The sequence below is a fragment of the Dipodomys spectabilis genome, unplaced genomic scaffold (genome assembly GCF_019054845.1).
Source record: "Dipodomys spectabilis isolate Male_0828 unplaced genomic scaffold, ASM1905484v1 ptg000241l, whole genome shotgun sequence".
Lineage (NCBI taxonomy): Eukaryota > Metazoa > Chordata > Mammalia > Rodentia > Heteromyidae > Dipodomys > Dipodomys spectabilis.
Genome location: NW_024870918.1, coordinates 2,087,663 through 2,159,751, shown reverse-complemented (window position 1 = coordinate 2,159,751; position 72,089 = coordinate 2,087,663). Strand labels below are relative to the sequence as shown.

Here is a 72,089-nt window from a genome sequence, read left to right as displayed (position 1 = left end):
GGCATGGTGGCACAGTCCGAGGTACTCAGGAGACAAAGCTATGAGGATGGGGAGTTGAAGGCCAGATCCTATCTTAAAAGCAAACCACAAAAACAAAAGAGTGTCTCAAGAGATAGAGCACTCAGCTAGCATGAGCAAGGCCCTGGGTTCAATCTCTAGTATTGCCAGGAAGGAAAGAAGGAAGGAAGGAAGGAAGGCAGGCAGGAAGGCAGGCAGGCAGGCAGGCAGGCAGGCAGGCAAGCAAAGTATGATAAGTGAATATGAAAGAGCTGTATATTTTTTAATCTAACATATTATAGTAATGATTATATTTTTATATCAAATTGTGTTATCTTTATGCATGTCTGTGTCTTTGTGTATGCATGTACATGTGTATATGTGCATGCAAAGAAGGAAGGAAGGAAGGAATGAACAAACGAAGGAAGGAAGGAAGGAAGGACGGAAGGAAGGAAGGAAGGAAGGAAGGAAGGAAGGAAGGAAGGAAGGAAGGAAGGAAGGAAGGAAGGAGGGAAAAGATCAATGAGTTCAGCAAATCCATTTTCTTTTTCCTTGTGATGTTGAATGAGTGAAGTAAACCATTTTATCATGAATGGATAACAAAGCTGTTAACTTCATCTCCCACATTTTATAAGAAGCCTTCAGGGATTGAGAAGGTGGCTCAGCGGTAGAGTGCTTGCCTTCCATGCATGAGGCCCTGGGTTCTATTCCTCAGCACCACATAAGCAGAAAAAGCCAGAAGTGGTACTGTGGCTCAAGTGGTAGTGCAATATCCTTGAGCTGAAGAGCTGTGGGACAGCACCCAGGCCCAGAGTTCAAGTCCCACAATCGACAAAATAAAAGAAGCCTTTAGATGTTACTAACGTCATCTTATCTGTGTGTATTTCTCAATTCACCAACACCTCCATGTAGGTCATCTCATTGCATTTGGAACATAACTCTGACATAGAGGCATGGAAGACATTTCTATGTATCAGATGAGAAAAGGAAGACTGGAGGGCTAAAGTGACCTTTCAACATCACAGACTCAGAGTGGCCGAGGCAGGACTAGAATCCAAAACAAGCAGCTCCCTTTCGAATGATGCTGCCATCTTGCTTCCTGATTTGACAAGGGAGAGACTTGGTTGACTTGATTGCATTTTTATATCTTTTTCCTCTAAAGAAGCTGAAATAGGGAGATTTAGGGTATGAAGATCCATCTGTGTAGGTGAAACTCAAGAAGAGGAGTTGGTGAATCAAGATTATGGCAAAGTTACAGAAGGTTAAATCTTAGCCAGGGATGAGGCACATCATTAGGAAGAATGCATGTGCCACTTCATAGCTCTAACCAGAGAAAGTGTTTCCTCAACTGAAAGATGAAAGTAAGAAAGAAGAATGAGAAGATAAAATGCAGGTAATTCTTCTAAGAAACCCATTGCTAATGGGTTCAGCTATAGTGCTTATGATCTCAGAGGCCTATATAGGGAAGCATGAATACTATGAATAATTATCATCAATATGAAAATGTAATTCAAGGAGGAAACTACAGTCTTATCAGAGAGATCTGGTTGAGGATTTTACCTAAAATATGACCCCATTGGAGGTTGAATCCTTCAAAGGAAATAACTGAAAAGATGGGTACATGAAATGTTAAAAGGTTGTAGTCATAGTTGGAAATTCATAGGTTAGATCATGCCGACTGGGTAAAAGCATTTGAGCTAATCAAAAGGAAAAAGAAATCTAAATTCTACTGTGGAGGTATGCCTTTTTGAATCAAAATATATACAAAAGGGCTGGACATGGTAGCTCAGAGCTATAATCCTAGTTACTTGGGAGAGAGAGAGCAGGAAGACTGAGGTTCAAGGTAAGCTCAGATAAAAAGTCAATGAGATCCCATCTCAATAAATAAACCAGGTATAGTGGCACATACAAGTTATCTCAGCTCCACAAGAGAACATTAAGTAGGAGGATCATAATCTGAGGCTGGCCCTGGCCAAAAATAAACAAGACCTGAAATAGTATTTTATTTTTTTGGGTCTGGTTGTGGGGCCTGAACTCTGGGCCTGGGCGCTGTCCCTCAGCTCTTCAGCTCAAGGCTAGCACTCTACCACTTGAGCCACAGCGCCACTTCCAGGTTTTTTTCTTTTTGCTTATGTGGTGCTGAGGAATCGAACCCAGGGCCTCATGTATGCAAGGCAAGTGCTCTACCACTGAGCCACCTTCCCAGTCCCTGAAATAGTATTTTTTAAAAAAGGACTTCGGAGCATGAAGAAGGAGGTGTGGTTCAAATGGCGACCATCTGCCTAACAAGTTCAAGTTCAAACCCTAGTACTTCCAAAACAATGTTTTAACTACAGAAAATATTCTTAAAGAGAGAAATAAATCTAAAACTTAAAGAAAGATTAGGGGGGGAAATCCATTTCATTTCTTAAAATAAAAGCAAACGCAGACCTGGAAGCTCACATGAAATTACAAACCTGTTGAAGAAAAATATCAGCAACACAAAACTAACAATAACAAAGACTAAATTCCAGATTCAATTGTTTCTGATCTCTCCTGTTTTACACACACACACACACACATATCACATCACATCACACTATTCTGTGATATTGAAGACTACCAGGTATGGTGGTGCAGTCATATAACTCTAGTAGTCAGAAGGCTGAATCAGGAGGACCACAAGTTCAAACCTAAGAATAATCAGATACTGGAAGCCCAGAAGCCACTCATGACTGATTATTGCTACCCTAAAGTTCTAGGGTTAGTATTTCTCATCTTAAACCCTCATTCTGTGTTTCAGCTCTCTGTTATACATATCCCATTTCTATTTGTCTGTGTTTGACTATGTTGCTATTTTCTGTTTGAATGGGGTGGTAATAGGAAGTGGAGATGTGCTATTATCCTGTATGCTCCTGGGCTCAGTATTTCATGTAGTTAGATTCTCCATAGTTTACTTGGCATTTTAGCAAAGTCAAAGGCCAGTTTGGGTTTTTCTTTTTTTTCAAGTCTAAAGCAGCCAGAAGTCTTCTATGTAGAATTCTAGCTGGCTACCTGTTTAAATTCAAGACCCACATTTTAAGGGGAAAAACAAAAGAATTTTACTGTTTAATTTGGAATGTTCGTGCTCACTTTGAGAAAGCTTTAACTTTGATAAAACAGTCCATCTTAGAGGTACTCTTGAAAAGAGGATATAGGGGCTGGGAAGGTGGCTCAGTGGTAGAGCACTAGCCTTGCATGCTCGAGGCCCTGGGTTCGATTCCTTAGCACCACATAAGAAAAAAGCCAGAAGTGGCGCTGTGGCTCGAGTGGTAGAGCGCTAGCCTTGAGCTGAAGAGCTGAGGGACAGCGCCCAGGCCCAGAGTTCAGGCCCCACGACCGGACCCCCCCCAAAAAAACAAAAAAAGAAGATATAAAATTTCCTCAAAATAATGAAATGTATTATTAGGTTGGCATACAGAAGTTTCTGCAAGATATAATGATCCTATAATTCTCCCTAAAAGAATCTTTACAATGCACTACCAAGATATTAAAAACCAAGCATCATTGGCTCACGCCTGTCATCCTAGCTACTAAGGGGCTGAGATAAGAGGATCACGGTTCAAAGCCAGCCCGGGCAGGACTCTTACCTCTAATTAAACACCCAAAGGCCAGAAGTGGAGCCACAACTCAAGTGGTAGAGTGCTAGAGTTGAACAAAAAAGCTAAGGAACAGTGCCCTGAGTTCAAGTTCCCATACTTGCACAAAAAAGAGTAAAGAAATAAAGACTAAGTGACTCAAGATGGGGAATTACTGTATCATGACAAGTGAGAATAAGTCTAGGAGGCACATGGCTAAAACAAAAGGTTGGCAAAAGCTATCAGAAGATGCTGGTAAAAATGACAGAGTGTAGCTAGAGAAATTTGAAAAATGTCAGGCAACAAACCTATAGAAGGGAGACAGAAACTGCTATATGGATCTGCTCCAGACCAAAGCCTCTTTTGTTTGTTTTTCAAAATGTTTCTTACTTTGCTCATGAGGATTTTAAATACCTACATTCGAATAAACTGGAAATCCTACAAGAGGTGTATACATTTCTGGATGCAGGTGACCTACCAAAATGGAACTAAGAGAATATAAAGCACTGCCACAGACTTACATCATAATGAGATGGAGGTAATAATACATAAAAAGTGGATTCACGGATGGATTCTATCAGACTTTTAAAGAAGCATTAATACCAATCCTCCACAAACTTTTCCATGAAACAAAAAGAGAAGAAATAGATCAAACTCATTCGATAGAGACAGAATTATGCTTGTTCCAAACTGAACAAGGACTCAAAAAAGCAGAGAAGTATAGACCAATTTCTTTGTTGAACACAAATACAAAAATTTCACTCAAATCTTTACAAACCAAATTCAATAGCTCATGAAAAAGATCATATACCATGCAAAATTGCATGTATGCTGAGCCTTCAAGGATGGTTCAAGATACGTAAATCAATCAATCAATACAACAACAAATACTATTGAGGTTGCAGAAAAAAGAAACCATTGAAACCCTGTGGATGGTAATGTAAGCTAGGACAGTCACTATGGAAACCAATGTGGAGACTGCATACACACGCACACATAGAAACACCTAAAAATAGAAATTTCATAACAACCCAGCAGTAGTACTGATGCACATAGATCCCAGGGAATATAATCAGGACACAATACGGGAGAGGGAGTAATCCATGGGATAAATCTGATAACTGTTGTAGATCCATATGTGAAATGCCATGATGAGACAGACAGACATCTTTGAAAAATTGACATGCACTTAAAAATGAACAAGAGAAATACTGAACAGGTTCTATGGGTAATAAGGGGCGGGGAGAAAGTAGAGTGAATGGAGAGGGAGAAGGGGGGTGAATATGATCAAAGTACTTCGTACACATCTATGAAATAAAACAGTAAAACTTATTGAAATAGTTTTTAAGGAAGGGCAGAGCGATATTCATAAAGGAAGTACATCTGTTTAGGGTACGTAGCAAGTAATAGGAAAACACCCTTGGGAAACTACTAGATGCAATTAAAAAAAATTAAAGTCAGTTGGGGGCCACTGGCTCACATCTGTATCCCCAGCTACTCAGGAGGCTGAGATCTGAGAATCATGATCTGAAGCCAACCTGGGCAGGAAAGACCATAAGACTCTGATCTATAATTAACTACCAAAAAATCCAGAAATGGAGCAGTGGTTGAAGAAGTACAGTGCTAGTTTTGTGCCAAAGAGCTCAGGGATAGTACCTAGACCCTGAGTTCAAGCCCCAGGACCAGCAAAAAAAAAAAAAAAGCTAAACTTCAGACACCTTCATTGATCTCTCATCTCTCTACCTTTTCTTTCCTGTTTTGAATACACTTACCTCTTTGATATTTTGCCATTTTTTCTGAACCTTTAGCCTCAGATACCCATCAAGGCAATGAACTTAGGGTAGCAGACTTAGAAGAATTTGGTTTCAAAGCAAAAGAAGATCAAACTAGTTTTTGTGTGCCAGTCCTGGAGCTTGAACTCAAGACCTGGGCAGTGTCCTTTAGCTTCTTTTGCTCAAAACTAGCACTCTTGAGCCACAGTCCCACTTCTGGCTTTTTCTGTTTATGTGGTACTGAAGAATCAAACTCAGGGTTTCATGCATGCTAGGCAGACACTCTACCACTAAGCCACATTCCCAGCCCTGAAGATCAAACTATACAGATGAGTTTATAGTTGGTCAAAATGTTTCTGATCCAAGAAATCCTTGATTTGCACCCATCTGTGAATCCTATAGTCCATCCTGGATATGCTAAAAAAATGTTTCAAAAATAGACTGGAAGGATCTCACAAGGTTTTGAAGATCCTACTAAGCATACCCTTAGGATAGAATTTTTTTTAAAGATCTGGAAAATAGGACATGTAATTCTTGAGGCCATTCTTGAGCTCTATCCTTTAAGAATAGATTGGGTCATATTTCAGTCTTACAGAAAGAAAAATGGGGGAATCTGATGTGAGCTATGATAGAAATATTTAAATAGCACTCTATTCTTAGGGGCTGATGGAATGGAGTGGTCTTTTTATCCCATTATTGTTAATGGTTAACATACAGAAATAAATAAGTTATTGAAGAAATGTAAACTAGAACAGAAAGTGACTTCTTCACAGGGTTGCAATGTTTAGCATAACCGTTTAGAGAGACCCTACAGGAAAGAAAACATCTTTATGCATATTTATGGCCTTACATTTACCACAACTCCAAGATTAAGTAGGGGGGTTGGGGGGTGTGGGTGCCCATACTGGGCTTTAATCTCAGAGCCTCACATGCTTGCTTGTCTTTTTCCACTCAAGGCTGGCACTCTACACTTTCACTTCCATTCAAGATCCTTGACCTAACTGGAAACTTAGAACTCTTTGGACATATCCCTTATAACTCTTTGGACAAAGACACTCATCATTGCAAATAGAAGGAACCCTGGATAAAGGTTTTCCTTATTTTACAGCCATCTCCACAACCTGACTGAGCATGGAAGGAAGACTCTTGACCTCCCAGCTCTCCTGATAACTGTCAGTTTTATTGGTGCTTCAAGGAATCCCCTGGTAAACTACTTTAAGTAATTGCTTTAAGCCACAAGAAGAAACTAACTTAAACAGAGAAGTTTGTACTATTTTGGTAGATGCTAGGCAATTCACTTTACTCTAAACCTTTCTGTGATAGATTCAGGAAAGAAGAAGGAGGAGGAGGCAGGGGAGGAGGAGGCAGGGGAGGAGGAGGCAGGGGAGGAGGAGGAGGAGGAGGAGGAGGAGGAGGAGGAGGAGGAGGAGGAGGAGGAGAGGAGGAAGAGGAAGAAGAAGAAGAAGAAGAAGAAGAAGAAGAAGAAGAAGAAGAAGAAGAAGAAGAAGAAGAAGAAGAAGAAGAAGAAGAAGAAGAAGAAGAAGAAGAAGAAGAAGAAGAAGAAGAAGAAGAAGAAGAAGAAGAAGGAGAAGAAGAAGAAGAAGAAATAATAATAATAAATCAGTGGTGTAAATTACCATGCTAGTCAAAAGGATAGAACCCATAGCTGTCACTCTTGACCTGTCTCTAAAGGACATGTTTTACTATAATGTGATAGCGTTCAATGAATATCATAGGCAGAGATCTGTTTTCTGAATTAGGAAGGCAAATAACATTTTATCCAGGAGAAATAATTATAGAAAATTGAGATGCACCTGACATTAAAACACGATGTGTAACCCAGGTTCAAATGTATTATCCTAATGAGATTACTAAAGTCCCTAAAAATATAAGTAGCATAAGCCTGATGCCCCTGAGTACTCTATGGGAAGAAGAATTTTTAAAATGCTGGAATTACTGAAATTTAGATTGACCTTTATAAGAACCACCTTTTAGTTTCTTTAGAACTCAAAATATAAAGCCACATACGAGTTCACGCTTTTAGTAGAAAAATACAGTTACTAACAGGCTTTTTATCTCTTGTAACCAGTCTTTGAAACAATGCTACCCTGCTTTTAAGAAACCACCAGGACAAACTTGGAGACTCATACAAAGTCTTAAGAGCTATAAATAAAAGTTATCCCAAGATTTCTTGTGGTATCTTATGCTAAAACCCACTGGAAAATACACTAGCTGAAACCAAATGGATTGCAGTAAAAGACTTCTGTTCTTTTCTCTTTTGCATTCCTGTAAGGAAAAGAACAAATACGTTTGCTTTTATTTGGGAAAATCAGCAATAAACTTGGATTGTAATGACTCCGAATGTGCTGAGTCTCCTTGCTACTTTGCAAAGGTTTTACATCAGGATTTTAAAACCCTGCAATTTCCCAGAAGGTCTACCCTGATTCAATATGTAGATGATTTGCTTCTTTGCTTTTCAACCAAAGAGGTCTCTGAAATTGATCCAATATATTACTGCAACAAATGGCTTTCAAGGGCCATAAAGTTTCCTGAGATAAACTTCCATTCTTACAAATAGTAGTGCATTACTGAGGTCATGATTTAGCCCCAAAAGGAGTCTTTATGTTTTAGGAAAGAATAAATGTTATACAAAATCTCAGACTAGTGACTACAAGGTAAGTCATAGATTTCCTCAAACCTGGGGGCAGGGAGGAAACACTGTAGGGCTTGGGAACCCAGTTTTTCCTCAAATTGATTTCTTCACTCTGTGGCCTAACTAAACTTCTTCCTTAGAAAACAAAGTAGTAAAAGGTTTCAACTAAATTCAAACAGTTTTACAAAATCCTCTTACATTAGGATTTCCCAGTTACTCTAAATTCTCTATATAACAATACTTTAAGTAGCCTCATTCAAAAACACGGAGTTACAAAATAGATATCTAGCTTGTAACAGCTTAGAATTGGATCCATTAGTTAGGAAATATCCAAATTGTCTAAAAACAGTCACAGCAGATGCTAAAATTATAGAATCAATCCTTCCTGGAGCTCGTTCAATGAAATCATTTATGTTTGCAATTTCCTTGTGGTTTAGAAAGTTATTAAATACTGAAAATTCCAACTTTTAATTTTTTTCAGCTAGCAGACTAACATCTTAAGAGATTCTGCTTTGAGCTCTCTCAAATTAACATGTTAGCTGGCATTGGTAGCTCATGCCTACAATAATCCTAGCTACTCAAGGAGTCTGAGATCTGAGGAATGTGATTTGAAGCCAGTTGGGAAGACAAGAGACTCTTATCTCCAAGAAACTCTTATCTCCAGCAAAATGCTAGAACTGGAAGGATGGCTCAAAAGGTAGAGTGCCAACCATGAATGAAAAAGCTGAGAGCATGAGGCTGAGTTTAAGCCATAGTACATACATGCATGCACGCATGTGCACGCGCACGCACACACACACACACACACACACACACACACACACACACACACACACACACACTTTACATTACATCTTATTTACTGTAATTCTGAATGTTGCTACCTTCTGAGTTTTGCTCAACAAAAGTAAGTGTCATAATTGTATCAAATTGGCTTGCCAAAATCTGACTCTTAGATCAGATAGCAAGATTAGATTCACAATAACATCACTCATTGGTCACTCAGATTGGCAACCCTGTATATTTACAGTTTCTATACTGAAAATTCAAAAGGAAAACACCACAAGATATGATTTCACAACACAGCATGGATTATTAGAAAGAGAAAGGGCTGGGAAGGTCGCTCAGTGCTAGAGTGCTTGCCTCGCATGCATGAGGCCCTGGATTCAATTCCTCAGTACCACATAAACAGAAAAGGCCGGAAATGGCACTGTGGCTTAAGTGGTAGAGCACTAGCCTTGAGCTGAAGAACTCAGGGACAGTGCCCAGGCCTAGAGTTCAAGCCCCACAACCAACCAAAAAAAAAAAAAGAAGAAGAAGAAGAAAAAGAAAAAAAATAGAAAGAGAAGTACTTCTTCATTACCTTAATTTAACCCAAAATGTAGGTTTATTTACCTTTACTCAAGTCTACGAAATAATTACAGGTAAAACTAAATAACAAGTATGCTTTTAGAACAGTCCATGATTTTTTTGTATGTCATGGGAACAGGAGATTTTTCTTAATATCTATTAAAAACAACTTCAGCGTTACTACAACCTTCAAAAATTGCCATCATATAATCTGAAGTTCATGCTCATAAATCAGAATATCAAGGATGGGTGATGTTCATGCTAAGACTGCCACTGAAGGTACACAGTGTATCAAAACTCTATAACTTGAAGGAAACCCATAAAGTTGTATTCCAAATCAATAACCTAGGATAGTTTGTCTAATAAAGCGTAGCATGATCCTGAAGCAGAGTAACAAGAATCGTAATAACAAAATACATAACGTGAATACAAAATGAAGACTGATGGAGGGCCCAGGTATTTCCTTGGTATTCCCACAGTCCTTGAAATGTCCTTTGTAAAAGGCCTTGAGCTCATTATGAGATTCATAAAATGATAGACATCATGGAAAACAGCTGGTGGGGTATTTGCTAGACAATAGCCAAGATGTGTAGACAGGTCTGATCTGTTAAGCCTGTAAATCTGAAAGACCATTTGAACATTTTCAGATAGATTTCTTTCAGTTACTCATGTTTAGAGGTTATTAATATACACTGTGTGTGTGTGAGTGTGTGTGTGTGTGTGTGTGTGTGTGTGTGTGCCAGTCCTGGACCTTAAACTCAGGGCCTGGACACTGTTCCTGAGCTTTTGTGTTCAAGGCTACTGCACTACCACTTGAGCCACAGACCCCTTTTTCAGACCATAGGTAGATGAAAGTGCTGTCCAAAATCATTTTAAATGTATTTTTTTAAACTTTGGACAAATTCTAAACAAAATTTCTGATGGTAGACTAATTTTGCTAGAAATCTATGACATAAATAAGGTCACTTAAACATTGTGATACTATTGTGGACCTTATCATTTTTTTTGGGGGGGTCCGGTTGTGGGGCCTAAACTGTGGGACTGGGTGCTATCCCCTAGTTCTTCAGCTCAAGGCTAGCACTCTACCACTTGAGCCACAACACCACTTCCGGCTTTTTTTCATTTTGCTTATGTGGTGCTGAGGAATCAAACTCAGAGCCTCATGCATGCAAGGCAAACGCTCTACCGCTGAGCCACCTTCCCAGCCCCGGACCCTATCATTCTTTATTTCTCGGAAAGGGTGGATGGACATACACCATTCTAAAATTAAAAGGGGAAATAAACAAACTGAAAGCATACGATTGTCTTGGCCTAGGTGTTGCCTTTAGTTCCTACAAGCTGTACCTTCTGGAAAACACAGATTGACTCCTTAAGAGATTGTTATTGGAGAGAGTCACTTGCTTAGTAATACAATCCCATTTTCATCCAGTTATTGCAAACTCTCTCATGACACAATAATGCAAAGCACCAATTTCAGATTCCAAAGTCTATGAATAATAAGCACAAGAAGCTTTTAGAGACCCTCTGATTTTGTGTCTTATTTATTAGAGCCCAATACCTAGATATTTTACTGCAATTAAACTCTACCAAACAGGACCCCTGTGGTTCTTTTAATCTCTCATAAGGCATATAAATAGCATAGTTTATGTACCTTTGAACTGAAGAGAACTCCTCAGACTCTTAGATTGTCAGTCTACTGCTTCCTTAAAGATATTTGAGAAAAAGTTTTCCCCAGGCGCAGATGACAACACAAATGGACAAATTTTGTCTGAGAACACAGAACCAAGTCTCATTGGATTCCCTTTTATTTTTCTAGAATTCATCCTTACTTCCAGTAAAGTCATTTTGATCCTATTACTTTGCAAAACAATGAAATGTTTAAACTTACATATCTTTCCTTCTATTAAAGACATGCACTACCCAAGTTCAAGATGTTCTAAAGTCTGCTATCCAACCAGTAGCCTCCATTAACCAAAATAATTGCTGACTATTATGTAGCTATGTGAATCTTGGGGAAAATCACAATTAATACTAGAATCAACTCTTACTGACTTGGGTGATGGATTAAGGAAAATGGTTTTACCAAAATGTCTGACATCGTCTCTTGGCAAACTAAGTCAACTAAGTCAACTAAGTGCTCATGCTCACCTGATTTGACATTAAGAAGAAGCATTTGGAAGCCAAAAATGATTCATAAGGGCTATAAACTGTTACTGGTGACTCATCTTCTGTACAGAAGAAGTTAATGGTACTCAATTTATCTTCAGCAGGCTCTCAGATTCGCTCCATAGTCAAACTCTTTCAGATAATGGTGATTCTATGTATAATAATATGGAATCATAAATAGAAAGTGAGTGAAGCTCTAGACTGCACCATTAAGGAACTTGCTGACATCATCCAGTGGAAGTTGTACAAGTACATGGAATTCCTCTGTTTTGTATTATTATATATGCTAGATGACTGCTTTAAATAGCAAATGGATCAGTATTTCTGATCCATTTGGAAAGGAGATCAATCAATTATCTTTGATGATAGAATGCATTACTATTTTATTAAATTCATAAATAATGTTTCATCATTGTTTAAGCCATCAACATTCAAAATGGCAATATGCAGGTACCCAACACGCAGAAAATAACACAATATTGATATTAATCTTTATTGGTGAGTAATGGGGATCTGCTACATTCCATTAATGCTACTAGATTGTTCATCTGTGTGATAATAAAATATGCAAAGTTTTTCCACTTAGATAGTCTGAATGTTGTGATGTGATTTGGGTTATCTCTCACCCAGATAACAAAATCTAACTTTCTTAAGTGCTAAACAAATTCTCAAATTGGGATTATTTATAGTTGTAATACTTCCTCATAAATAAGTCTATAATACAAAGAAGCTATATATTTACTTATTTTATTAGAGCCTTCTTTCTCTCAAGTCTCTAATTCAGAAAACATCATGAATCAATATTTCTTAAACACTCAGTAAAAGTTTTAATAGCTCCTTAAATTCTCTCTAAGAGATACTATCTGAAATGAGCTATTTAGCTTCAGGCACACACCAATACAGAAACGTTCTTGATAAACTAGCTGCTCAACAAGGGGAAGCTTTGTGCTCTGATTAGAATGGGGGAAATGGAGCTTTTATAGGAGTAAACCAGGAACTTGCATCCTCAGTTTCAAAGACCTAAAAAGCCAAGTCCACATAGTCCATCTATTGGAGAAATCTCAATAAGCGGACCTGTTGGACTGGGTGAATCTTACATCTTGAGGACCTTGACTTGGGGGTATTTTTTTAATTCTTGCTATTACTCTCCTATTAGTCATATTGATAATATCCCTTGAATTCTCAAGAGGCTTACTTTGGAGAATTCATTAGTTAACCAGAGAGCTCCATGTGAACAGCGTGACAGAAACCTAACGAATCAAAAATAATAATAACAATAACATTGGAAATCTAGGATACAATCATTGAATGACCTTAGTGGGGGGAAAGATACCTTAGGAAAAGAAAAGATCTGAAAGTAACCAGTAGTTGTAACACTCACATTAGTAATTCAACTGAGAGACAGACCCAAAGGAAGAGTAAGGTTTCTTAAAAGTAAACTTTTTTGGAAGCCATAGTTTAAATCTACCCCAAAAACAAGAATTCGTAACCATACATATCCCAAATTTCAAACTGTCCTTATCTGTCAGCAACACAAACTCCAAGCTTTCCAAGATCAGCTTGAACCTTAACGTTCTTAGCCAAGCAGCTATGAACCAGAAAGCTTATGTAGCACTGCTACTCCACATGGAATTAAGTTTTAAGCAGCCAGTGGTGATAGGGAACAATGGTTATTTGTGCTTTCTAAGCTGTCATTGCTATGTACTGAATTTCTTACAACTCTTGAGGTTTTCCCCAAATACAGTCTGTTTTTTCCTTAGTGCATGGCATAAACTTCTCAATTTTTCTACCTTGATCTCCAAGTTCAGTCTGATTTGGGGCACTGTTGGAAGCTGGTTCTAACTTAAGTGAAGTCGTGAAGATCAATGTGGATCCCTCTTTCCTCAGATCTGCGTTCCTCCATGTGACCTCATTCAGCAGCAACTCAAAGCACTTCTAAGAGCGGCAGCCTTGCAATCTGCTGCGGAAAGACCTCCTTTGCCTTCATCCCAGCACTTCTGCAAGAAAGATCCAGTCACTTTGCAAAAGGGAAAAGAATGCTCTGAGTTTTTTTTTCAGTCCCGGGTGATGGTCAATTCCTACGTACAAACCAAGAAAGGAAGGAAGCAACTAGCCAAAGACAAGGTATTTGGAGAAAGGAGGATGGATGCTGGAAATCCAGAGACAGCACATATCCACTGAGTGCATTTATTTGGTCTGTGAAAATGACTGAAAAATTATAATTCAACTAAAACTAGTGTCCTCATAGGGTGCTTAAATGAACGGACATAGAATATCAAATTAAGAACTGTAAAGCTACACTGTAAATTGCTAAACCGCTCCTGAAATATGTATTTGGGTTTTGGCCCCATGCTTTATAAGAGATTTTAAATATCCAAGGCTAATTGAGGTTTTCCTAAAACCATGTATGTAGAGGAATTTATGAACACCAGTTGAAGGGCTCAAGGGCAGGCTGCCCAACCATCAGATGTATTGACTCTTAAATCAGTGAATTTGCTGTCACAAATACACATTCATCCAGGGTTGGATTACAAAATAACACAAGCTGGGCACTGGTGGTTCAAGCCCATCATCCTAGCTGTTCAGGAGGCTGAGATCTAAGGATTGAAGTTCAAAGCCAGCCCAAGTAGAAAAATCCATGAGGCTCCATCGCCCACTAAATAGCAAAGATCCAGGAGTGGAGGTGTTGTTCAAGTGGTAGAGCACTAGCTGGGAGTGAAAAAGTTAAAGGAGAAAATCCAAGCCCCAATAATGGTGCATGTGCACAGGCGTGCGCGCACACACACACACACACACACACACACACACACACAGAAAAGGAAAAGATAAAGAAAAAGAGAAATAAGAAATATGTGGGATGCGCGTATACAGTACCTTTAAAATGCCTTTGTGATTCCAAACTTCTGTTGTTTTTAAAGCAGAGAACCAAAGAAAGTCAACACTTTTACCTTGATCCCCCAAAGCAGCATTAAACAATTGCCTCTTTCATTGTGTCACTTTCTGAATTTACCAGAAAAATGGAACACAGGAATCTTGAGCCCATGCAGTTGCATACTGCTTACATAAAGTAGCTAAGGTCTTGTGAAGGACTTTGTCCACAGGAAGCTTAGGCCAGCTAAAGAGAATCCCCAGAGCTCTCAGGATATGGCCTGAGAGACATTTCCACCTCCCCACACAAGATAACCATGCCCAGGCCCTAGTGGCTAAGGGTTAAGCAAGACTTCCCTTCCTTTCCATTCAGTGAAATGTGAACCAAAGATACCCACTGTCCATTCCACAGAACAACAGGGGGTAGGGAAATGCACCCAGAAGATATTTCAGGGACTCAACAACAATGTCTTATTTTCCTAGTTCCATCAGGAGGAGGCCTAACAACAGCAAGTTGTCATCTCAAATAGGACAGCTATTCGAATGGCGGCCTTAGACATGCTGTTCTGATCGCTTGACACAGGAAAGCAGAGAAGGAATTCCCAGAGAGCAGAATTGGGAACAAAGCTGCAAGGTACAGGGGACTTTTTCAGCAGAGTATAAAGAATGAATTTCTGAATGGAGGGGTCCCCAGTACCTACCTGTAGGGATAGGAGAGTGTTTACACAGAGGTTCAAGGTTACCCTGTGATACTCAGGAGCCCCCCCCCAAGTCCTGACTGGAGCCATGCTACCCTGAATGTACCTTCAAAATAAAAGCCAGAGCAAACAATCCCACATACAGAGCCTTTTACTTACTTTTTCTTACTGCTGCTATGTCTCAACCACACAACCCACGAGAGTACCTCCTACATGTTATTTAGGGGAATTCAGGGAGATTTTGGAATTACTGGGGATGCTGCTTAAATTCATTAGCTAGTGCTAATTAAACTGATCTGTTTTGCTGTCACCAAGGAAAACTCTTGCTAGGGAAGCTCATGAGCTACAGAGAGGAGCTCTCCACTCCCAAGTAGGGAGCAGACATATCTACAGCCCCACATATCTTTTGCCATTGACGATGAATTAACCTGATGTCCCACCCAGCCTTGAGCCAAGGTTTGAAGGGCCCTCCACTGGACAACAGACTTCCCTGTGATCCTTGTGTGTAGGTCACTTTAGGGCAGCCACCTTACCTCTCTAAGTTGGCCTAGATGCATGTTAGGCTCCACAAAGGAATTTAGGGACCAGACTATTTAGGTATCCAGGCGTCTCTCCTATTAAATAAGAATTCCTGGAGGGAGGGGCATGCACATTTTCATGCTTTTCAGGTATTTCCAGTATACAGGTGGAACTATTTAAGACCGTATTGAACAGTCCCTAAGGTGCCCTCTGGCTCAGGATTTCTATGCTCCTGAGCAGGAGACAGACCCATTTTCAGAGCTCGTGTGCAATGGAAAACCCTTGGTTCATTTCATCACTCCCTGGCCAATATTGGTGCACCTCCATATGAATATCTAGCTAGGCATTAAGTCCTGCCTTGCTTATTGGTACATCGGCCTAGCCCATACTAAGTGCTCTGTATTCATCTGATGAATGAACCACTCGGTTTGCAGTTTGCTTTGGCTTTGTTTCACTCTATGTAGGACGGAATCCATTCTGCTGCTCTTTGTCACTGCTAGCACAAGGAGAGTGAACCGCAACATTTCATAATGTATTAGACCCATTTTTTTAAATTTCAAAGAAAAAGCATGTCAAAATAAACACCTAAAACCTCACCTTTGAAAATGCGGTCCTTGGCCCAACATCGTATCACCTGGGAATTTGCTAAAATGTAAACATCTGGGCTTTGAGCCCTGTCCACTCAATCAAAAACGTTGGTGGTGGGGCACAGAAATCCATTTTAACAAACTCTCCAGGAGATTCTTGAACCAACGCTGTCAAACAACTTAAAAGCAAGTCTGAGGCTAGGACATCAAGTTCATGAGCTTGTCAGAGCTGCTTCCCATTCACCACTTTCCTCCTGAGGGAAGGATCCTGTCCACATGGCTCAATATGGCTATTGCAGTTCCAGGAGAACCAACGATTGGAAGATGGAGAAAGGAAGTCCTTCAGAAGGACTTCCTGTCAGAGTACAACACTTACTCTTGCCTGTCTTGTCAAGAAAACAAAACAAAGCAAAAACCAAAAAACAAATAATATACAAAAAAGCTAGATACATGGCAACCCAACTAAACACTGAGGTTCCATTTTTGAGGTGTTGATATAGTAAACCACTTCCTTCTTACATAACTAGTTGCTCAAAAATGGTAAAAAGGAAAACTAACTTATGAGTGTTTTCTCTGTGTCCAGACACTGTGTTAAATTCTTTATATGGTATCTTCACAGTCTATTCTCATTACTGTATTAAATATATATTCTTGTTATTGTTGTTATTGTTTTGTGAGAGAACTGGGGCTTGAATCCAGTGTCTGGGTGCTGTCCCTTAGCTTTTTCAAAAGCTCAAGGCTGGTACTCTCACACTGGAGTCACAGCTTTACTTCCGGCTTTTTGCTGGTAATTAGAGATAAGTATCTCACCGACTTCTCTGCCTGGACTGGCTTTGAACTGTGATCTTCATATCTCAGCTTCCTTCTGCTGCCTGGTGAAAATATTTCTTTTTGTTCATTCATGTGATGTTAGGCATCTCCGCCAATAAGCCTATCGTAAGCCATAGTGAATGAGTTGTCAACATGTTCTCTTCTTTTCTTCTCTTCTGATGGTACGGGGATTTGAACTTACCAGCTTGAGTTGCTAAGTGCTCTATAACTTGAGCCCCTGATAGCTCCTTTCTGGGTTGGGTTATTTTGATATAGGGTCTTACTGGGAAAATAAAACTGGTTCTGATGGGCAAATGAAGAAGGTGATCGAGGATGAATATAATGGAAGAAAAGGAAAAAGGAGGAGAAACGGAGAGGATAAATTTGATTGGGACACATTCTCTACGTATATGGAAATACCCATAGGACATGAATGTATCTTCCCTTATCTTGTAAATCCTCTCTTAAAAAAAAAAACAAGAACATGGGCTGAGAGTGTGGCTTAGTGGTAAGTGCTAGCCTAGCATGCATGAAGCCCTGGATTTGATTCCTCAGTACCATATTCACAGAAAAAGGCAGAAGTGGCACTGTGGCTCACGTGGTAGCCTTGAGCAAAAAAAAGCTCAAGGACACTGCCCAGGCCTTAAGTTCAAGCCCCAGGACTGGCAAAAAAAAAAAAATAAGGACATGATAAATTATACAGGACTCTATACATTCACATACAGTGATACCAAAAGAGGATGTTCTTAGGAGAGGATCACAAAGGGTCAATAGCTATATGCAAATGATCATGTAAAATATTTATCGAAATGAACCAAAAAACCAAACTCCAAATAACCAAATGTATTTTGGTTATTTTTTTTGTTTTCTCCTTTGTGGCTGATTTAGTTTTGTGTACCTTTCGTCTCGTATATCAGTTTATTTGTTTCAGGAGGGTAAGGGGGGAGCACAGCAATTGTGGGTCAAAGGGCAAACAAACACAGCAGCATACTCACTAGACACTCTAGTATCTATACAACTATACAACTTGTGGATGAGAGGGTCTGGAGGAAAAAAACTGTGATAAAGTAAGGGCATTAAAGGCACTGTTTAAAAAGAAATATACTCATTACCTGATTTATGTAACTGCAACCCTTCTGTACAATAGCTTTACAATAACAATAAAAAAGAAAGATAAAAAAAGTAGCCTTGCTTTATGTCCTGCTGACCTGGACTCTAAGCCTATTTGTGCTTCCTTTTGGTGCTGGAATGACCAGACACTGTGCTTTCCTGTAGCTTAGAACTGTAGGCACTTGCTGCACACCGAGTAATTATAACAGCATGCTGTGAACCTGTTGTGTCTGGGTTGACCTTGAACTATGATTCCTCAATCTCTGCCTCCCAAGTACTAGAATTATAGGCTCAAGCCACCACATCCAGCTACTTCATTATTTTTAAAACTCAAAACTATTACTATTTTAAGAATCCTCTTATTTCTAGACCCATCTGCAAAACCTCTCTCTCACCTTATCTCAAATGTAGTATTTGCTGGGCACCAGTGGCTCATGCCTGTAGTCCTAACTACTCAGGAGGCTGAGATTTGAGGATCATGGTTCTAAGCCTGCCTGGGCAGAGTCTGTCAGATTAATATCTTCAACAATATACTCAGAAAAAGCCAGAAATAATGCCATGGCCCAAGTGCTAGAGCACTAGCCTTGAGCGAAAATACTCAGGGATAGCGCCCAGTCCCTGAGTTAAAGAGCTTGTGCGTCGCATGCAAACACACAGAGTAATATTTATTTATAAGTGCATCAGACTCAAGCCACAAGGTGCTACTCAGTTTTTTTTTTTTTTGGGGGGGGGGAAGACAGGAATTTCTCCTCCAGTGTATGTAGTCCAGGAAGAAAAGTGGTAGGCATTCTCTCAGTTTATGTTACAGGAAGTTCCTGTCCTGACCTGCCAATCTTCTATCTTCAACCCACTGTGCACCAATGGCACACCTGAAGGAAGGTGAGAGGTGGAAGAGAAAGCCAGTGAGAAGCATTTGTGCCACTGAAGAGGAGGGAGGGGATCACAACAACATAAAATACCGTATCCACAGGGACAGGCTCCAGGACCCCGAAGCTATCACAACAAAATCCACAGATGCGCAAAGTCCTTAAACGTAAGAGTGAGTTCTTGCACAGAACCAAAGCACCTCCTCCTGTGGAGTTTAAATTACCTGGCAATGATTTATAATTGCTAATGTGAATGTTGTATGAGTAAATATTACGTTGTGATATTTAGGATAGGGGAGAGAGACAGCTGGCCTTCGGGCTATCTAGAGCTTCAGAAAGAATTTATTCAGGCCCCACCAAGACAACTGCATGTGAGACTCCATAAATCTAGGAGCTCTGTAAGTGGCAACATAAATTAAAGGAATCAAAATGGTAACATGAATTTTGAGGGACACGCAGGAGACATCTGTTAGGAGATAGACAGGATACATGTAAATATGTGGACAGACACATTTGCTTCTTGTTGGGTGCCCGAAGCCCATGTGTCTATACTGTGGTGACTCAGAGGGCAGTCAATGCCAGGCAGGCTGAGAGCATGCATACTGCAAGAGTGCTAACACACTGTGGCAAAACTTCAGTGGTCTGGTGATGCAGAGAAGAGGTGTAATAGTGCCTCATAACGCTCATGAGCTTGCCTTCGGTGATCCATGGTGATGTCCTCAACTTCTTTGTCACCACAGATGATAAGTCCAGCTTCTATCCATTCATCTTCACAAAAACGGAATCTCAGATGAGGGTTAAAGGGATTACAGTACCCAGGAAAGAACTCAGGACTGGACGATACGACATGCTCCAAATCTAGGCAAAAGGTTGTTAGTGACACATACACCTTGGATGATTATTAAAACTGAAACAGGCTAACATCCTAACAAATGGCAATGGTAAAGAAAAGTTGATGCAGAACACCGACCGGTCCTAGAGGAATGGACAACTGATTTTTTGGGGGGAGCAGTCCAAGGCAAACCCCAGTGCTTAAGTTCGTGGCAATGTGTTAGTGGGAAAAGTAAAAAGCCAATCTGGAATGCCATTACAGTTCAAACCATGCTAATCTCAATGAATTTGGAGGTCAGATGAGTCTAGATAAAATCAACGCTCTTCAGTGAAGTTTGAAATCACAACACGCTGCTTTTCTAGGACTCATTGTTGCAGGGACAACATTATTCAGATGAGTTATGTAATCAAACTAGCTAATCACAAAGCAGCTGAGCCTCATCTAGAGAGAAGATTTGTAGAAAAAGAAGGCTGGCTGCTGAATACTTTCTAGCATCAAAGTAAAATTGTCTCACGATATTATTTTTGTCTGGGGAACCATCTCAGATCTGATTACTGATGTAGCACAAGATGCTGAAAAACAAAACAAACAAGCAGTGCGTTCAGATTTCCAGTTTTTCTGTCTGGCTTGTGATAACACACCACATATAACAAATACTGCCCAATTAGTCATTTTTGTTCATGGGTAACTGCAGTGGGGTTTAACACTCAAGAAGAACTGCTGTCACTGGAAGCAATGAATGGCACTATCAGAGATGAAGACTTGTTTAAGAAACTTGTGTCTTATCAATGAAAAAAAACTTAAGCTAACACTTGAGAAGTAACCTGACTATAAATGGAACTCCAGTCATGGTTAACTTGCAAAAAAACTATTTATTGCATTTGTTAAGAAAATAAAACCTGAATCATTTCATCAGTCTTGAGTCAGGTGATTTCATTATATGTCATTGCATAATAGCCCAAGAAAGCTCCTTTGCAGCCTCAACAATGTGACATCAGCAGTACTGCCACACATAAGTTACCTCAAAAGCAGAGGCTTTAACTTTTACTGAAGGATCTTAAGTCTGAGTGTGGTGACCTTGTTTATTCCTGTAAAATGTGGTGGCTGCATTACAGGGACATGCTCATGAGGTTTTACACACTATAAGATTAAATCAAGCTGGCTGGGTACTGGTGGCTCACACCTGCAATCCTAGCTACTCAGGAGACAGATCCTGAGGATCACAGTTTGAAGACAGCTCAGGCAGGAAGGCCTGTGAGACTCTGAACTATCTGAAAACTGGAAGCAGAGCTGTGGCTCAAGGTGGCAGAGTGCTAACCTTGAGCAAAAAGCTCAGGGATAGCATCCAGGCTAAGTTCAAGCCCCAAAGCCACAATAAACAAACAATGAATGAATTAAGCAAGCAAGCAAAGCCAGTCAAACAATCCATGGAAATGAAAGAAGAACCAGTCAAGGAACTCAAGGAAGAGGTAGATATGTGGTGTAATATTCATAGTGGACCTTACCAAATACCTAATGGAGCTGAACATGTAGCTGAACATGGAAGCTAAACTAAAGCTGTGAAAAAAATCCCCCTTGCAAATAACAAGATGCATTTCCACAGTTTGGAAGGTCAAAAAGCCGTCTACTACATGTGATCATGCTGGCGAATGTGCTAAATGAATGTAATGCATTCAAGGAAAGATTAAAGGATGTGGAAAGTAAACAGATGGAATTGAACATCCTTGCTAGACCATTCACTGCACAACCAGGTGATCTGCCTGATAACCTACAACACGAAATCATTCAGCCACAAAGCCAGGATGGGCTGGAAGCTAGATGCAACTATCTCCCACTGCTCCAGTTCTACAAAGGTTACATAAGGCACTGATGAATTTCCCACTTTGAAAAATTCAGAGATGTTCCAAGAAACTAACTGCTGTGAGCAGTTCTTTTCAAAACTTATCATCACAAAGAGTTGACCATGCTCTGCAGTGACAGGTGTAAATCTGGAAATCCAGTGGACAGACTTCACCACTGCCAGCAAACATCACATACCTCCTCAAAGAGAAGCAGTTCCTGACATCACATTAGGGAGAAGTTAATGAAATGTCAGACAAAATGTAACAGGCTGATTTTTAAGATGATCATTTTTCTAGCCCTGAGTGATATTATAAATATCTAAATAGCCCTTGAAAAATGGCCCTTGGTTTAGGGAATCATGACTAGTAAAAAAGTCTGTATGTGTTCAGTTTAAACTGATTTTATTTTTCTTGGTGCCATTCCTGGGGCTTGAACTCAGGGCCTAGGCACTGTCTCTGAGCTTCTTTTGCTCAAGGCTAGTGCTCTACCACTTGAGTCACAGCTCCATTTCTTTTTTATGAGTAGTTTATTGGAGATAAAGATTCTCACAGACTTTCCTGCCCAGTCTGGCTTTGAACCATGATCCTAAGATAACAGGAGCTAGGATTATAGGTATGAGCCACCAGCACTCACCTTAAAGGTATTTTTGATTCCTGCTTTGCTAGATCTACAAATACAGAGGATGCCACTTTCTGATACTGTTCTTTTCTCTCCTTTTTTTCTTTTTGGCTAGTAGTAGGGGCTTAAAATGACTTGAACTTGAGCTTGCTGGGTTTATTTGCTCACAGCTGATACATGAGCAATGCCTCCAACGTGGCTTCTTGCTGATAAATTAGATGGAGTCTCATCTAATTTCCTATCTGGGTTAATCCTCTGAGTCTCTACAATGATAATCATGAGCCACTGGTACCTTGAAGATGTTTAACAAAGTATCACATGTAAATAATGTATTTTCTTTTCCATCTTCCATGATCTTAAATATGGGCTGTAAACTAATTCCTCCCCACTCACTAGAATTGCATATCTTTTTCTGCTTATGCTCTGTCCTTTGAAGAACTTTTACCTTAAGAAACTCTTCCAGAGAGATAGTTTAGTTCTATGCTCATTTTCATAGAAATATCACTGCTTTCTCTCTAACCAGTCTTGCAATAAATCTTCCCTGTATGTTGTTGACTGCTTTTTTCCCCCAAGGCTTCCCCCCACCCCCCAAGGGTTTTCTTGATTCAATTCTTAAGAAGTTGTATATAGGCACAAAAAGGCCTGATTTAGGACTTCACTGGCTAATGAGAGTGGAAATTCTTCCAGCACTGTTGCTGTCCTCAATTTCACTTAAAAACAAGCTGGTAAGGAGCCTTTAATGTTAGTCAGTAGCTAAAATTGCAAATCTCCAAAGCTCCCTTCAAAACAAACTAAAATTAAAATGAAATTTGAATGTAAGGCAACGTTTTCTACAGAACAGACACATCACAGCTGCAGGTGATAACAGAAGAGCAACTGGGAAGTTTGTTTCTGTTTGAGCTTGCGTGCTGCCTCTTAGGCATAAATGCAGCTCCTAGGTTCTGTTTATAAAAGGTGACAAAATAACATGACTGCAATTAAAGTACCATAGAGAAACAATGAAAAGTGAATTTGTAATGTCCAAAGGATTATTTTCAGACCATTAACTGATTCTCACATACAATGAACGGACAATTTATGTAACTCACTAATGAGAAAACAAGGATGATAGAAAAGCCAATTTAAAAAAAAAGTACAGCAGACCCGAATATGTAAGATTCCAGTCTCTTCACTGAGGATACTGGAAAGTACTGCAGTTAGGTCAACATTAAGTAACATTCAATCAACCAATGAAACTGTAATCTTAGGAACTGTACTATTATTAGGCAAATCATATACATCTTAGTGATCTCAGTGCCTTATTTTCCACCTTTCCAGAGTCAGAGCTCTAATGAATGGAACAGTATGTCTATCAAACACACACACACACACACTCACACATTCTACCACTCAACTGGCTTTATTGACATTGCTACAGCATGTCTTTGGATGGGATCTATTTCTAGATTCTGTTTACTTTTGCCTGACAGTAGTAGCTTTTGTGACTGTTGTTTCTTTTGCTTTAGTCTGTTAAATTACAACCTTGTGATATTTGAGGTAAAACCACAACAACTGTAAATCCAGGGAGCCCAAGACAGGTATTACGCTCTGTAGATGAAGGAACTGAGGACCAAGATGTCTTGATCAGGGAGCTGGCAAGACTCCAAAGAGGATCTACATTCTCCAAGTGTATTTCCTTTAAAAATAACTACCTGGAGTTAGCCCCATTTGTTCCCTGGGGCTGACCCCTAAGTGTCTGTGGAGGTCAAGACCACTGTGCTACTAGAAGGCTCCCAGTCCTGTGCTGATTCCACTTCTATAGGGCAAGAAAAGTGACCTCAATTCACCTCTGTTTTCCTTCCCCGCAGAAGCAGCCTCCCTTTCTAGCATGGGTAAGTCACTGTCTTCTACTTAAGCAAGCTGACAGACTTCACAAGGTGTTGTGACAGGCAACAGCAAAAGGTGCTATTCCTGTCAGGGTTATTTGAATTTTAAAAACAGCCTATTTGTGCTCAAGTGCTTCTTTCTCAGTCCAGGCATCTTAACCTGTAGAAGGAAGTACAAGGCCTGAAATCCCTTATCCCAGAAACTAGCACAAACCAGCCACTGCTCTGCTCTCTTTGGAATACTATATGTTGTTGGGGGCCCTGGCTGCTGAAATGCTCAATGCAAAACATCTGAATAATGTCTTTTTGTTCAGTTTGTACTAGTACAGAGGGCTTGCACTCAGGGCTTGGGTGCTGTCCCTTAGGTTTTTTTTGCTCAAGGCTAGCATTCTACCACTCAAGCCACAGCTCCATTTCCGAAGTTAGTATGTCTTTAAAAGGTAGATGTATCAATTAAAACAACAAAGAAACACGTTCTAATGCAGGATTCTATCTAAAAGGAAAGCCTGTTTTCAAGCATCTGAAAGTCATTTAAAATATCGAAATTATTCATTTTGTTTAATTATAGTCATTAAGAGCAAAGTCAGATGATTCTCATGACCTTACGAGCCACTCATCACCTATTCAAGTAATTGTCAAAAAAGGTCAGGCTCAGAGCTAATCATCTCTTCCCATGATGTAATTAATCTTCCAAGAACAAGAAATAATGGGCCAAAATTTCTCGTTCCCACATTCTGGTGGTAGTTCTGTGGCTCTGTCTGCCCATTTCCCATTCAGTAATGGGCATGAATCTTTGCTCACAACTTGGACAAAACATTCTTATAAACGCTTCATGTTTTTTAATGAGACTCCAAACACCACTGTTTTACAGGAACACCAGTGGAAGCATCTGCAGTGTCTCACACAGTTCTGCTTTGGGCGAACTGTGTACACAAGCAGTGTCTGTTTGCATGTGCTTAGAATGCAGTTAACTCCTGGGTGAGAATCTTCATCTAACATCTTGAAATTAACCCAGTCAAATCTTAAGAGCTTTGGGGCACTCATAGTATTTTATTTGGGCTGTCCTGAGGATTGAACTCAGAGCCTTACCCTTGCTAGATGGGTGCTCCACCACGAACACCATATTCCTGGCCCCATTTGCATTGGTTATTTTCAATGTAGACACTGTCTCAGGCTATATTATGCCATATTTGGGGGTGACAGGTGCTTATCACTGTGCCCAACTACTAAAATGGAATCTCCAGAATTTTTATACCTGGGCTGGGCTCAAACTGTGATCCTCTGATCTCTGACTTCCAACTAGCCAGGATTACACGTTTATGCCACTGAACTGGCAGGTGGTTGTTTTAAATGTCAAAAGGATGGGAGATGATGCTAACAAAGTTCTTTAGCGTTTCAGCAGCAGTGTTTTAGGTTTGTGTAGTTCGTTTCAGTTGATCATGGTGGCTAAACTGCTGCTCTGAGACTTTGTGTTCTCTTGGCCATTATCCTGAATACCTACCTTGAATCTGTGCAAGATGTAGTCCTTAAAGAGAGGAGCCTGCTATAATTAAGATGCAACCTTTACAAAATCGCAGTAAAAATGCAAACAGAGCACCAACTCTTAAAGAGCAATCCAAGTTAGGTCATGCAGAAAGCACATCCTGTAGGAGACCATTATTTCCTTATACAACTGCTTATTACACAGTTAAGGCAAAATGGGGTTCTCTTGCCTTGTGGACATCAGATTCCTGGATAAAGCATGGAATTGGTGTAAACTGGAAACTACAAACAGCTGAGTTTTCTAATTATCCTGTATTCTGGTGTCTACTTCCATAGAAAATAAGCCCTCCATTAAACCATGTCTGTAGTTTGGGGCTTAAAAATCATGGTAGACTGCTGCTGCTCAACAGTGGTGTATTGTCAAAGTTCTCTCTGTTCCTTCCAGAACAGTTGACAGAAGGCTAAACGAGTGAAAACGGTGTGAGCCCACAGGGCAAAGGAGAGTCGCCATCAGTAGGTGAACAAAAGTACCAAACAGCAGGGGAAAGGTTCAGGAGAGGGCTGAAGGCCCAGAGTAAGCAGAGGTATGGGCCTGTTCTCACCAGGATGTGCCCAGCACTGAAGAAATGAGGTGCCACATCTGAATGAGCCTTGGGAAAGGAAGTAATTGGGAGTAGTCCTATCTTCATGACTGTGACCCCACCCTAGCAGAAAGCTGGCAGTGTTATTTTGTGGCTTTCTGGCTGGTTCAATTTTCCACCAGCACAGGGCAAAGGATCTGTACTCAGTTCTGAAAAACCTTCACTGAGGGCTGGAAGGCTGGCTGCAGGTAGACTGCCCTCTAGAGGTGGGCAGACAAAACGCCTATAGATACTGACACTTAGAGGACTTCATGGAGTAACAGGATCTACACTTAATCACTGTTAGTGAGCTAGCAGTAGAGAACATGAAAAGCCCACCTCAAGGCTTTCTCAAGTTTCAGGTGTCTACAATATCCATGGTGAACCATGGAAAAGCACCAACCACCAAGACACTTTACTTATTGCAGGGAGTACATCATTCTTCTTTCTGAAATATGAGAGGCCTGGGGATTTTTTATTTTTTTTTTCTTTCTGGAGCTTGAACTCTGGGCCTGGGCGCTGTCCCTGAGCTCTTCAGCTCAAGGCTAGTGCTCTACCACTTGAGCCACAGCACCCAGTTCAAGCTCTGTGTATGTGGTGCTGAGGAGTCAAACCCAGGGCCTCATGCATACAAGGCAAGCACTCTACCACTGAGCCACCTTCCCAGCCCTGGATTTTTTTTTTTTTTTAATGCTATACATTTAAAGTGTATACATGGTTCATCCCTATATTCCTAACTACTCATGGGGGTTGAGACCTGGAAGATGGATAAAAGCCAGTCTGACCAGGAAGGTCTATGAGGCTCCATCAATAATTAGCCAGCAAAATTGCTAGACTGGAGGCATGGTTCACATGGTAGAGCTCCAGACCTGAGCTTGAGGCCCTAGTACCTACAGACACAAACAAGAACAATCTATGAATTTAGAGAAGTCTAATCCCACTTGCTCCCATCCCAGACTGTGATAAAGAAGACACTGAACTGCCATTTCAACCTTGTACATTAAAGATATTGTCCAATGCTGCCAAAATCTGAGGCCAAAGAATCCTATATTCAGCTAAACTAGCTATCTGGGTGTCCCAAGTAAATAGCTCTTCAGTCTTTCAAGCACTTTGCAATTTTATCTCATTTATTTTCATGAAAGCCTATAACCTATTGAAATAAGGGTGTTAGGCAAAGAGGAAAAATGCAGGGAATGAAAAAGGGCTTTCCTTTTCAGTGAAAGGAAGATGTAGAATGATGTAGATGTGCAGTTTAAAGCTTCCAGAAAACCAGAGGGATGTCTCTAGAAGGAAGTGGAATGTGAACTGAGCTCATATGCTAGATAATGTGGACATTAGTATTCAGTGAGTCCAGTCAGCATACTTTTGACTGCAGGTTGCTGAAGACCCAATTACAATGACTGAACCAAAACTTAGGGTTTGTTTTTCCACTTGACTAGAAACCCAAGGCTGGAGCTAGTATAACTGATTAATACAGCAAGTCAATATCCTCATTTCTAAATTAGTTCTCCTTCTTGCTAAGTCGCCCTTAGAATGTTGGTTATCTTCTCTCTGAAAGATGGACCTCCCAGAATCAAACCAAGGTTGGAGGGAAGCAAAGAGACTTTCTTCCTATGGGCCTGGCATTTCAGAAATTCTTCCCAGAAACACCACCAATCTTCCAAGGCTCACTGGCTCTGGTCCTGCTAAGCTCATCACTAACTTCAGAAATGGTCCCCGATGGTTAGTTCACACTAGCATGAATGTATACACCATACCTGAGGGTAACAGGCATACCGCTGAGTGAGCAATCTCTCTCTTAGGAACCACTTGAGACACACTAGGCCAAAGAATTATACCAGTCAGGATAGGTGGACACATGGGAAGTAGACACCAGAATACCATGGGAGCCTACTAGACTGAAATAAGGAAGAAAATTGTGGGGTATTTGCTAAGAGACTACAAGAAGCTAAATAATTCTAGCAAAAAAAAAAAGAACTGGAAAAAATTAATAACCAAATTGTATTTTCTCTAATAGGAAGGAAAAATACAAACCTGCTAAGAAATCTATACTATGGAAACAGTGTATTTAGAAATTTGGAGGAGTTAAGAATAACTGGAAACTTTTCTGGAGAGTGAGGCAGGGGTAAGGCAGACAAGGTTGATTTTTTGTTATTAGCTTTACAAAGGCCTTTTCAAAATTATGAGCATGTTACTTTATTCTCTTGGGGTTCAAAAACGGACCAAATAGCAAGGTTTTTTCACAGTCTCTCTGAATGGGTCCTTTATATGGAGAACACAAATCACAACGTATTAGTCAAACAAAGGAGTGCTCTAATGTTGTCTTTGCCCCATTCATCTCTGCCTCGTTCCCCCACCCACACACCGGGACTCAGTTGGGTGAAAGTCAGAAAAAGAATCGGCTCTTTTGCTCTTTGGGAGAGTGGGAGAGGGCTGGCAGCTATAGTTGGGAGCAGTCCCGGGACCCTGTAGTTTAGGCAGGAAAGGCAGTCGGTTCTCCCAAGTCTAACTCCAGTGGGACTTGAGTGGGTGTCCTATTACATTAGGCTATTTGGAGAGAGGACCGGCTCTGAATTGCAAGCAGCACGGCGACATGAGCCTGAATGATCTACACTCTTCTAAGCTGAGCTAAAAGCTAACCCCAGTTCATTCGAACACCCTACCTGAACTCACAACTTCTGCACCGTAACACATTTACATCATCTTCCTTCTCCCTCAAATCCATTTTTGGTTTGGGACAGTCCTTAGGGAGAATGCCTCACCCAAAGGAACTACTTTATTTATGTGGATAGGAAACACACACACACACACAAAACACACACACACACACACACACACACACACCACCTCCAGAAACAAAGACATTTTTCCAGTGACCCTGACCTTGACACTGAGAACCAACGCAAGCTCATTCATCTAGCACATTTCTCACCAGGAGCTTCACTTACTGACTTGATTTCACACAAAACCTAACACAGAATTCAATGTATAGAACAGCTAAAAAGCCAGCTGCCCCATTGCAAGGTGCCCCCACTGAAGCCTGAAGTCCAGCCCAGACCCATCGATTTTCATCTCACTGTGCCTACACAAGGCCCCTCTTGGCTTTTTTCCATGTCCTGCCTTCCTCATGCATAATGGCCCTTCAAGTTCCACCTCTTCCAGGAAGCCTTCTCAAACTACTATTCTCTAAAGGCATGAACTCATTCAGCCACACTTTGTACTTATTTGACCCCATCATTCATGATTGACAAACTTTCCACATTACTGCCTCACACTATGATTTGCTTGGAGTCCAAGACAGAAATAGCTGGGATTTAACAAACATAGACCATCTTTACAAACCATTTTTATAAACAGATTCATATATAAAGAAGAAACACATGTAGCCCCTTTTTTTGTACTAGGAAAGCAGAACAGAGAACCAGGGAACAACAAAATTGGTTCCATCTTGTTCTGAACTGGTTCCATCTAGGCAGTCAGTTTCTCAAGCAGAGTCTCTACTCCTTTGCTGCTGTTTTTGTTTTTTTCCAGTGTGGGAATCAAGCATTTCAGTCCAGCTTTGACTTTATTTGCAACCTCTTGGTCAGAACTCTGTAGGAGACTGAAGAGGAAAAAAAAGTAACAAATATTAAAGTTTCATAACAAGCCTAAAAAATCTACAATACTTATACCCAAAGAATTTACTGTGATTCAACTCCTGTAAATACAGAGTGTACATTAAAAAAAAAATAACCAGCTGAATTAGGAAGGATAATATCCTATATTCTAAAAGCACATGAGTGTTTTATAAACCTGAAGATGAAGTCACTCAAGCAAAGACTTAACTGACTTTTGATTATCTTAGAAATACACCCTGGGGGCTGGGAAGGTGGCTCAGTGGTAGAGTGCTTGCCTTGCATGCATGAGGCCCTGGGTTCGATTCCTCAGCACCATATAAGCAGAAAAAAGCCAGAAGTGGTGCTGTGGCTCAAGTGGTAGAATGCTAGCTTTGAGCTGAAGAGCTGAGGGACAGCACCCAGGTCCAGAGTTCAAGGTCCATGACTGGCCCAAAAAAAAAAAAAAAGAAAGAAAGAAATATACCCTGCTTTAAAATAACCACACATAGAATAGCTTTACTTCCTTATCCAGAGTATAACCCAGAGCAGACACCTGTGCTTTCTTTTCTTTATTCATGGCACTTGAATAAAGCAGGTGGCCAAGGAAAAAATCCTTGAGTACTGACTTTACCCAAGTGAATGGGTGCAGAGAAGAAAGGTGTGAGGCTAGAAGCTAGGAGTGACACGTTTTTCTTCTACTGATAACAACAGAACCTACCTTGCTCCCTCACAGGGAGGTTTTTGGTAGGAGAACCGAACCCAAGGCCTCAAGAAGGCTAAGCATCCACTGGCTCTACCACTGAGCTACAACCTCAGCCCCAGACATTTTCTGACACTCAAATGACCTAGTGTCTGAAGGCAGGGTCTAACAGTAAGCACTCAACAAATGTTAGGTATTAAACAAAACAGCCCTAGCTTCTGCTTTCCAAAACCTTGCCCAAGTAGCCTACCACTACGGTTCATGAAACCCTGGAAACTGCTAACAGCTGGCCTGAATTTCCAGTTCTCTCTCCTGTTCTTCAGGACCACGTGTAAATGCTGATCTATTATTTCTAGAAGGAAGTCTCGTGGCCTTTCCAAAAGTCCCCAGTCATCTTGTCAATAAAAAGAAGAATAGGTTATCAGCCCCATGTAGCATTCTACTGAGTAGGAAAGAGAATATTCTACAGCTTGCCACCTCAGAGCTGAGAAAGGGTGCAGGTAATTGATGTCTCATTCACATTTTAAAAATTCTACACAACTTGGCTAACCACAAAATGACAAAACGTGTAACAATAATTCCAATTAATGTTCAGTGAGTATATTCCATATGCTTACTTTTCACAACCACTTTAGAATTTTTGTTAACCTTGTTCCACAAATACAGAAAACTACAGATGTTCAAGAATTTTCCCAAAGAGACAGTAAAATGGGACTGAAAATCAGGCAATGTGTCTGGAGCCAGTGCTGCTAGATTCTATTGTAGTCTGCTTCCCTAACCTAAGCTCTTTTTCAGACAGCATACCGGGCTGACTTTCTTTTCATTCCTTCTTTTCCATTACTGTAAAAAGATCAAGTGAAACAGACAACAGAAACAAATACATCAAAAAAATTTCAAAAAGAAAACATGAGTTTCAAGTAAAACTTCAGTAAACCAGGAAATTTTACCTAAGAAGTCAAACACACTATTCAAAAAAAATATGATTTCTGTATAGTATTTTCACAATAAAAAAACATTCATTAAAAAAAATATGACTAAACTGTTAGGTTACAAAATAGTTCAATTTCTACATATGAAATACTCAGGTATTTCATGTTTCTATAGTAGTTCCACATGGTTCTACCCAACAAACCTAAAAACAATTAACCTATAAACCCATCGTTGCATAAGAGATCTATACCAGAGGAACTCGGATAGAGCTTTATAAATTAATTTCATGGCATCACTGAATTTTCTACTTAAATGAGTATTATAAGGAAAGAATGTGTCAGAAAGTATTAGCATTCCAAAGGCCTAATAAAGTTATGAAAAAAAGTTGTTTTAGATAATCGATTATGGCCACTCAACGTCTATTGGAAAACTAACGATTTTTAATTAGATGTAAATAAAATGATCTGTACAAACCATATGTATTTGAAGACATTGCCCATAGGAAAATGAAAATGCTCTTGAGTATTTGCATACATGCATACTAGCTCACACTATACATTACAGAAATATTTAACCTAACATTTGTTAAACTTATATAGCAAGTTGCAAGTAAAATGTGGTGGGAAAACCAAGCTTGGATTAGTATTTGTTTCTGAAACCGTGGTAACACAGCAGGGGAAGAAAATCAAGTAATTGCTAAAGCAGCACACAGATCTTTCAAAATGAATGTTACTAACAGAAGGGGCTTATCTGAGCATAAAATGCGAGGAAATTTCAATGACCTGTAAATTATAAACTCTATAGTCCAGAGAACAATTTCTAGTTCTCACACCAGTTCTCACACCACCAAATGCCCTTCATTTTACATTAGAAATAGACAACGAGCATACAGATTTTTAACTACAAATTCTTCATGAATTCTTCTAGAATCACTAAATACAATTATTTTATAAACTTGGGTATAACAAAAAAAAATTTGTTACAGTTTACATGGAGACAGAACTTATCCATGAAGAAAAAAATATTGCTGGGTGCCAGTGGCTCAGATCTCTGATCTCAGCTACTCAGGAGGCTGAGATCTGAGATTTGAGGTTCAAACACAGCCCAGGCAGACAAAAATCTCAAAACTCTTTTCTCCAATTAACCAACAAAATCCAGAATGGAGACATAGCTCAGTGGTAGAGCATTAGCTATGAGCAAAAAAGTCAAGCAAGAGCTCAAGGCTGAATTCAAGCCCCATACTAGGGTTATCATATACATTTATGTTTTTAATATAGCAAAACCATCACACCATACTTTGTGTATGTTATAATTCTATGATCTTTGACACCTAAAAGTGGACAATTAGGAAAATGATACTGTATCAGACATAAATGGGAAGGAATTCTATTTTTTGCATAATCAGATTCTGCACAGAGAAAGACACCAATTATACACACCTAGAAAGAACAATGGCACCTCGATTCACACTAGCCCAGGACTTCAGGTTCTTTATACCAACATGTTCTACAAGTGTTTTTGCAAAGCAACCTGTAAAATATATAGAAACTTAATGAACATCATTGGCAAACTTCTATTCCTCTTCTTTACCACCTTTAAGCTTACAAAAGTTTTAAAAAGGTTCACTTGGTCATGTTTACATTTCTTTACAGTATTTACTGATTGAACGCTGATTTGATAGTTATTCAGGAAACAGATGTTTGACGGTAGCATCTTGTGACCGGATGAAATCAAGTTTTCTCTCGTGGAGGAATGCTCTCACAGAAGGTGCCACTAAACAATAGAATGACTATTCTACAATGCACAGAGCATTTTCTCCCTACAACACTTGGATATCTACATATCAAGACTACTATTCCTCTTCACTCTAGTATGTACTTCAGATTCTCAAGTTCTATGTATTATTATCTAACTATGTCATATAAGTGTGTGACTCATTCTTTGACAAAGAAGAATTCTAATGGCAGCAATTTAGTGCAGCTGGAAGAAGGGATGGCTTACCTTAAATGCAAACATCTTGGTGGGGTAGCATGTACAATTCAATCAAAGACAACCAAAGGTAAAGATCCTTTATGAGCCACAGGACCTATGGCTATCCAGCCTCCCATGTACTTGTTTAAGAGGGACAGAGATCAGCTAGTGGCATGGCTTGTTTCCCAAAGATGACCACAGCAACATCTTATGTGCTGTGTGTACATTTAGAAAACCCATTCCCCCAGTAGGTCTTCTGTTAAATCTCGGTAGTAGTCCTGATTGCCTTGATAGCAGCACATGGTAAGAGCAACACCAGAAGACTCCTGAGGCTAAATCATGAAAGTACTATGGCATTATTTCCTTTGGAGATTGATTCTAAAGAACTAACCAGCAGGGTGAGGAAGCTCAAGAACCTAGGAAGAAGTGCAGCTATTGGTTCTTGGCCAATACCCAGTACCAAGGTGCTAGCCTCGCAGTGAGCTGCTGCCGCGGTGGAGACTCCAATATGAAACTGAGCAGCTCCAGGCCAGAGGCAAGCTCCACCACACTCGCGATCAAATGATTGTTTTGGAAACTACTAGACTTTGAGGTGGCTTGTGACATAGCAATGATGAAAACAGTTAGACACAATCATTTGGTGCCACCTGAAAATGAAAAACAGCAGGCCCACACAGGCATAGGAATATCCCAACATTTCCTTTCCTTCTCTTTGTTTCCCTCTATTTTCCTTCCTCTCCCCTTTGTCTTTTCCTCTTCTCTTTTCATATTTTCATTAAGAAAAAAAAAAAATCACTAGAAAATTTCTTGGGCTTTAACAATTCCTCTGGCACAATCAACTTCATAACATTTTTTGTTGTTATTTTTTATTTTATTTTTTTGTTGGTCATGGGGCTTGAACTCTGGGCCTGGGCCCTGCTCCTCAGCTCTTCAGCTCAAGGGAAGCACTATACCAATTGAGCCGCAGTGCCAGTTTTCTGGTGGTTTATTGGAGATAAGAGTCTCACGGACTTTCCTGCCCAGGCTGGCTTTGAACCATGATCCTCAGATCTCAGCCTCCTGAATAGCTATAATTATAGGTGTGAGTCACCAGCACCCAGCCATAACAATGTTTTTAATGTTTTAATGAGAAAAGATACTTCACTACATGCTTTTTCTTCAATATAAGCTGCTTTTTTAGTTAAAAAAAATTGCATTGAAAACTGGTCCTTATTCTGAAAGGCTGAGTAAGAAATAACAGCTCGATTATTATATTCCTGGCCTCACAACTTCAGCTTGCCTTTAATTCATAAATTCTTGACCACAGTAATAGAAAGCTGAAACAGTCTTAATCCTGTGGGGGGAACCCCGTTAGTAGCTTAAATATCCAATATAAAGAAAAGTCTGAGAGGGGAATGGTCGCTGCATAGAAGATACTTCCCACGCTCCAGAGCTGAGATTCTTCAGAGCAGCTTGGCTTAGAGAAAGCGCCAAGACTGGCTTGCTCTGCAGTCACATGGATCTCAATGCCAAACAAACTGGAACCTGTGCAAAAGTCTAAAGAGCGTAATCTCCTCTTGCTTATTCCTTTCTCCAAACTAGAGATAAAATCATGCCTTTCAATGAGAGGCAATATTATACCATCCTCAAGGAACAGACTGGCATGTTAGGTAACTGACTGAATCCACTTAAAAGTCTGAAGTAGTAGAAAGGGAAAAGAAAAGGGAGGGTAAGGAAGCCAAAAACAAAAACAAAAAGTAAACCCCAAAGGAATCTTCAACACAGCTTCCCCTGGGGAAAGAGCACCATTCCTAATCACTAGGTCATTTTTTATTCAGCTCTCATTTTTAAACATTTGACAAACATTGTACGTGAACTCAAAAGACAGTGAAAAGTCCAAGGATGCCAGGAATTGCAGAAATTCTACATAAGATACAGCCTACCTTCTCTCCCATTTTCTTCCATCTTTTTATCTTGCTCTATTAACCACTTCAGAACTAGATGTCCGGCAGGATGCTCAGCAACATGAAGCTATGGTGACAAGAACATGTTAATTCAAAAGCTGTTCTCGTCCATCTTGGCCCACAATTCAAGCTCCATCACTACATACAGATAAGAAGTCAGCCAACTTTAAAGGCTTAAAAGGTCATTATCTAGAATACACAGCATTCTAGAGACCGCACATTTTTGCTACTTGCCAGGCCAAAATAAATGTATTTATGCAAGACTGCAATCCCCACAAAGCAGTTCAGGCTCGCCTTGGTGAACTTCACCACCACAAAGCTCATCTGAAATCATGCTTACCGGAGCACTTTTCAGGTGCTAACTAGAGTTCTGAGGTACGAAGAAACCTCTGGGATGTATTATTTAAACACAAATGATTACAATGATCCCACAGTACCTGGGGGTGGGGGGAGGGAGTGTCTATCTCTCCTTATCCAGCATAGACGAATCATGGAGAACAGATCACAGTGGGGATTGTGGTTTTACTGTGGTAATATGAAACCACTACAATTTTTCTTTTTTGGGAGTATTTGAACTCAGGGCCTCACACTTGCTAGGCTGGTACTCAAACACTTGAACCATACCTTCAGTTCTGTGAACTTTTATGAACTAAGATTTTCTTTTTGTTTTTTGTCGGTCATGGGGCTTGAACTCTAGCCTGGGCGCTGTCCCTCAGCTCTTCAGCTCAAGGCTAGCACTCTACTACTTGAGCCACAGTGCCACTTCTGGCTTTTTCTGCTTATGTGGTGCTGAGGAATTGAACCCAAGGCCTCATGCATGTGAGGCAAGCACTCTTCCCCTGAGCCACCTTCCCAGCCCTGGATTAAGATTTTCTTGATCTCATGTCCCTGAGCATAAGCCACCAGCGTCTGGCTAAAAGGATAGCATTTTGATCATTTTCAAATGATAATGATGTTAGCTAATTAGTATTAAAGGTCTTTACATAGCAGTGATTTCTCTAATGGCATTTTTTTATACCCTTGGGGTTTTCTTCTTATAACAGTATGCTACCTCGCCATCCTTGCCTCCCGGATATAGCTCTGCTGCTGCCAAGCTGGCGATGGCATTCATGGCAGGCTGAGCGTCGCCAATGGCAGATCCCAGAATGTCAGACACCAGCACACAGGCAGACTTATCCAGCACCACCTCGTGGGCATGTCCTTGCAGGTAGCTTAACAAAGCTGGGGAAATGGATTCCAGGAGCTCTCGACGGCGTACCTCTGTATCTTTCTTACTGTTGGGAGTATGTTAAATGAAGTGGTATGTTAAGATGAATGACAAAGGAAAGAGGCTGATCTTATTAACACAAAACCCTGAAAAGCTTATCACAGTCTGGGTCACACTCCATTAATAGTTGTCTACACTCACATTAAGCTTGCATCCCCTGGATATGAATAGTGCCTGGCATATACAAGCACTGAATAAATGAAGTATGGCTTATGAAACAAAACACACACACACACACACACACACACACACTCCAAACCAATCTAAAATCACACAAAACTAATATGCTACCCACAAGATAGCATATGTTTATAATACTTGTGTGTGGACCTACTTTCTAGGATACTCAAAACACATGATTACCAGTAGCTTGGAAAATAAAGCAGAACAAAGAAAACTAGATCACATAACTGAGTAACTGCTACATTTAGGTGCTCAGAGGTTTTTTGGTTTTTTCTGACATGTCAGTTTTGCATCTTCTGAGAACTTAATCTGTCAAAATTATAGTTTTAAAAATAGAATTCATCTTTTGAGAACCCTTAAAGAGAGAGGCAAGGAAGAAGTGAGCGAGAGGTGTGTGTGTGTAAGTGAGCAAATCTCTGAAGTTAAGTCGGGTCATTTACCTGTGGGCGTTGCCATCTCCTTTTTGCAGAACTTCAATGATTTCTCGGACCGTATGGGCAGGATCTCTGGGACTCAGTAAATACAACAGGACCTTTCTTCCATATTTATCGCTTATTATGTTAGGCAAAGAACTAATAATTTCCTATAAAGTTACACATAAAAAAGTCAACTGTTAGCTGCATTCCTCATGTATGCTTGGACATCAGTGGTAATGAAGAATATACACTTAACCACTGTACTTAATGGCAAAGGTGAAGTTCATTCTGTTCTAAAATCAACTCAGGAGATTCACACTTGGAACAACACAGAGTCAATACAGTGACTGGTATCACTAAATCACCCACTGATAGTCACTGACCAAGCCCAAGGACTTAAGGAGCTATCTCTATTCACTATGACCAATATTTCTTAGGCCAATATTACCAGAGAAAGCATTAGCTGAGGTCACTGAGTAGATAGAGCTCATCTGCAGCTGCGCCCCACTGATACACACGCCCCTTTTAAATTTCTCGGCTGAGACCAAAGTGAGGGAGGAAAATAAAGACACTATTGAAAAGAATAAGTGGTTAAAGGCTTTGAAAGTTGTTGTTTATCAATGTCAAATGAAAGCTGACTACTGTAATGAAAACTGAAGTGTATGGAGGAGGGCAGATTCCCCATGCAGTTACTAATCTCTCTGCATGGCCTTTCCCTCCACATACCCAGGAATGAGGGCCTCCCCTGCTAATGGGTGACCCAAGTGACAAAAGCAATGGTGCCTGGATCCCACTAAGTTCCCACATCGATCTGAGAAAGTCACAGCCATAAGAAATTGCTTTATTTTAAACAGAGAAAACACAATGAAAAAAAAAATCACAATTTCCCCGTCTAACTTCCTATTTCTTGTAACAAACTTCATAAATATTCAATTGCACAAGAGATTAAATACCATAGGTTCTTCTTAACTGGGTTGGGGCCACAGAAAGAAGTCATTTCAACTGGCCAGGTTTACAGAGGGGGTGTTCAGAAAGAAGAAAGGACATGATATAATGTGAGGCAGGGTTCTGATTAGTCCTAACTCCAAATTGTTCTAAAACAAACAAAACCCATATAACTTTTGAGGGGCAGGAATTCTGTGATGACACAGGCGTTACTTTAAAATGTCTATTTATTGGGAGAGTTTAGTACAAGAAGCCAATACATTAATTAAGTCAGCTACCAACCATAGGATGAACATGCAGCAAAATTCAGGATCTCACAGTTGATACTGTAGCTCTAGATCCCCACACATCATGTTTCTTTTTGCAAAGCCCTAAGCCTCCCTAAATTTTTGCACAAAACCCTGTGCACTTCTGATAATGAGTAAGAGTAGCTAACACTCATTAAGTGCATGAAGTGCTTACTCGGAGCAGAACAGTGCTGAGAGCTGTGCATCTGTCATGTTAAATGATTTTCACACCACCAGTGCCCTGGTCCCAGGATCCACGCCCCACTTGGTTCTCCTACGTACTTCTAAAGAAGTTAAGGTCAGCATAATGATTTCCAAATAAGTTTTCAGGAAAGACTCAATAGCTCTAACCACCTCAAAATGCATAGAGAATTTTACCCTCCCAGGAAAAAGAACTTAAAATTTCAGTAGTACAAAGGAAGACAGAAAAAGAGAACTGAAAAAGAAATGTACAAAATTTACTACATAGAATCAAACTCTACTAACTCTCAAAAGGAGATTTGTGACATGTTGGGTTTTTTTTTGTTGTTTTTGTCTTTTTTTTTTTTTTTTTGCAGAGGTTGAGGGTAGTACTGAATTTTAAACTCAGGGCAACATTGCTTAGGCTGGTACACTACTACTAAAGCCACTCTCTCAACCCTGCTTTTTGCTGGTTATTTTTTTTTTCCGGTTGGTCGTGGGGGTTGAACTCTGTTGTTGAACTAGGTGTTGTCCCTCAGTTCTTCAGCTCAAGGCTAGTGCTTTGCCACTTGAGCCACAGCACCACTTCCAGTTTTCTGGTGGTTTACTGGAGATAAGAGTCTCACGGACTTTGCTGCCTGGGTTGGCACTGAACCGTGATTCTCAGATCTCAGCCTCCTGAGTAGCTAGGATTACAGGCATGAGCCACCAGCACCCAGCTATTTTTACTAGTTATTTTTGAACTTTTCTGCCAAGGATGGTCTTAGAACTTGATCCTTCTGCTCTCAACCTTTTCTCAACTAAATACAGACATGAGCCACTGGATCTTGTTACCTGTGTTTTTGAGAGTGAGGTGTTTAGTGCCACAAACACAGCGGATCGATGGTGTGTCTTTACTGTACCTTTAGGGACCTGTTTGACACTTCAACAAACTCACAAAAGAGGGCAGATGTTTCGTTATTTAACTTGTTAAAGAAAAGGGATGAGAATGATAAATAGTCTAGGCTATTTTCAATACTTTTAAAATAACAATCCTTTGTGGTCCTTTAAAAAAATGACTGGCTAGGTACAATACCTCATGACCCCATAATTTTAATTACTTAGGAGGCAGAATCAGGGGGCAATTGAAATTTGAGGTCAACTCAGGCAAAAGTTCATGAGACTATCATCTCAACCAATAAAAAAACTGAGTGCAGGCCAGCTATGTAGGAAAGGTAATTAAGAGGATCTGGAAGACTATGCAAGTAATAAAAGCAAAATAAGTTCGCTAGGGATATGGCTCAAGAAGTACCATGCTTGCCTAGGTGCTAGGCAATCAAGTTCAGATTCCAGTATACCACTACTAAAAAAAAAGGACACTGGCAGCCAGGTAAAGTGTGATGTGCCTGCTGTAGTGCCAGCAGAAGGCTGAGGCAGGAGGATCGCAGGTGGAGGCCAGCCTGGGCTACACAGCAGACCCTTTCTCAAAGACTAACTGAACAACAAAAATGTGGAGTGTAATTACATTGTAACTCTTCTTTCTAAGAGAGACAAGAGAGAAAAATTGTGGTGAAGAACATAATATGGCTGGGAAGGTGGCTCAAGTGGTAGAGCGCTAGCCTTGAGCTGAAGAGCTGAGGGACAGCGCCCAGGCCCAGAGTTCAGGCCCCATGACCAGACCAAAAAAAAAAAAAAAAACTGTAATAGCTACTCTATCCTAATTAGTATATTTTCCTTGGTACAAGGACAAAAGGGGACACCAAGCAGCAATGCTTTTCATTGGTTCCACACATCTGATTGTTTGAGCAGAAAAGGCTTTTGTACTACAAGACTTGAAGATACACATAAAATCGGCACATAAATGCATTCGGGTCTAGTCCCAAGATGTCCCAAACTTCACTGCCACAGGCTGTGAAGAATTTCAAACTCTAAATTCAAGTTTTTTCAGTTTAAAATGTTGAATGTATACAGCTTTTATAAATAAGTAGTATTAAAAATGTAATACTTAATTCATGGCCATTTCACTTTCATCCCAGCTTTCCCTGTCACTAAAAACACAACACAAACAGATGTTATTTAGCACTGCCCTATTTCTCTTTAACCTTCATTACAGAGAAAAGGGACAGAAATTCTAGATTATCACGTGGAGAGAACTAACAATTTCTTTAGTGTGTATAAACAGATAGGAGCCATATATCGATGGCATGGAGAGATGATAGTGTACTGACTTTGGCAAGCTGGCAAGCTGTGTTTTGAAAATCCTCCACTTTCTGGGCACTTCAGCTCCCTCGTCTGTATAGGAAATGACATACCACCCTGACCCACAGGATATTCCCACCAGCAAACCAGGAAATGCACACGAACTCAACTCTGCCTTAAAGTCATCGTTTTCCCATTGAACACATGCCTGTCACTCTACAACACCCTTAAATGTGGCAGTCATAGCTTTCTCCCTTATGAGAAACAGTACAAACAATGATACATTTAAGTTTGTCTTAGTTTATTTCCTAAGAACACACTTAAGAACCATGAAGCCTTTTATTGGAATTTTGTCTTTTAAAGCAGTAGTGTGAACAAAACAGAAGGATAGGAGAATGATGGCCTCCCTCCCAAGATATCTTTGGCCAGCTCTGACCTCCTGCCAAATGCCGTGGCACTTTCTTTTCCAACCTTCTTCAAAGAGGCCAGGTAAAGGTCAAATCAGACACACACAGGAAATAGAGTTAGAGTAAACAGATTTTCCACAGGAGACAAAAACCAGCCAAAGTTCATGTATAGAGATAAGAAGAAATAAAAACGATGTTGGCCATAAGAAGCTAAGATATAGAAAAATGGATGAGTTAACGGAAAGTTAAAAATATAAGAAATTTAAATAATGGCTATTAACAGAAATGTTAAAGGAAGGTAGCCTCCTGTTTTACTTTAAAAATAATGTGGGTGGGCTGGGAAGGTGGCTCAGTGGTAGAGTGCTTGCCACACATGCATGCGGTCCTGGGTTTGATTCTTTAGCACCACACAGGCAGAAAAAAGCCAGAAGTGGTGCTGTGGCTCAAAGTGGTAGAGTGCTAGTCTTAAGCTGAAGAGTTGAGCAACAGCGCCCAGGCCCAGAGTTCAGGCACCACAACTGACAACCAAAAAAAAAAAAAAGTGGGCATTTTAGGGCTGGGTATGGTGGCAGATACCTGTAACCACTCCATTGCTTAGGAGGCAAAGTGGGAAGACTGAAGTTTTCAAAGTTTGAGACCAACCCGGGAGAGGTCAGCCCCAGAGCCTATCTAAAAACACCCTGAAAGCAAGAGGACTGGGGTATGGAAGAAGTACTAGTGTGCTGGCCAGCAAATGTGAGGCCCTGGGTTCTAGCCAGTACAGTAAACAAACCAACCCTGTGGATTTTATTGCACCGTACCTTTTTGGCTACACTGAAAAACTGTTAGGTATAGCTCAACAGGGTTTTAGTTTTGCAGTACTGAAAGTCTTGGAGACTGGTTGTACATCAATATGAAGACATTTACTACTATTACTACTACTACTGATAATACACTGGTTAAGGAGGTATCTTTTACAATAGGTATCATACCTCAATTAAAAGGAAAAACCCCAGAAGGGTCTATGTGGAACTGACAGCATTAAGGCAGGAGGGGCCACCTTAGAGAAGGCACACAACATCATTCTCCTTAGCTCCTCATCCCACCTGACCTGTCCCACTTATTTCCCCATCTAGTTGATGGAGAGCTCTAAGTCTGTACACCCTGCATCAGATTAGATTAAATGTTACGTGAATGAATGGTAAAAGGAACAACATGAGATCTGACTGGGCTATCAGAGAACACTATCTGGGGACTGGTCTGCAGAACGTAAGGAATGATTATCAAGCTATGATTTCAAGCTGCCATGCAGAAAATGCAGTCACTGGGAAGAGAATACTTAACTATACTGCATTTTCTTGGCTGCTTATTAAAATGCTGCATAAGGCAATGGGTTTTACAGTAACTGCGGAAACAGACACATGACTGTGTAAGTGCCGACAAGCTCCCACAACCCAGCAATTCTGGTAAGCAATGCCTTAGAGAATGTGTGTATAAGTAAACCTGATTGCAAAACTGAACTACCTAACTTGAGGGCCGGAGGAGGAAAATAGTGGAAGAACAATGAAAGGGGTAACACTGATCAACATGCCCTGCACTTAAACTTGACTTACAGAATTGTAACCTCTGTGGACAACTACTTAATAAAATAAAGTTTCTTCACAAAAGTATCTGGAATAGCAAAATCTAATACAAATTAAAGAACCCTTTTCAGGGTTTGGGGATTGCTGCTTAATTATTTTTCAGCGCAAAGATGGGATTGAGTACTTTTTGTATGCTAGGCCAGTGCTTTACCACTAAGCTTACACTGATAGCTCCTCAAAAAGTAGTTTTGAAAACTGGAAAATAAAAACAAAAACAAAAACAAAAAACAACCAACCAGGCAGGAATGGTAGCATACATTTGTAATCTTAAGAGTTTGGGAGGCAGGGGCAGAAGGATTGTAAGTTGCGAGAACAGCTCAGGCCACTCAGGAGAGAGAGTTCCAGGCCAGCCAGTCAGCTACATAGTAAGACCCAGTCTTAAAAACAAAAAACAAAAGCAACAAAAAATACTGTAAAAAATAAATATCTATCACCAGGAAAATACAACAAAATGTATTATGCAGAATACTACTTGGCCACAAGAAATAAGTGATTTATGACAAAACCAGGGAAGTTATGGTCCATGGGTCAAATCCAGCCTGCAGCCTTGCCTTAAGAAAATGGATTTTACTTTCCGGAGAAAAATGAGGGATGGGGTAAAAAGTTTGACAAGAAATGTACTTATTACTTTACTTATGTAACTGTAACCCCTCTGCAACTCACCTTGATAATAAAAAATGGATTTTACATTTTAAAGAGTTATTAAGAAGAATAAACAAATAAGAATTTGAGATACTGGATTACCCAAAGTTGTAAAATATTTACTACCTGGCCCTTTACAAAAAAGGCGTCCTGAGCCCTCATGCTAAATCTCATAATATAAAGCCAAATGTAAAAAGCACCTTGCAGAATACAGATGCCATGTCTCTTACAGAAAACGTGTAAATATTCAAAATAATATTACACTTCACATCTAACAGACATTTTATTAGAGTATTTATTGTATTAATCTTTAAGTACTCTTATAAGGCATTAAAACTATGCATTAATATTTATTCAACCTCAAATAGCAAAAGGCAAATGTACCAATTTCCTTTCCAAGGAACTCTGCTGTTCAACCAGCTGCACAGATCAGTGCCTTCACTGCAGACTGGATCATATTTTCTAATATGTTTATTTCAAAAAGTAAAATAAAAAAGAAATAGTTTGCATCCATGTTGAAAGGGAGAAAGGCTGTTAACCAGGCTGTGATCTCAAGTTCAGGAAATCTGGGTACCCTGAATCTACAACGTTGCAACACTAAAACTTTTTTTTTCAAAGGCTGGGCACAGCGCAACAGGTTTTTGTGGTGGATGGGTGGGAAAATGCAAGAGCAATTAGCATTCCAGAATTTTATCACGGGCTGCATAGTTTAATAATACACAGAACCTGTGGCGCATTTGTCAGTGAGAGACAGATGAAAGGCAGGACTGGAAGAGCCAGCCATTCAGGGAAAGCTGTCTTAAGTAAGAGTCTTTAGGAATGTGGGTTAAATAGTTGTGGTCCTTGAGATGATAAGCACAGGAATTAAAACTGTTTTAACAGCAACTTTAAGTGGAAGAAATTTTTGGGAAAAAAAATTAATCCAACATAATTCTGAGGACTCTTGAAGAAAGTTTGAATCCAACTGGAACAGTATGCAAATTTCAGTTGTTGTAAAAATATTCAACAAAGGCAAACTTTGAAAAGCTCAGCCTGTTTCCATTTCTGTCAAACAACTTTATTCATTAGCCAATTCCATGGCCTCCCATCTCTGTCACAGGAATGAAAAACAGTCACTATTGATTGGAGTCAAAGGGTAATGGAGTCACACGAAAAATGTCAAACCACTGGATCTGTGACATCCAGGTCTCGCCAACTGGTTTCTTCCCACAATCCTATCCCAAAGAAAGTCTTCACAATCTTAAAATAGTAAAGAACAAAGTCTGAGAATGACAGCGAGGGCATGAGAAATTCACACACTGGACTGATAGCTGCATTTAGGGAAACAAACCTTCCTTCTACTAGCACATATATTTGCTACCGACACCAAGTAATACTAGTCCACAGTATGGGCTACAGAGGGTGCAGAGGGCCACAGCACAACCACCTGACAACAGGTAGATTTTTCAGGTTCACCCACAGTACCATCTGTCACCAAGATTTTCCCAAGAAAATCAACTAGTGTAAACCTATTAACTAGTGTAAACCTATTAACTAGTGTAAACCTATTCATCCTCAGATGAACAAATTATGTTTTACAGATTATGTGATTTTCAAGGTATTTCCAATTCTGGCCACTTCTACTAACATTGAAATAGTTTATTCCCACTCTTGCAATCTCTAGCACCTTCTCAACACCACTTGAGTATTAAAGGTAACAGGAGAGAGGGAATCATGGAATCAGTCAGAAAAAGGAACAATCATTGCAGGATAAATGAAAAACCAATAGTTCAGAAAATGATCTTTCCTTAGGAATAGTTTCCTGAGTTTTTCTGAATAGCAAGCTACTTGACTGTAGCACTTGCAACTTTATGTAGTCACTATACCAGCGTTGAAAGAACTGATGAAATGTAAATGGAAGTTAGTCTTTTAATCTAGCTCTACAAAAGCTTTCATATGGCTTTAGAAGGCTCCATGACCAAGTTCTATGAGCCTTTCTTATTTACCCCTTCAGCCCAGCCCACATGGACTGATAAAGAACTTCAGAGGCAGTGTGTATAGAGAGAATGTTGTGATGCTATGAAAACAAATTTCTGAACAAATCTCAACAATGCTTCCATTTTTTAGTATATGGAACTGTGTAATATACCATGTGTGCTATTCCAGGCCAAAATAAAAGGACTAAGCCTTAATTTAACCGGTCTTTAAATAATTTAAGCAGTATTAGTATCAAGTTACAACGTTATGACTTCTATAGGATTAGAGAAACTCCAAAATAACACTTGAGAACTAAAACATATCGAAAAAGCTGGTAAAAAAAAAAATACACAGAAAAGTCTTTACACAGCATGTGTGAAATCAAATTTATGCATTCTACTACTGAGGTAGAAGTGACTTGAACGCAAAACCTTAAGAAGTACTTACCGATATGATTATCTGCTTTACAAGCTTAGTATCATCAATACAATCAAATGCTGCCAACAACACCAAGTGAGAGTACTGGCCCTGAAATTGGAAACGAGAGAGGTGAGAAACACTGCAAAGATTTTGCCTCTGATCCTTCCCGTGAAGTCACTGTATAAAGGTTACTGACATTGACAACTTGTTCAACACAATGTAAATGAAAGTGAATAAAAGCCACACAAATGAACTTTCTATCAGGACCTAGTTAATTATACTCTAGAGATAAGATTGACTTAAAAAAAAAAAAAAGAAAAAAGAAAACAGAAAAGCATCCCGGTTAGACCAAGAACCACCAATATCTGAACAGTAAATAATACTTCTAAGTAATTACTCATTCAAACCCATGGGTTTATTGTTCCCTTTAGAAGTCAAAAACACAAACTTCAACCACTGTTGAATTTACTGACATAAGCAAACTCTAAAATTAAGGCAATCAAATTAATTTAGTAGCTCTAAAATGTCCATACAGTTTAGAACTTTCTATTAACATTCTATTTTTACTCACATCAAACTTAAGTTTAAAACTGACATTTGCATCATAAAATATTCTCAGACTTCAGCAACAGCTCATGACAGAACACTACATTTTACTTTGTTCCAGCAAAGCTAGCAGCCGGTTCAATGGTTTCTTACTAGCTCTTCTAATCCCTAGCACTGCAAAACACAACAGATAAATATACAATCACACAGAATCAATTTTATCTTAGTCTGAATTAGCAGTTGCTCTATTAGGCATGTATCATTGTTAGAAGTTTTCATGGAGTTTTTGCAGGAATAAGTTGCTAACTATGAAATATTCCATTCCCCAGTAAATGAGAAAATTCCTGATGAACTAAATCATCAATCAACACAAAAAGATTATATTTAGTATATGTATTCTAGTTATAGTATATCTATTTATATATACATTTATAATACTATATAGTAACATACAAAAAAAAAAATCCTTTATATCTAAGTACATACAAAAACCATTTTGGAGGCCATTAATCCTCGGGAAAAACTATCTTTTATACCCAGTAACCCCATTACAAAGCTATTATTTCATCTCCAAAGGATTCAAAGGAATCTAAAATATTTAACTAATCAAATTTTCCATGACCACAACTGAAGTTTGCCATAGGAGAAAAAGGCACATTTTAACTTGCTGTGGTTTTGGTAGTAATAAAAAAACTGTATCAGTTTTAGCACATGTGTGCATATACACAGACACATACTTTTATAGCCACACAAAAGGGGAAATAAAGAACACATGTCACAGGAACCCCACTTTATGTAAATAATAGAAAAAGACAGACATATGCATAGACTATAATAAATTATATCAATTTTGTTCTTGTCAATTTTCTGAATTACCCGATTTCCTATATGAATTCATTTACTATTTAAAATAATGAACTATGTCCTTCTGCTCTACTTACATTCGCCACTTTTTCAATATAAGTCTTCATTGTTTTCACAATCACTTTTCTGTCCTTAAAAAAGGAAAAATTGACCCCATGAACTTTTTATAGATTAAGCTTATTTCATAGGTAAGAGAACCATTATTATAGAATATTTAACTTTTGACTGCCAATTTATTTATTAGTAAAAATATCAGTTAAGCAGCCAGGATGTAAAGATAGGAATATGTTACATAATTCTTATATAAACAAATATGGAACTATGAATAGTAAAACTACCAGTTACAGCAGTGAGACATGATTCATCTTTCTAGTGTCTGACATGACTTCAAACATATAAGTCTAGTAAACAAAGACGATCTAATCTTGTACTTACTGAAAAAAACTTAAACTGCAATAAGGAAAACGTAGACATGTAACACAACTGTCTCTGAAAGAATTGTAGTGATAAAAAATTACTTCTGTTAAAAATCAGTGATTAACAATGAACTTTACCTCTCCCCAAAAAGTTATCACTGGAGTGCAAGTATGACCAACACTTCATTACCTTCCCCTCAACCAATATGATCATTAAGTGAGAAATAAAAAAACCTATCAGGTTTATTTGCTTGATGCATTTCTTCTCATGCTCCAATGAAGCCTAAAGAGTATCATTAAAGCAAAGAAGAAACGCCTGGCCCAAAGAAACTGTCGAATTCCTATGAAACCCTGAGACATAAATTTGAGAAGGCAGTATTATGTATGTGTGATTGGGGAAAGACCAAAGCCCAGCAGGTGCAGGCAGCAGACAGTGCTGACACACTGACCTTAGGCGTGCCGTGCCACAGGCAGTGCATAGCCACTCTGGCGCCATCATGTGTGTGTGCAAGGTATATCACAGCTTCCCGGATGGCTTCAATCAGCTCCTGGTGGGGGGAAATGGTAGGTTATATGCTTGTTTAGGTTCTTTTTTCTTTCTTTATGCTGCTTTATCTGTTTACAGGAAAGATGTCAGGTAAAGAACACACAGGCAGCAAAGAATTTTTAAGTCTGTACACAAACAGAAATATAGTCTCTTTTGATAAAATCTTTTCCATTGAAAAGTGCTGGTAGGCAATTTCCATTAAGTAGACTTTTACCAATTGCTATTTAAGAAGGTCACAGGCTGTATGTATAATATTCTAAACAATTTTTCAGAAAAAGAAGCTTAAGAAGTAGAAGTGCTAAGAAGGGAGTTTTGTTTTTGATTTTAGCGTATCAGCTAAAGTAAAAAATAAATAAAGCAAATGCTCTTCTCTAAGAAACAAGTATGTCATAAATTCTTTCTGGGGGATTTTCTGTTTAGTTTATTTCCACAATTATATTAACTTTACTATAAACCACTCAAGGAACGTTTCCCTAAGGATCTCTGTACTAACATTTAGGCTTAGCCTTCACCTATAAATAACCTCTTTCTTTGTTAAAAATAATAATAATTTCCTACCGGTTTAATAGAATATTTCTCCTTTACTTTCAACATACATAATTTCCTATTTTCAAAGTTTAAATAAACACACAGGATGTAAATGAGTTCTGGCAATTAATGGTTACAGAAACACATTTATTCTATTCCCAATTAAAATTTTACATTAGGTATGGAGACAGAAAAGTAACTATCTAATTTCATCAATAAGGAACAAGCAATTTCATCCTTTAGTATCTTATAATCCTTTCCCAGGATGCATCTCAAGAATGATTTCAGACAATATACCTGGGCTTATGACTCTCTTTAAAGCTATCTAGTTACAGTTATGGATATATTCTAATTATATCCCCAGTTGTTTTTTAATAATCTCTTTTGAAAATATCCCCCAGTGTCAGAAAAGATTATTCAATTCAAAATGCTGGGATTTTTTTTTTCATGTGTTTGTTTTTGTTATTATAAGAACTCATTTAACACTAAAAAAGACAAAATACTCTGTACCACTGAATATATTCACGTGAACACTGTCAGTTAGGATATACAGATTTGCCTAAGGCTATCCAGAGGTGTAAGATACTCACTTGTGCAAGAAAAGAAAAATTCTCCAAGAGGAAATGCTGCTCAAGTCAGAATACCTTTATAAGCTCAGTTGGAGGACTACTGCTGAGAGATTAATTTTGCAGGCTAGTTCTGAGAATATCAAAGTTGTTGTGAGTGTACATGCTGGCATATTAGTTAGCCCATGTGATTAGAAAATGAGGATGGGTGGGCAAGATGTTCACAGCATGATGAGGCTGCAAAGTTCAGAGAACTAAATTATGAATTCCCATTTGTACTTCATCACTGACTTGAAGGGCAGTGCAATTTACTACATTCACCATTCCTTCTCCTAAGGTCCAGGTTTTCACGGGCCATTTAGCTGTACATTAAGTATCTCCCTTAACCTTTAACATGGGTATGATTACTATTGCTATTATTATTTTGCATTGGCATACTTTAAATTAAAACTAGATGAGTGCTGAATATTCTTCCAATATTAATTTTAAGTTAGGTGGAAGTTACTCAGGATTATAATTAAAATATAAAAATTCCAACAGCATTAACAAAATTACAGTCGACTCTATTAAGTTTCCTGTGGGAAAAAAAATAACTGGGAAGTAGGAGACCGGCTCAATTCAAGTTCAGTGAATTATCTGTTCTAAATAAGAAAGCAACTCTAAAATTCCTAAGAAACCATGTACAGCAAAGTAGCTCTTCAAATGCCTATATAGCTTTTTCTCTTTGCTTAACTTTAAGAACAAAATCCACGAACTTACTGATCTGAGTTTTGGAGGTGCATAGGTAAAAAAGTCCAAAAATACTTTATGGACCAAGGAGTGCTTAATCACAGCTTCCCTGAAAACAAAAGAGGGAAAAATCAGATCTGGTGAAACAGTCACACAAAGATAGGTAACTTGGTTTTTCCTAATAGGATCTAGACAAATAAATATAATATGTTATTTATCTGTCTAAATATAATTTGCCACAGTATCGATTGTATCTTTCAGCAATACTATGATTTCTGACAAAAAAAAAAAACCTGCAGAGTGTAAAATTGATTTAGTGTCATCCATGACCAAGACAAAGTATGGATTTCTAGTATCTAATCAGCCAAGATGAAATCATCACTCAACATATACTCTACTTTCTTCAATAAGGACATCTATATTACTCCCCTCACACTGAACACATGAATAGAAACACAAATGCTATTTTGCCATTGCTCTTTTCTTTCTGTTAAGCATTCTTCAAAATCATTCTCATAAAATATTTTTATGAGAATTAAAACTTGAATAGACAAAAACAAAAAAACAGTCTAAGCAACAGCAACCTCTTCTGAATCTACGCCCCCTAGTGTCACACTTGGTGAATTCAGTCCATTGTAGAATGGAGGGTGATGCTCTGGACCAAAGACCTAAAGTTCACATTCATAGTCTACAAACAACAGAAACTACTGTAGGCAAAGCCCTGTTAAGTGCTTTGGAAATATTAACCCATTTAATCATAAAACTCTGAAGTAGGCACTACCATTAGAATATTATTATCCCAACTTTATAGATATGGAAACTGAGGCAGAATTAAGCTGTCCAAGGTTACATGTTTTATAATGGTAGGAATCACACCTAGATAATCCAGTCCCAGAAGCATTGGTCCCAATCACTTTGCTATGGTACCAATGCCAATGGGTACCACATTTACAGACTTCTAAGTCTTATAAACTAAAAAGTATTTGAGTACTTGTTTTTAGCTTGTTTTTATCGAGACAAGATCGTGCTTATGCAGCCCAGGTTGGCTTCGAGCTCATGATCCTCCTGCCTCAAACTCCCTGCTAGAATTACAGCTTTGGGGAAGAAATGGTTCATTGCTTTAAGAAAGTTGATGAAGCTATTATTACACATTACTGAGTATGATGCAAGACTAGGGAACATATTCTCTTCGAAGGAAAAATGGTTTCAAATCAGAATTTTTCTATCCTCACTTAGGACAGATAAATAACAATAAAGATGAAATATCTGCCCTTCCTGGGTAAGGATTATGCAAAACTTTCCCTTTCCAAATGCCTCTTGCAAATTTGTGAAGAAAAAAAACAAAAAAGCTCTCTCTTACTTTTGGGCCATTGGAGTTAGAATCTGTTTCATTTCATCCATAATAAGTTCTAGTTTTCCTGGCTGTGCCTCTAACACTTTTTCCAGTGTTGGGTGATCTGCAGACTGCAACAAAAGAAAAATCAAACTCCTTTAAAGTCAGTTTCCTCACTTCAGAACGTGGAACAATTACAGCCATTTAAAATAAGTTTAAAATGAGCTTAAGATGCCTATCAGATATTATCTGATTCTCACTCTATAAACACATGCAAATATAGTCATTCCTTGGTATCTGTTTAGGGTTGGTTCCAAGAATCCCTATGGATAAACAAATCTGAGGATGTTCAATTACTTAACAAAATAGTAAGTTTTGTTTTTTAAATGACTCATATATACATTCCTGTACACTTAAAAATCATCAAGATTCCTTAATATACCTGAGAATGTAAATGATATATAAATAGCCGCCATACTATATTGTTTTTGGGAAAACGGCAAGGGAGAAAAATCTATGCACATCCAGTACAGTAAGAACATATATTTTTTGAGAGTTTTTGATCTGTGGTTGGTTGGCTCCTTTAGAACCTAAGGATATGGAAGACCAACAGTACCAAAAAACCCAGTTAAAAACAATTATAATCAACCACCCACCCAATGGGACTTGCCAACCACTTATGTGACTAATCATAAGACTGAGTAGTAGTTCATAAGTACTGCCACCATGTATTTTGTAATTAGTGGATATTTCTAGAAGCTAAATACTACAAAAAATAAATAGCAACAACAAGTTTAGCTTAGGAACTAAATTTAATGGAGGCAGTCAGTGCACATCCCTTCAAAGGCATGTGTATATTACTGCCCCAAAGCTGGAAACAGTTCCTCAAACTATGCTACTCCCGTTACTGGCTATTCTCACAATCAATCTTGTGCTTTATTCAAAGCCATGTCTACTTACTCTCTTTTCACTCAAGACAAAATGTGAGTATAAGGGGAATGCTAAACCATGAAGAAGAGTGGGAAGAATCTAATGAGCTATGGTCACAGCTCGCTAAGGTGCCTGCTCTGCTTTGATACTGATTAAATTTTTTACCTCAGTTTGACAGGAGGTGACATAAAGTACTTGGGATGGAGCAGCAGAAACAGGATTTCAAGGTAACATTCAGGAAGAAAACTGTAAGAACAATCACTTGCTCACTGTGGCCCAGACAAAAATAATTTAAGAACACAAGAGGTATAAGCAGTCTCTTGAAGGACCAGCCAAGGTAAAAATGTGTTCTAAAATTAGGCAAAGTAAGTTAAAGATAAGCACACAAGAAGGGAACAAAAAACTTAAAAACGTCACCTTATAAAGCTGAAAAGTATTCCCATAGAGCTCCTCTGTCAGCATGTTCCTCTGCTCCAAAATGGCTTTGTCATTGTAGGCATACTCCACGATGGCGGAGGCCTCTGCGTGCCGCAGCAGCCTCTTCACATGACCTTTGAAACTTTTGATGATCTCTGCAATCTGTGGCTTACTTCTAAACTCAACAGAATCACGGATAAAGCAGGTGATAGGAAGAGAAAGCAAGGTGACAATAAATCATAATATACACATCCTAACACCAACGAATCAATGAGTGTCTTCCATAGAGAAAAGCTCAGGAGTAGGAAAATGAAACTGCCTAGTGTTTTCACTTCAGCCTTGAACTCACTACACAGACAAGCATTCACAGGTGAGAAACCTAGCTCTGCTGACTGAAAGAGCTGAGCAGGTTCTGTAACCCTCTTATACCTCAGTTTCTGCATCTATAAAGGAGAAATAAAGTTTCTGTGAGGACTAAAAGGATTCAAAGAATACAAATTGCCGGTGTCAATCCCACTAAATTCTTTAGCTTGAGAAAAAGGAGAGATTAAGAAAACAGAAAGTCAAAGCCAAAAATGCAGGGAAACAGGAATAAAGCATTCCACCCACTTTTTTTGGGGGGGGGGCAGGTGGGGGGAATGCTGGTGCTAGGGCTTAAACTCAGGTCCTGTTCCTAACTTTGTTTAAGGTTAGTGTTCTATTACTTGAGCCACTTCCAACTTTTTGGTAGTTAAGTGAAAGTAAGGGTGTCATGGATTTTCCTGCTCAGATTGGCTTGAAACTGTGATCCTCCTGAGTAACTAGGATAAACCTCCTGGTTTACTCTAAAATAACCAAACAACTAATAATAGCAAAGAGTACTTTCCAACATTCTGTCAACTATATGTCACATATTTTTGTTGTTACTGTCAAATCACTGAAAAAGATTAGTCAAGACAAGTACCAATTCCACCTAATTTAGGATACCCATCTTCGTATTTCCTAACCCAATGATCTTACCTCATTCTACTCATCTGCCCCTCTTAATTCTCTACCCTCTAAACAGTGTTAACTAATTAACAGTGATTACTCCATCACTCTTCTAGAACTTTGAGATATAAAAATAGCACCTTAAGGGCTGGGAAGGTGGCTCAGTGGTAGAGCGCTTGGCTTGTACACATGAGGCCCTGGGTTCGATTCCTCAGCACCACATAAGCAAAAAGAAAAAAAGCCGGAAGTGGCGCTGTGGCTCAAGTGGTAGAGCGCTAGCCTTGAGCTGAAGAGCTGAGGGACAGCACCCCGGCCCAGAGTTCAGGCCCCGTGACCGGACCAAAAAAAAAAATATAGCACCTTAACAATGATAAAGACAGACCATAATTTTATATTAATTTCAATAATAACACAAGCATTTGCCTATGACCATGAACTTCTTTAACAATAAATTATAATGGTAGTAGGAACTCAACTCAGGACCTTGGTGTGTATGTTAGGCAAGCACTTTTCCACTGAGCTACACCACAGACTGACCAGACTTTTCTAGTAACTCAACCACAGCCAGAGTCCAAGAATTTTTTTTAAAGTACATTATCATAAATTGCAACTTACCCATACATGAGAAATTTCTTAACAATATTTCTGGAATATTTGGCTTTACTTAATTCAACCAAATCACCTGAAAAAAATAAAATGCATTACAATGATTTGACAATTTCTTCCATTTTTTTTTTTTTTTTGGTCGGTTGTGGGGCTTGAACTCTGGGCTTGGGCACTGTCCCTCAGCTCTTCAGCTCAAGGTGAGCACTCTACCACTTGAGCCACAGCGCCACTTCCTGATTTTACAATCTCATTTTATATGTTCAGAAACAAGGGGAAGAAGTAAATAAATGAACCATTCTGGAAATACAAGTATCTCTATTTGTTTATATATATATAGAGAGAGAGATTATATCTTCAATATAAATACCTCGCAGTTCTTCAAAAGCCTGTTTTCTCTGCTCTTCATTACCATACTGAATGTAACATTGGATCACACGTGTGGAATCATGTGCAAAGGCAATCTGTAGGAGATACAATTTGAGCTTTTAGACTGAATCTCCCTTTAGAGTAATTTCTTTTTTCTTCTTCGTTTTTTTTTTTTTTTTTGCTACCTTCTTTAAAATTCCTTGTTATAAGAAAAGTAGTCCACTGTGGGTAAATTACATCTACATTACCCAAGAGTAGAAATATGTGTTTAATTACATAGAATATAATTTAGTTTCTTCTGCCTATCACATCTGGCAGGTTTCCTACCTTCCGATCTCTCACCTCTAATCTCTCTTACTTTGAGGTCTAAATAGGAAAAATATCTTTAAAGCAAGCTCATTGGCCATATAGTGTACATCCATATGTGTACATCAACATAAACAGCTTCACTGTTTTAAAAAGCTAGTAATGCTCTGGAGGCAGGGATAGATCATCCTGCAATATTTCTATCATCGTAATTAAATGCCACACAATCTGTGGATTATATAGATGGACAGTATTTCTTTCTCTAAAAGTTGTCTTCCTTAAAAGGAATATTCCAGTTTTAAAAGTCTAGTGCCTGGGTTTTTCACCAAAGTGGCCAAACAATGTCTAACTATGCTAACCAAAGACATATAGACAGAAGTTGAACAATCTAGAAGTTTTGTCTCATAATAAATACACACAGTATTTATTTCTGATGTTTTCACTTTCAATATATAGGATGGCAGCATTTGGCCCTCCAAAATGAAGGATTCAGTGATCAGCTTTCTACAGCAACCCTCACAAATCAACAGTCACATCAGTTTTTATAAGGCAAAAAGTAGCAGTCTGCTTCAAAAGTATTTGTTGCTCATTTTGCCTTTCAAATTTTTTAATTCAAATATATGAAAAGGTGAAAATAAGCCTCCATCAAAGACCTGGATTTCATAATTTTTTTAAGGGAGATTTTTATAGAAATCTTCGATTAACTTCCTTTTTTTTGTGGTCATAGGGCTTGAACTCAGGGCCCGGGTGCTGTCTCTGAGCTCTTTTACTTGGGTTGCCACTCCACTTCCACTTTTCTGGTGGTTAAATGGAGGTAAGAGTCTCAAGAACTTTCCTGCCTTGGCTGGCTTTGAATGACAATCCTCAGATCTCAGCCTTCTGAGTAGCTAGGATTACAGGCATGAGGCACTAACTTTGGTTAACTTTTTAAAAAAGGTGAAACTGTTTATGTTGATGTACACATAGCTTACTTTAAAGCTATTTTTCTTATTTAAATCTCAGAGAGATTCCAGGTAAGCAATCAGAAGGTAGGAAACCTGTCACACTGAGGAAGAAACTTAACTACTCCCAGTCCCATATATATTAAAGGTACAGTAAGAAGACAAATTAAATGAGACAGAAACTGCACTGGTAGCACAATTCCTCCATAGCAAATAACTGACCAATATAATACTATTATTGTCAAAAAACAAAAAAAACATGGGCTGGGAAGGTGGCTCAGTAGTAGAGCGCTTGCCTTGCATGCATGAGGCCCTGGGTTTGATTCCTCAGCACCACATAAGCAAAAATGAAAAAAGCCAGAAGTGGCGCTGTATTTCAAGTGGTAGAGCACTAGCCTTGAGCTGAAGAGCGGAGGGACAGCGCCCAGGCCCAGAGTTCAGGCCCCATGACTGGACCCCCTCAAAAAAAAAAACCACACAGAATTTGAACCTCAATATTCCAAATTTATGGTCATGAGTTAAGCGTACTTGACAAAGGATCCTAAGTGTAAGCTTTGTTTCCCTTTCAGTGGTCCTAGGGTTTGAACTCAAGAGTCTTGTACTTGCTAGGTAGGTGTTTTGCCACTTGAGCCACACCACCCAGCCTAAGTGTAAAATATTATACCAGACTACTGCTAGAGCTGTGGGGAATGTTCTATTCTAGAAAGATCTTACTAAATTTGTAAGAAAGAAATAGTCAAGGACTTGCTGTTGTACAGCAGTATAACTACTGAAATTGATGCTTTACAAGTGAACAGTCACTGTCTACTTATCCAAATACACAATGGAAGTTTATTAAAAAACAATGAAAACTAGAACTCTTAAACTGAATAGTATAAGAATTGGTACTATGTTTACAAAAGGAAGAAACCAAAGCAGTAGCATTTCTGCATATCAAATGCACATAGGTGGCAATTTAGAACAAATCATACTACATGGACTTTGGAGCAAGACATTCAAATATTACTGGACTAGGGACTGGGAATGTGGCTTGGTGGTAGAGTGTTTGCCTAGCATGCATGACACCCTGGGTATGGTTACTCAGTACCACATTAACAGAAAAAGCCAGAAGTGGTGATGTGGCTCAAGTGGTAGAGTGCTAGCCTTGAGCAAAAAGCAAAAGCAGGCTCTGAATTCAAGCCCCAGGACTGGCTGAATAAATAAATAAATAAATAAATAAATACTGAACTAATAAAAATAAATTCCTCAATATAACTTTAAGACTTAGTTGGGGGGCTGGGAAGGTGGCTCAGTGGTCGAGCGCTTGCCTTGCATGCATGAGGCCCTGGGTTTGATTCCTCAGCACCACATAAGCAAAAAGAAAAAAGCTGGAAGTGGCGCTGTGGCTCAAGTGGCAGAGCGCTAGCCTTGAGCTGAAGAGCTGAGGGACAGCGCCCAGGCCCAGAGTTCAGGCCCCACGGCCGGACCCCCCCCCCCCCCCAAAAAAAAAAGACTTAGTTGGTATAATGTCACAGCCAGCTTGAGTCTTGGAATAACGCTCCAGCAGCAAGGGCCCTAAGTGCAATCTCAAATGCAAAATCAGAAAGACACTAAGCACAGGTGGAAACCCCACCCCTGAATTCATGCCACAATGGGCTGTAGTCAAAACACAGGTATTCCCAAATAGAATACAAATAACCTTCAAGCAAGACATATATAGTACCCATGAAACACAAATGGATTTCATGTTTCAGCTGGGATCCATCTCTTAAGATAACTCATTGTATATATGCAAATATTCCAGAATTTAAACAAAGAAATAAAATGCCAGGCACCAATGGCTCATGCCTGTAATCCTAACTACTCAGGAGGCTGAGATCTCAGGATCATGGTTCAAAGCCAGCCTGGGCAGGAAAGTCCGTGAGACTCTTATCACCAATTAACCACCAGAAAACTGGAAGTGGTGCTGTGGCTCAAGTGGTAGAGCACTCACCTTTAGCTAAAGAGCTCAGGGAAAGCGCCCAGGCCCCAGAGTTTAAGCCCCAGGACTGACCAAAAAAAAAAAAAGAAAAAGAAACAAAAAGTCCCAAACTCTTCTAGTCCTAAGGTATTTCAGACAAAGCATATGTGATCTGTATATACAATCAGATATGAAAGACATCTGAAAGTTCTAGACAAAACCACTGAAAACCACAAGTTCTCAAGTCACAGTCAATGCCCTTTCCTAACCACCAGGAAACTTGAACGAGTTAAAAGTTAAACAACGAACTCGTTCTACTTACAGTTTTAATTTTCCCTTGAATCAACTTCTGCAAGTCATTCATCAACTTCGCTCTTTTTTCTTTGTCACAATCTTTTCTACATGAGAAGAAAGTGTAAGAAGTTATTTTAAACATATGAAACTATACCAATATGTGCTCATCAGTTTAGCATGGATTTCCTTTTCAAAACCAGCAAACCTCTGACATTAAAATTGCTATTCCAGAGCTGCCAGACAAAAGTAATTTTCTCAGAGGCAGAAACTCATCTCACAAGGTATAATCTTATGCATCAATCGAAAGTCTTAACAGTCAGAATTTCAGAAAGAGAAAAAAACAACGAAAACAAGTCTAAAATAGCAAATACTTAAGCAGCTCAGAACCTAGCAGATAAACTGTCCTTCATTTTCTCAGAAATCTCTCAGGAAGAATGTTAAATCCATTTTGATAACCTGACACTCTCCTAATGATCCTACATATTTCTGCAATAGTCAGGTATCTAAACACAGCTGTATCTACCAGAAGATTCTGGGTACTTCCCAAGTAACACAAGTGCTATGTCTTTATTTTAGTGTATCTTTCTTCCTAACAGGGGGCACACTGATACTTTTCATCACCTCCAAAAACCAAAAAAGGTGCTGATCAATGGCCTTACCGTCTTAAGAGTTCCCAAATCTGCTTTGCACGAATGACAACATCGTAATTGGTTCTGTCACTGAGCTGCCTGCTCTGCTTCAGCTCTTTCTTCTTCTTTTTGAAGTCATCCCATTTGGGTTTCTTGGCTGCAGATTCTAAACATCATGGAAATTATTTTAAGACACATGTAACATTCTGAGTGCCATATAGGACTATGAATTAAGTACAAAGGGCAAACACTAATCAGGATTAGCTTCTTCTACTCACTGCGGAGGCAACAAGGGGAAAACACCATTTTCTATACTTTTCAACTTTACGTAAGTTTCTGAGTAGTTTGCATATTTTAAATTTATCTTAAAAACTCCAATCATTCATTTAGCAGCTTTTTTTTGGGTGGGGGGGGGATGGTGGAGGGGAAGGTTGGTAGAAGGTTCTGTATAGCACAGGATTGCACCAGCTCAGAGTCAAGTACTCTTGCCTCTTAATCCCAAGTGCTGGAAAGATAGTGTTGTTTACTTAAGCCTTATCTACCTTTCCTTCCTTGCCCAAAAAGCATGTCCAGAGTTGCTACACACAAAGGCCAACACTGCCTGACAGAGAAAGGCCTCTACAAAGTCCACCCTGGGGAGTAGTGCTTACCATCATTTTTACCATCTGGCTGGAATTTTCTCTTCCTGTTGAGTTTATTTGCTTGCTGCAATTTGTTCTTTGGTCCTTTGTCCCCTTGCTGTTTATTCTTGAATTGTTTGATGCCCTTTTTGCCAGGTTTTGTGGCACTTTTCTTAAAGTTCTTAGGTGTGATTTTAGTTCCATCTTCTTTGCCAACTTTCCCTGGGAATTTCTTTGAAGAGCTAGAACCTAATAATAATAATAGTAATAACAATAAGTAACTCTTAGTTCATTGAACTAATGATCCTGGGCCTAGGTCTCTTTCAGATACTGACGTATATTGGTTACACAGAATTATACATATATATATGCATATATACATATTTAGTAGGATAAAATCTCTCCTCCCAGCTATACAGCATTTATTGTTTTAAACACAATATTAATATAGATTTAAGATACAAAGTCTAGAAAGTAGAAAAATATCTAATTAAAACTACAATTAACCACTGTTAGATAACCACTGTTGGCTTAGTGTATTTCTGGAGTTTCTGAGCATTTGATATGACATAATACTTATATATCTTTATTTCTATCTTTAATGAGACTTAATCAGTCTTTATATACAACATTCAATGGTCTAATAACAGAACAGGGGTTTAAGAATAAAATAAACACTCTTGAAACTTAGTATATCATAAGAACAAACAAGCCAGTAATCCTAGCTACTCAGAAGGTTGAGATTTGAACATTACAGTTTGAAGCCAGCCTAAGCAGGAAAGTCCATGAGAATCTTACTGCCAATCCACCCCCTCAAGAAAAAAATATCAGAAATAGAGCTGTGGCTCAAGTGGTAGAGTGCTACTCTTGAGGATAGAAATCTGAGGGACAGTGTCCAGGACTGGCACGCATGCATGTACATACAGTTAATTTCTCAACAGTTCTATTTACAAAAAAAAAAAAAAATTAAAGTCTCTAATAAATTATTTTATAGTTTTGGTTAGCAAAGCTTACAAATTAGGTACCAAATGAGAGGTGACATCTATTCCTTAAGATTATAACAAGGGAAAGAACAAAGACTGCTTAGGAGATATTTTGCTCTATATGCAGCCTATCACTTCTCTACTTCACAATACTGACACCTTATGGAATTGTAAAGGTATCACCATTTGAAATCCTAAAGCGAAAAGTACATGTTTTCTCAGCAGTATGTATTAATCAGCCCCAGTTTATCAAATGTTAGGATATAATGTAATGAGCAGGTGTGAAAGAAATGAAGTCACTTCCGTGGCTGAGACAGGGACCTCTTTTATAAGCAGAACAATCCTCCATTATTCTGGCAACTTCATAAGTGTTTAAAATCCATGTTAACTCAGAAACAATAATGAATTCTCCCTATTTTTAATTCTAGTCTGAGCCCAGGAATACAGATTGGAATCTGCTACATACCCCTCCACTCCAATTATAATGGTGAAAACAAGCATATGGAAAGAATGTTTTGATATGACTATCTTACCACTGTTTTTATGAAATCTGTTTTTTTCTTGCGCTGCCTTTGTATTCTTTCCTTTGAATTTATTTTTCCCTTTGATCTCCATCATAGCAAATCTGGAAAACAAACAATATCAAAAATCACAAATAATCGAAAAGCTCCTCAGTTAAAAGTCATTAAGTAGACAATGTCTTGAATTCATTTGCAGCAGCAAGTATCCAGTTACAGCATGCAAACTACACAAGCCTAGCAATCATGTGACTACTGTCTCTAAGACTTATTTAAAATGGAGGATGAAAAAAATCTTATAATTAAGAACATACATATACCCTGGCTACTGTGTGACAGACCTAGGGAAAACACTGCAGCAACAATACTAGCTAAAAGCCAGACTATCATTAAGTGTCAGTGTTCATATTCTGTAACGTGGAAGACTTAGTGATAAGTACCTGACAATATTACTATTTGACTTCTAAGTTTCTTTTACTCTAAAATCCAGGAACAAATATTAGGCTGCACTTTCCACATAGTCCAATTTACTAAATAAAGGGTTAATGGAAAGATCCTTATATATCTCAACGTTGCTTAAAAAAGTTACTGTTTAATTTGTAAATATTTCAGAAGCAGCTGAGCAACTATAGTGAACTTCACAGCAAATCACTTTGAAGCAAGAAGTATTTGACCGACAGGTCACTTAGGTCACTTGTAAAGAATAGAAACTTCATGGTACAGTGGCCAATCAATAGATAACCCACCCTTCACAAAACCAGACCCCTGTAAGCAGCAGTATGGATCAAGGGCAAAAAGTCATTGGGCTCATTCCTCTACTTTTTTCTTTTTTTTGCTGGTCGTGGGGCTTGAACTCTGGGCTTGGACGCTGTCCCTCAGCTCTTCATCTCAAGGCTAGTGCTCTACCACTTGAGCCACAGCATTACTTCCGAGTTTCGGGTGATTTATTAGAGATAAGAGTCTCACGGACTTTCCTTCAGGGGCTGGCTTTGAACCGTGATCTTCAGACCTCAGCCTCCTGAAGTAGCTAAGATTACAGGCATGAGCCACTGGTGCCTGGCTCTCATTTCTCTACTTTTCAAAGTTGATTCTGAAAAATAAATGGCAGGAATTTCTAGATAGTACTTCTATTTAGATGTAAGTGTATGGTAATTTTGTAGACTTTATTTCTTAGGAGACGGATAGGTAAGTTGAGACATACTTTGTTAAAGGGTTTGGGTTGAAATGTATCTTAAGTAACAGCTAAATGGCAATAACCAACAAAAGGTTTTTTAGATGCTTTACATTGCTATTATTGACCTACCCAGGCCAAGCAAAGGCCTACTTTAGTATGCAGGACTTTGCCAACCTAGTTGAACCACTTCTCCCAAGATCATTTCCAGAGAACACACTGAAAAAAGCTCTTAATCTAAACTGAAAAATGGAGGGTTCCTAAATTGCTTAGTTTCCTCAGGGAATACAAGGCTGTAATGTCACTTTATTACTTGGCTACAGCCATCATAACCACACCTGCCATTTCTTAGCTCTTATATACTGTACTTTTATAACAACCCATTTATTTACATTTTATCTATTTGTTTCACAGATGAGTTTCATATAACCTTTATCAGCTTTCCTAACATTAAAAACTTAAATATTTTAACTATAAAAATTAAGAAATTAATACTAGCACAGGACTGTTACATTACAGGCTTTATTTGGATCTTTTCCTTAGTTCCTGTTTCAGGAATGATGTGTCCTTTGTATTTTGCAGAGTGTGTCTCATTGCAGGAAATGTTTTTCACTAAACTGAGATTATGTGTTTTTTTGTTGAAAAATACCACCAAAAAAGTACTCTTCTCATAATGGCATCAAGAGGCATATGACATTGGTATGACTGTTAATATTAATTACTAATTAATATCGTTTTTGTCTCAAAAAGTTGAGAACAGGCCTCCAGCTGGGTATGTGACATTTTGGTGTATTGGCTGGTGCTCGACCATCTGAGTTATGCCTCCAACCTTAATATCTTAATTACTTTGTCAAAGTTGTGTTGGCCAAGTTTCATGAGTCACATTACTATTGTTTCCTTTCTGTGCTCTATTGGAAGCAAGGCAGTAAGTCTACCCCAAACTGGAAGAAAAGGGAATGAAGCCCTGCATCATAGACCTGGGAGTCTGTCTACCTGCCGCCTCTAATCATGTGTCTAGCAGGCACCTTACCTGTACATGTACAAACCACAATTCCCTATAATTTGTGTTTTTTGCCCTATTCTCTCTCACCTCAGCCAATGGCACATAATCTACTACGCTGCACAAGCAAGAAATCCAAGGCTTACTCTGGACAATTTCCCCTCAACCCATCAGTTACTTCTGAGTTCTCTTGAAAATGATTTCTAACTCTCCAATCTGTACGTCTACTCCTACCACTCTTACTGAACTTCCAAATGAAGTGCTATTTCTAAAGAGAATCTGGGCCTGTCGTGTCTGTTATTTGTAAGCCCCTCTTGCTTCCTATGCACGGCAATGGAAGCAGAAATGCTTCCCATTGAATATAAAATCAAGAAAGCCCATACTCAAGTCTCCAGAACGCATCCCGCCGTGCCCTCTCATTGTCACGTGCTCCACCCACTGTATTAACTCCCGCCCGGGTGACAAAGCCCGTTGGTGCCACTGCTCAAAGTCCTCTGTCTTGAACTTCGCTGCTTCGGGATGGCCTCCTGTCATGCGTTAGCACTTGGCTTATGGATCACTCTCTCGCCTCTGGTCGGACCATCTCCGGATGTTTCCCGGTCAGGGAAACCGAGTCAGGCTGCAATCTCAGCACCGACCCTGTGCCCTGTAAGACGTGAGAGCAGCGGGCTGGTTGCAACTACAGGAAGGTGCCCGAATCCTGAAGGGCAGCAGGCTGCAGTCCGAGCACCGGGAGCAGCGTGGTGGAGACGGGGTGGCGGCCCTGCGCCTCGCCGAGTTCCCTCAGTCCATCTCCCTCGCCGGCCGGCCACACAGACAGACAGACAGACACACACACACACACACACCCCGAGAAACACCCGCCCAGACAGACAGACAGACACACACCGAGAAACACCCGCCCAGACAGACAGACACACACACCGAGAAACACCCGCCCAGACAGACACACACACACACACACACACACACACACCGAGAAACACCCGCCCGGCTACAGACAGACAGACAGACACCCCGAGAAACACCCGCCCAGACAGACACACACCCCGAGAAACACCCGCCCAGACAGACACACAGACAGACACACACCCCGAGAAACACGCGCCCAGACAGACAGACACACACACACCGAGAAACACCCGCCCGGCTACAGACAGACACCCCGAGAAACACCCGCCCAGACACACTCCGAGAAACACCCGCCCAGACAGACACACAGACAGACAGACACACACACACCCCGAGAAACACCCGCCCAGACACACACACACACACACACACCGAGAAACACCCGCCCAGACAGACACACACACTGAGAAACACTCGCCCAGACAGACACACAGACAGACAGACACACACACACCCCGAGAAACACCCGCCCGGCTACAGACAGACAGACACACAGACAGACAGACAGACAGACACACACACCGAGAAACACCCGCCCAGACAGACAGACACACACACCGAGAAACACCCGCCCAGACAGACACACACACACCCCGAGAAACACGCGCCCGGCTACAGACAGACAGACACACAGACAGACAGACAGACACACACACCGAGAAACACCCGCCCAGACAGACAGACACACACACCGAGAAACACCCGCCCAGACAGACAGACACACACACCGAGAAACACCCGCCCAGACAGACAGACACACACACACACACACACCGAGAAACACCCGCCCAGACAGACAGACACACACACACACACACACACACACACACACCGAGAAACACCCGTCCGGCTACAGAGAGACAGACAGACAGACACACACACACACACACACCGAGAAACACCCGCCCAGACAGACAGACGGACAGACACACACACACACACCGAGAAACACCCGCCCAGACAGACAGACACACACACACACACCGAGAAACACCCGCCCAGACAGACAGACGGACAGACAGACAGACACACACACACACACCCCCTCCGAGACGCACCCGCCCGGCCTCCGCGGCTCCCACAACTCCAAAGCCCGCCGGTCCCCCCCGCACCACACCACTCACCACTCACGTGGGGCGGGCGCCGGCGCCGGAAGTTGATTCCGGGCTTCCGCTTCCGCTTCTGCCTCCTGGCGTAGCTCCGCCCCCCTAAGCGCTTTAACGTTCTTCCGTCTTGGCGTGGGCGGGGCTTAGAGGAGACGTGTTTCTATTGGTCCGCGGGTGACACGGCCCGGCTACGGCTCAAGAGCTGCGCCGCTGTCTTGATGTTTGGCCGCTGAGAGGATCCCTCGGGCGGAGGGACGCGTCGGCGGTGGCGCCTGGGAGTGACGTATGTGCACCCGTTCGTTGCCGTGCTGGGAGACGGGGGAGAAGCCTCCCGCGCGGCCGGCGGAGGGATCTGAGGGACGCGGTTCCCGGGCCGGCCCTCGCGGGGCGCGCCCGTGTCGGCGTGTCCGCCGGCGGGGCCCGTGCTGTGCGGGGCCCGTGCTGTGCGGGGCCCAGGCCCGGCCGAGGTCGGCTGGAGCCGCAGGCCCGGGAAGGCCTTGTCGTGTCGTCCGGCCTTTGCTGTGTGGCTCTGGGGGAAAGTCTAAGTGTCTCTGATCCGTGGAATAGAGAGAGGTCGTAGACGCCAAGCGCTTAGGGCAACGGATGACCCTGAGAGTCGCGTTCGCCGTTACAAAGCATTGTTATTATGAACAATTATTATTGTTAGGGCTGGTCACAGCAGTCGGGGGATGAGGACGTTTCTGTTTGGAGCTGGACCTGCTCTCTAACGGTGTCCTCCTCCTCCTCCCCCCCCCCTCACACACACACACACACACACACACCGTTGTATAGCTCATTTTCAGCATAGTGTCTGTGAGTACCCCTGCCTTATTTGTTCCCCTTTGTCTCTTCATTGATTGCCCTCTCCTTACCCTCCCAAAGACATAAACAACAAACAAGACAAGGAAAAGAAAATGAGAACAGGAACAAAGGGGGGAAAAAAAACCCTCTTCGTTCCCATTTCCTGGAGTTCATTGAGATCAATCTGAGGTATATCATCAGAGGCACATAGGCATTGCTCCTCTCCGAAGAATAGCCTCCTTCCTTCTCACTGTGTGGGTGCCAATTTACCATGTTCCAGTGCATGTCAGATCTAGCTTCCATATATGAGAGAAAACAGGCATTGTTGGTCTCTGAGCTTGGCGTGCATCCCTTAACATGATTTGTTGTATGGAGAGACCTAATGACATGATATTCTTTTTAATGGCTGTGTACATTTCCCTAGGTACCACATTTTTTTTGATTCATCTATTGGACCATCAGGGCTGTTTCCATAACTTGGCTGTTGTGAATAGTGCAACAATGAACAGGGACGATTGTCGTTTTTAATATATGCCAGTCCCTGGATCCTGTTTTCTGCTTCAGGAAATTCAGTTAGGATATCACCCCATTTTACAGATGAAGAAACTAATACAACAAACCTGGTTGTGTCAAACAGCAGAATTTAGTATTTTTGTTGTTTGCTTGTGCCAGTCCTGGGATTTGAACTGAAGGCCTGGTTGCTGTTTCTGAGCTTTTTTGTGCAAGCATATCTCTCTACCTCTTGAGCTCCACTTCCAGCTTTTTTGGTGATCAATTAGAGATAAGAGTCTCATGGCATTTCCTCCCCAGACTGGCTTTGAACTATGATGCTCAGACCTAAGCCTGTTGAGTAACTAGGAATTACAGACATGACATACCAGCACCTAGCTCACAGAATTTATTCTTTTAACAGTTGTAGAAGCTAGAAATCTGAAATCAAGTTGTTAGCAGGACAACACAGGACACCTTGTGAAAACACTGTCTCCAGACACATCTTGTCTCCCTTGTATTGTGGTTCCAGACTCTCATACGTGTGTGATTGCATGATCTCAACCTAGGACTGTTTTCCAGACTGTCTGCTTTTATGTCTGTAACTTCTCTTTCTATATGTTGTAAGAACACTTGTCACCTCAAGGCCATTAGCCTTATTATGTCTACAAGCCCTTTACTCAAACAAGGTCACCTTCTCTGGTGATGTTCTGGGGATTAGGATATAAACATACTTTTTTGGAGACTATTCAACTTCATATCTGGAGAGTTGAAAATTGGGACTACCTTTCAGTCCACTGTGTTCCTTGCCTTTGAGGCATTACATTTGAGACAGGCAATCTAGGGATCAGAGGCTTCTCAGGGACAGAAGCCACCCTTGCCAGGCACCACTGCTCAGCATGTATTTTGCTGGTACTGGTCTGACTTGATACATGTTTTCTGTATTTCAGTTTATTAGGAAAGCCTTGAAATAAATGGGTTTTTTAAAAAAAATTTCATGAAGAAAGAGGAAACATTAGTTCCTTCCCCCACCCCGAGCCTCAACATGCCTCTTCTTTCTCCACTCCACTGTGGTGGAGACTTATAAGAGTATAGAACAAGAATTGTTGGAGACTCATCTCAGTGTTTATTGAGGAAATAATGTAATGAGGCTATGAAACATCTTAAAATCTTTGACAAGAAAATGCTGGACAGAAGAAGCCACAAAGTACACTTTACCAATCCTTGGAATGGGTATATTTGTGTCATCAACTTCATAGAGAGCAGAAGTCCATATCCTGAAAGATATTTTCTAAATAGCTGCCTTAAATATACACAACAGAAATCTATTCATTTGCCTTTTCACCAAGAAGAAGAAAAAGCTACCAAAAAAACCCCTCTAGACTGGAGTTAATAATGTTATTATCAAATGTTCTGTGCTAGCAAAAAGTGGGTTGGTGTAAAAAGTGGATTGAGTTAAGTGAATTGTTTTTGTTTGGAGTGAGTAGGAAGTATGTTCCAGTTTTATAGAATAACACAAAATGTATATCCTACAGATGGGCATTTTGTGTGTGGGAGTTCTAGGCTTGAACTCAGGGCCTGGATGTTAAGCCTGTACTTTCTTGCTCAAAGCTAGCATTCTATCACTTCAGCCTCAGCTCTATTTCTGGCTTTTTGGTAGTGACTTGGAGATAAACGTCTCACACATTTTCCTGCCTGAGATGGCTTTGAACTGATCAGATTTCAGCCTCCTAAGTAGCTAGGATGACAGGCATGAGCCACTTGCACCTGGCTATAGGTTGATTTTTTAACCCTGTAACCCTTTAGTGCTTCAAATAGCTAATCATCAAAATATAGGCCACTTTGTGTATTTCTAAAAATATAAGTTGATAACTATTATAGTTATGTGATCAAGAGCACTGGCTTTTAAGGCAAGAAATGAATCTGACCAAAAATTCAAGTTCTTGTAGCATAGCTGGTCTGTATGTACCTCAGTTTCTACGTGGGTGTAAAATAATGTAAAAACATTTTTGGGGGGTTGCTGTAATGCTCAAAAGAGATGATGCCTGTAAAGTTCTTAATAAATGTTGAGTAATTCACAGCTAAAAGGAGAATTCAGAGATAAAAACTAGAACTACTATTGGCTGCAGTTAATAAAAACATCAGCCAATAGCTGCTTAAGCAATAACTGCTTCACCCAATGAAAATCCTGAAGGTAGTTGATTGCTGTAATTCAGTGACTTAACAGTCTCCCCCAAAATCCAGGATCTTTCTACCTCTCTGTCCAACAACCATCCTCAACAAGTTGGCTTTTCATTCTCAACACTTCTTGCTTTCTGATTGCCAGATCTACTCCTCAGTTTCAGGATTTATAGCAGAGTCCAGGACCAGGATCAGAAAAGGGATGCTCTCCAATAGACTCTGTCCTCATCGCAAATGAAAAGACTCAGGAGGGACCTCCTTCTGTTTTAGTGACCTTAGAAGCAGGTTCATACCCTCCTCCCCCACCCCCAGAATGATAGATCATATGATATCAACTAAGCATTTGGATAGCATTCTTTTCAAGTACTCTGGTAAAATTAAAGGTCATTTGGTATAAACATGCTTGCACCTAGCAAAAGACATTTGGTTTGTAATGTAAATGAGTTTGGTTTTAAACTTCAAAAATAACTGTAGTAGTCTTGGCAGTATATCAGAATCGGCTGAAGAGTTAAGAAATATCAGTAATTCTCATTTAATGGGTCTGGAGGGAGAGGTTAAGGATTTGGAAAGTTTCCAGGTCATACTAATGTGACAGCTAGATTCAAGAGCCACTTGTTTGAGGAATGAAGTTCAGGTTGTTCATTTGATTTTCTAATTAAACCTCAGATTTTCATGGTCTCTACTTTTGTTACCGTGAACAAAATTAAAGAATTAAACATAAAATAATCTTGTTTCGGTGGGGAGAATAATTGCATCTTGTTGACTGAGGTCTATTTCAGTGATTAAACATCTTCAGACATTACAAATGGTTGGAATTTGAACTCTACACTCTCAAGCCTATTTTGGAAGAATGAAAGTGTTAGCTGGTTTTCTCATCAATTCCTTATCATTTTGTGGAATTTTCTATTTTTTTTAAAGTGTGTATTAGATGTCAACTCCCACACGTTACCCCTCCCTCAAATCAGTTCTTTAGAGTTCTAATTAGTGTATTTTTAATGAATTGGGGTTTGTTTTTCTGTTTCCTAATTGCATAAGCATGGGTAAAAGGCATGTTGTTGATATAAAGTGTAAATGAGATTTTGGCAAAAACTAAGTTTTATTTTCAGGAACTATTAGAATGATAAATCCATGGAAACCAAGCAATTGCCAATGTATTTTCTTTTAGCAAAAAAGAACTACTTTACATAGGGTTAGAAGTATGTTTTTCAATAGCGTAAATTTGCTACAAAGTGCACTAATATAGCCTACACATTAATTGAGCATTCATAATATTCTGGTGCTGTCTTTTAAGTATAAAAATAACATTAGTGTAACTAATTTTATTTCCTTGATGATATGTTTGACAGTAGAAAGATGAAAGTTTACCTGACAGTACTTTCACCTTTGTGAAATATTGTGTTTTCCCACTATGGAGGAACGAAATAAGAATACACTCAGATTGCTTAAACCCACAAATAATCACTTATATGTAGCATATTTTCAATATTTTATGGTTTTATAAAAGAATAATTAAGCTTCATATACCTACCTCTAGCATAAGAACAATATGTTTATGGTTTAATCTTATAATAAAAATTTGCATTTATGCTTGCTAGAAGCTGTTTCCTTTGCAAAGTCGTTATTAGTTTTACCAGGTGATTTCATTCATGTTTAGCAAGAAAAGGCTTGATGATTGAGCATGTATTTTATTAGGCTACTGTAAGCGTTGCTAGAAGGAGACCACCACACAGCTCAGGCAGAAAAGAGTTAATTGGGAGAACTAAACCTCCAGCCTGCACCAGATGTAGGCATGCAGAGAGGAAACTAATGGTGGCGAGAGATCATATAGGGAAAGGCAAGGAAGAGGTGTGGCCGCAGCAGATGCAGAAGTAACCTCAGAGGATGCGGCAGTGAACTCAGAGCCTGGGGTCCTTGCACTGACTCACGGTCAGGTGATGGACAGTTACAGGGAATTACCAGTTTCTGGCAGGTGATTTCCAGAAAGGCTGCATGCTATCCTTCATGAAGGGGCTGGGGGAAAAGGGCAGTTCTCCTGGGCAGACCCAACAGTGACCAACTATGAAAATCAAATTGTTTCAAATATGACAAAAGAAGAGCCAATAATTTTCCATCCTTCCCAATTTTTACTTAAAAAAATCTGGGCCTGGGCTGGGAAGGTGACTCAGTGGTAGAGCACTTGCCTTGCATGCCTGAGGCCCTGGGTTCGATTCCTCAGCACCACATAAGCAAAAAGAAAAAAGCCGGAAGTGGCTCTGTGGCTTAAGTGGTAGAGCGCTAGCCTTGAGCTGAAGAGCTGAGGGACAGCGCCCAGGCCCAGAGTTCAGGCCCCACGACCGGACCCCCGCCCCCCCCACAAAAAATCTGGGCCTTAGGATATTGACCTAGACATACCTCCCTACTCCACCTAGCTTTCATTTTAAAAGATGAGGAAAACCACCTGACTTACCTAAACTCAGTGGGATCGTTTTTCTCCAGGAAGCGGATGCTCAGTTGGAATTAGAAAACAGAGATTTTTCTGTGAGGCAGACTGATGAAGATCGAGGGTGTACAAGAATGGATCCTGTTGGAAACACTTCAGGCTGAGACACAGATCTTAGTTTATGGGGAGAGAGAGAGGAGATATAAGGAGTCTTCAGATTACAGTAAAACATTTTGGCTAGGCTACTATGTAAAGATGTTTAGTCCAAAGTCGAGATTTTCAACGAAAGGAGACCCAATGTGCCTCTACACTCTCATGCTTCATTCTACCGGCTCAGGGAAACCCAAGAAGAACATGGCCCCAGCATGAATCCTGCAGTAGATCCTGAAGTCATAACAACTGTTGGACAACACCTGCTATCTCTTGAAAGGAGGCTTCGCCAGTTCACTCCCATGGCTGCCAGAATCCAGCCCTTACAGAGCACTGATTTATTTCCCCTCTGTGCTGAGGAAGCAGTTTTTCCCATCATTTCTATGCCTGTCTTCCTTAGCAAAAGTTAGAAGATGGAGATCATTGGAGCAAACTATAATCTCAGAGTTATGCATCTTCCATCTCCATAGTCATTCTAATTCCTCTCACCCTCAGTTATTAACCTGGTAGGTTTGATGTCTTATTTAGTGGTAGACTTAAATAGTGCACCCTATAAATATGTATAATTATTATGTGCCAATTAAAGATAAACATTAAAAATAATTTTAAAACATCCTAAGGAGAAATTAAAATGAAGACCTGCTACACAAACATTGTCTTTTTATCTATTGCTATTTGTTTAAAAGTAATCAGACTGGCCAAGTGCCAGTGGCTCATACCTGTAATCTTAGTTACACAGGAGGTTGAGATCTGAGGATCATGGTTTGAGCCAGAGCTGAAAAGTCTGTGAGACTCTTATCTCCAGTTAATTACTAAGAAGCCAAAGTGGAGCTGCAGATCAAGTGGTAGAGCACTAGCCTTGCACAAACCTAAATCAAGCTCAGGCAGCTCCCAGCCCCCAAGTTCAAGCCCCAAGAGA

The 72,089-nt window shown here is 39.9% G+C and overlaps 1 protein-coding gene across 2 annotated transcripts; it reads right to left on the bottom strand.

The window, feature by feature from the left end:
• Positions 1 to 29,584: 29,584 nt before the first annotated feature.
• Pum3 (pumilio RNA binding family member 3) lies at positions 29,585 to 65,190 on the bottom strand. Of its 2 annotated transcripts, none has more exons than XM_042699389.1 (18): positions 65,149 to 65,190; positions 60,957 to 61,048; positions 59,471 to 59,689; positions 58,851 to 58,986; positions 58,220 to 58,295; positions 54,713 to 54,806; positions 54,355 to 54,421; positions 52,771 to 52,945; positions 51,451 to 51,554; positions 50,121 to 50,199; positions 48,170 to 48,268; positions 47,382 to 47,435; positions 45,922 to 46,002; positions 37,282 to 37,424; positions 36,443 to 36,665; positions 35,371 to 35,458; positions 32,917 to 33,007; positions 29,585 to 29,852 (listed from the first exon to the last, which is right to left on the bottom strand). In XM_042699389.1, the coding sequence occupies exons 2-18, from the start codon at positions 61,039 to 61,041 to the stop codon at positions 29,720 to 29,722; spliced, it is 1,947 nt and encodes a 648-aa protein (XP_042555323.1). In that variant the 5' UTR covers positions 61,042 to 61,048; positions 65,149 to 65,190; the 3' UTR covers positions 29,585 to 29,719. The 2 variants fall into 2 exon arrangements, with proteins under 2 accessions (XP_042555323.1, XP_042555324.1); XM_042699390.1 differs by lacking the exon at positions 65,149 to 65,190 and adding an exon at positions 63,496 to 63,680.
• Positions 65,191 to 72,089: the final 6,899 nt, after the last annotated feature.

Excerpts from the sequence above, each read along its gene's own strand:
- Pum3 (XM_042699389.1), bottom strand. The coding sequence starts at position 61,041 with ATGATGGAGATCAAAGGGAAAAATAAATTCAAAGGAAAGAATACAAAG. Across the intron at positions 47,436-48,169 it reads TGTGGCACGGCACGCCTAAG|GACAGAAAAGTGATTGTGAA; the intron begins GTCAGTGTGTCA and ends TCCTTTTTTAAG. Across the intron at positions 37,425-45,921 it reads TAAAGCAGATAATCATATCG|GAAATTATTAGTTCTTTGCC; the intron begins GTAAGTACTTCT and ends GTAACTTTATAG.